The 63,199-nt window shown below is 36.5% G+C and overlaps 2 protein-coding genes and 1 non-coding gene across 3 annotated transcripts; all 3 read left to right on the plus strand.

Moving 5' to 3' along the window:
* Positions 1-7,185: 7,185 nt before the first annotated feature.
* LOC108990243 lies at positions 7,186-23,841 on the plus strand. The gene is made up of 7 exons (XM_018964137.2): positions 7,186-7,311; positions 11,570-11,819; positions 17,670-17,793; positions 18,480-18,805; positions 18,915-20,619; positions 22,291-22,544; positions 23,432-23,841. The coding sequence occupies exons 1-7, from the start codon at positions 7,256-7,258 to the stop codon at positions 23,501-23,503; spliced, it is 2,787 nt and encodes a 928-aa protein (XP_018819682.1). The 5' UTR covers positions 7,186-7,255; the 3' UTR covers positions 23,504-23,841.
* An 18,369-nt stretch (positions 23,842-42,210) lies between these two features.
* Positions 42,211-57,235, plus strand: LOC108990258 (solanesyl diphosphate synthase 3, chloroplastic/mitochondrial-like). Its single transcript, XM_018964163.2, has 12 exons — positions 42,211-42,480; positions 43,368-43,460; positions 44,405-44,485; positions 44,628-44,699; positions 50,347-50,475; positions 50,899-50,985; positions 51,219-51,290; positions 51,406-51,491; positions 53,104-53,236; positions 54,294-54,383; positions 55,783-55,881; positions 56,799-57,235. The coding sequence occupies exons 1-12, from the start codon at positions 42,343-42,345 to the stop codon at positions 56,976-56,978; spliced, it is 1,260 nt and encodes a 419-aa protein (XP_018819708.1). The 5' UTR covers positions 42,211-42,342; the 3' UTR covers positions 56,979-57,235.
* On the plus strand, positions 49,284-49,402 carry LOC118348336. The gene has a single exon (XR_004801430.1). It is a non-coding gene; the product is annotated as a 5S ribosomal RNA (ribosomal RNA).
* Positions 57,236-63,199: the final 5,964 nt, after the last annotated feature.

Raw genomic sequence — 63,199 nt, forward strand, 5'->3', positions numbered from 1 at the left:
ATAGTTTATCATTTGACTAGACCCATTCTTTCACATTTATTCAATAAATCTAGGTGATTAAGAGATAATTCCATTGTTAATTGACTCAGAATACCGAGTTGGGCAAGTTTTGTTGTTATGTAATGTGGAAGGGAACATTTACATGCACTACATCGTTGGACTATTGGACTAAATAGAAATTGAATATATATGTGTGTGTGTGTGTATATATATAATAAACATCGAGGGAGAGCAGTACCACTACCACAACCAACAACAGAAACAAAGGAACACAACAAAAATAATCTATTTTAAACTAAAATAAAAAACATACTAGGAAGCAGATGAGAGGCCAGAAATATAAGAGACTCAATCCAACCCAACTGTGAAAAGTCAAAATCGAAAATCAAACAACTAGAAAAAAATGAAAATTAATTATTTAACACAGGCTCTCCAACGTAAATATAATCGGAAATAAAAAAAACTAAAGTGACCCTCAAATTCACATCTCATAAAGAGAAGAAAAAGAGGATCGAGAACCACCATACCCAGAGAGCATCGTTCTTGCAATCCAAACAATACATATTGCATTCACTCTTGTGGGAATCTGCATGTAACTTGCACTAAACAAAGAAATTCTCACTGAGCAGAGGCTTCAGCCATGGTGGCCACTTGTTGTCGTCGTCATTAGGGCCTTTAGCACCCTATTCAAGAAAAACCAAGAATTAAACCCAGACTGAAAAATAGAAAATCATAGAAGAATTCCGACCAAAAATTGACTAGAACAAATTAACACATAAAGAAAGGGAACCCTAGATTAAAAAAAAAAAAGGAACTTGGCTAGCCTAGCTATAACTCCACGGTGGCTGAGCTAGGCTTCTCTAGCCATGGACGATGGAGAGAGAGAGAGAGAGAGAGAACTATCGAAACCACTGTTTCTAATAAGGTGCGGTGGAGGAAATCAAAAAAAGAAATGACAGATTGTTATGATCCCACTTGAGGAGTAGATGAAGAATACATAAATGGAAAATTACGAACAAGTAGAAATAGCAATGGAGATAAATTGTAGAAAATGAACTTCAAATAAGTTGGCTACGCCATGGGAAGTTCAAGGCTCCCAATTCCTCTAGATAGTTCTAACTTCAAGCAAAATGTTCAATGTCTTACAATGAATTCCTCTTCCCCTCATATCCTCGCAGGGATAACTACCAAACAAATAAACAATTGGCACATAGCAAGTGAAATAACAAACTTCAAAATTAAAATGACTACAAGGAAATGAAATGCCAATGTCCTAGGTCATAAAGCATTGCGTTGCAATATAGGTTCATATTGTTCATCCACAAATGACACCGTTATAGTTAGGTTCATAACAAATCCCCTCACTTTAAAGAACCTTGTCCTCAAAGTTCAGAGTAGTGATTATTCTCCTAACTCGCCAAAGAGCATGAAAGCATTAAGATAAGAGTTGGGTCTTGGGAAAGAAGCTGTAGGAGAGCTAGTATGAGACAACACATCCTTCTTTCAGAAATGTGGCTTGGCACGATGGATCCTTCTAGCATGCCGAGAACATCATTGTTGTATTCATCATATATGGACAAGGAGGCAACAACGTAGCAAAGCCCAAACCAAATTGAGGACTCCTGATGAACAACCACCCGTGCATAAGAACCACGAAAGATATTGGCTGACATGTAGCTTAACACTGCTCCAACAACAGCCAATGGGCAAAGTAGGATATCAAAACCAGCAAAAGGTACACATATTGTCTCTAAGAAAAGGGCCTCCACAACTAATAAGGTCTAGAAACAAATGGTGACATCCCTTTAAGAGCATATAAGGGCCTTTGCAAATAACAATGAGTGAGATTAAGGGCAAATCAATGATGAAACCAATAATTCTAGCCATAACTGCAACATGAAGATAAAGCAATCTAATATCATAATAGTCCACATCTAAAGGCTCCTTTCTTTAGAAATGGTAACAAATGTGCCCAAAATCTATGACTATAGTGAGGCTCCCTTCAATAGTTCCCCAAGTCCCATTATAAAAACAATGGAATAGTTTATTAGTCTTTCCTTCTGCCATAGAATCAAAGGTAGCAAATATTGTTGAAAGAAAGCCATACGCTAGCTACTCTACCTATGACACTCGCAATAAAGCCAACCACTAGTCACAAAATCAAGAGCGAAGGTAGAATGCCTATGCAGATAACTATATTACTATGAAGTTGTCTTTCTCTATCAAAAGGTTCAAAAATCCCCTGAAATTCACTTTTAGATTCCCTGTAATATTCATAAGCATGTAGAACCATTCCTTTCCATGCAAGATCGAGATTCCCCTCAATTTGTGAAAGCAAATATGTCCACTGATTCCCCATTCTCTTTAGCTGCTTCCCATCCGTTCTCACTACAATCGATTGTGACTTGCCTGCGACCACCACCAGATGCAATAAGTGCATCACTTAGATCCTACATTCTTGTCAATTCACTCCATGATGATGTTATAGTTTCCAAGCTAATTGTTAGCAAGCATGCAATAGCAACTAATATATTTCCAAGAAATATTGTCTTAGAAATTGTTGTTGAAATCCATTTTTGTTCAAAGCCCTTCTTCGTAAGTGCAATCTTGACCCCGATATCAGATGTCATTTTAGCTAGATAATCTCTTCCTCTATCAAAGGGTTCGAAAACACCCTTAAGTGACCATTCATCAAACAACTTAGACACCATTCCTTGTACATACACTAAAACCATAGCATTCCCATACCCCACACCTCTTTGAGGCATTTTCTCAAACAATTCTCTCACATCAACTAAACAACCAATTACTCTTTTACACTCGAAATTCATCCATGTGAACCACTGAAAGAGAAGAGAACCACTGCCCAAAACACATACTACTAACAATGAAAAACTCAAAGGGGTGTAGATGGGTGTAACATAAGCACCAAAATGACTCACCAATTTCCTAAGCTCTTCTCCCTGAGGTGTAGTAATGGGCACTGCACCAGGATGGTCTATAAAGGACCACTTATCATCTTGAAGATTAAGCTTGGTTCTAACCCAATGCGAGAGCCTCTAGGTTTACAAATTGATTAAGGATGCAACTTGATGCAAAGTCGAAGATATTTGTACCCTAATCCATCCGTAAATTCTGCAGAATACTTTTACAAGAATCATCAAATAATTTTAAAGACTCATCTAAGATGTCCCGGTAGCCACCTATAATAAGATTTTCGAGATTTTTGCAAAATTTGACCAAGGAAAATATAGAGATGTCCCCAATTTTGTAGCACCCTTTCTAATCCATAAATGCATCATTGAGAATATTGTCAAGTTCCTCATTTTTTGCCTTCTTCGTAAGCTTGACCGTGAGATGAACAGATGAAACATCCATAGTGGGTACCTGGATGGCCATTCCTGTCAATTTTCCATGAAGTGATGAAAGAACTTCCCTTGAAGCCTTAGCAGCTCTAGTGCTACTGGGAATAATGTTGAAAGAAACATCTCTTCGACCACTGTAGTCCTTGCTTGGAGGGCCATCAACAGCCTTCGAGGTGAGGTTAAGGGAGTAGACAATGGTCACTTTGACACTACTTCTAATGGACATTTTCACAAATAGTTGAGACCCTTCTAACCGTGTGAGAGCAACTCCAAAAGAAAAGAAAAGGGCAAATTCCTTCAAACTGCCTCCTTTTTCACCTTCACAATTCGAGTGGATGACCAACTTGGCTATAGTAGCAGAGTCACCCATGAGGTCAGAGACGGGGCCACCATGCATCGGCTGAGCAGAGAGAATGGAAGCCTCCACCACCACCAATTGCGATCCTTCCACCGTAAGGATCACAACGTCGAGAAAAATTGGTGAGCCACCAGGCTTTTGCTAAGCCGAGAAAATGAAAGGAATCTCCCTTATGTCATTAAATTGTTCTACAGGTTTGAAAGTGAGTGACATGATTTGGGTAGGGGTTCCCACTTGGGACAGTGGATGAATCTTACTTGTGAAAAAATAGCAAGTGCGAATACTCGAATAAAAAATCGTCAATCTTGCATGAGAAACCTGAGTATTTCGGGCAAAAATCCATACCAGAAGAGCTCGATAGTAATCTCCATGTCGATGAACATCATCCCAGAGTTCACACTTAATAATTTCCTCATCAGGAAGTGGTCGTGATGCTCGATCTTCTGAGAGTTGAGAAATTAATTTCGATTCTGAATTTCTAAGAACTGATGGAAGAGAGATTCTTTTAGAGATAACTTCCGAGGGCACTGCCACTATTTCCTCCACCTCTACTACCTCTTCTTCTTCCTCCTGTACACGCAACCTGGTATTGCCACTCCATGAAGGATTGCGTGAGAATCTTATAATTTCCAAGTGTTTGGTCGAGTAATTATGTGATCTGCAACATTTTGTCAAGAATCTTTTCCATCAACAACAAATTTGCTTGCTGTTTGTTGAAGCTTACCCTGTCCCCCATTAAGGATCATTGGGCTCTAAATACTACTTGTTATGATCTCACTTGAGGAGTAGATAAAGAACTCATAAACGAAAAATTACGAACAAGTAGAAACAACAATGGAGATAAATGGTAGAAAATGGACTTCGAATAAGTTGGCTACGCCTTGGGAAGTTCGAGGTTCCCAATTCCTCCAGATAGTTCCAGCTTCAAGCAAAATGTTCAGTGCCTTACAATGAATTCCTTTTCCCCTCATATCCTTGTAGGGATAACTACCAAATAAATAACTAATTAACACGTAGCAAGTGAAATAACAAGCTTCAGAATTAAAATGACTACAAGGAAATGAAATGCAAATGTCCTAGGTCATAAAACACTATGTTGCAACATAGGTTCATATTGTTCATCCACAAATGATACCGTTATAGTCAGGTTCATAACACAGATCTGGTTGGCTCGGCATGGTGTAAAGCTTGGCAGATGTTAACACTCGGTGAGGTTGTGGCCTTCGTTCAGCGACATCAAGGGTGACAACATCGGTTGCAAAAAGGGAAAGAGGGCTCGGGGTGGGGTGCGGCGCAGAGGAGAGAAGTGGGCGAAGAGAAAGGAGGAGGAAAAAAAATGAACTTAGGGTTTTAACCCTCGTGGCCAAAAAGAAAAATGCTTGACACAAAGGCTAACCATAGCACTCGGTGAGGCGGTGGCTTTCATTCGGCAACATCGAGGGCGGCAACATCAGTTGCAGAAAGGGAGAGAGGGCACGGGGTGGGGTGCGGGGCAGAGGAGAAAGGAGAGAGAAGAGAAAAGAAGAGAAAGAAGGAGAAAAAAAAAAGAACTTAGGGTTTTAACACTCTGTGGCCAAAACAAAAAACAGAAGAAAAATGATCTAACACAAGGGCATAAAACAAAGAAAAATGGATGAAATATATGGATGAACAAAAGTTAATGTTCATAGCCGATAACCACTTATATAATAGAATAGATATTATATTATTTGTTATGAACCTTTCATTTTCTTACCATTATTTATCTCTATATATCTATATTAATTAGAGTAATGCTACTCATAATTCTTTCATTATTTTATGATGTGATATTAAATAATTAAAAAATTATTCGTTATAGTTCACTTGTTTATCAATAATTTGATACCACATCAAGAGATGCTAAGAAAATAATGGTTAAAATAATGGTGAATAATAATATGTCTCTATTTTTTTTTTAAATCAACATCATAACATTTCATTCATGAATAACATGTCTCTATTAATTATTCTATATCTTGCTATTAAAATACAAATAATTTTTTTTTTCAAATAAACCTATTTTCAAATATTAAATAAAGCAATTGTGTTAATTGTAAAAACATACTTGGGTTTTATGTTTTTACAATTCAAGACCACAATTTTTAGATTTTGTAAAATTAATACATTAAGGCTATGTTTGGGTAATGTAGATCTCACTATTTATTACTATTTAATATTTTATCATTATTTTTTATTACTATTTAATATTTTCTCATTATTCTCCATTACTTATTTATTATTATGTACAGATTATAAATTACCTCAATACTCAAATATATCTTAAAACTTTCGTTAATTTGCCATTAAAAAATTAACGGCAAAATTGATACATTCTATCAGTATGTTTGGTGTTTGCCTTCAAATGACAAACGTGAATATTAAAACCACTTGAAAACTAACACGTGAATATCAGTTGATTTTCTAATGAAAATTGATGGACCTATAATTTTTTAAAAAATAAAAAATAAAGAGTGGTGCTACACTCACCGTTGGGAGCTACCGTTAGTTATAGAGATTTATTTTATTTTATTTTTTTTGTCTTTTCATACATGTATTTTTTAACACTTTTAAATATTTTTTAAAAAAATAAAAAATATTATAATATTATTAAAAAATATTTTCTTAATCACTAAGTAAAAAAAAAATTAAAAAAGCAAAGTAGTAGAGTTGAGCGGTAAAATGGAGAGGGAAGAGTAGTATTATCCAAAATTAAAAATTAAATTAAAAATTAAATTTTTTAATATTATTATCATTTTAGAATTTGTTAAATTTTTTATTATTTTACGTGTGAATTTAAAAAAATTATAATGATAAGATAATATGAGACGAAACATTTTTTGTATCTAAATGAGACCTTAAGCTTTGGGGATTGTTTTTTTCAAGTATATTTTAGTGCTCGTTTAGATAGTGAGAATGATAAAATGATTTTAGATTAGTTGAATAAAATATTATTAGAATATTATTTTTTAATATTATTATTATTTTGTGACTTTAAAAAATTGAATTGTTTATTATATTTTGTGTGAAAATTTAAGAAAGTTATAATGATGAGATAAACTGAGAATGATGAGATGAACTGAAATGATTTCTGTATCCAAAAGAGTCCTTAAAGAATAATGCTACTTATCATCTATTTTCTCATTACCTTCTCGGTATCTCATGATTTGAATTAGATGATTGTAGATTATTTATTATATTTTACTTGTGAACTTATTATTTAATGTCACATCATAAGATGATGATAAGAAAAATGTTGATAAATAATTTTTTTTTCTTTTTTAAATCATTTTAAATATATAAACAAAAATTCATAAATTTATTTAAAAATATTTCTTTAATAACTAAAAAAAAAAAAACCCGATGGTAGACTTTCTCGGTGGCTATCCTCGGTGAAATAACATTTGCCTTTAAGCTACGCGGACGAATATTGTCGGTATAAATAGCACTTCCCTCCTCTTTCTTTCTCGTATTTCATCGCTTCGAAATTTGGGGCAAAGAGTCAGAGACACGAATGCGAGAGGAGGTTATCAGCTCCGGAGGGACCATTCACCCAGCTTCTGCTGCCAGGTACCGTTATCTCTCCCTCTCTCAATCACAAGCTTGATCTTCAATTCTTGTTTTTGTCTTTGATTTTCTTTATTCTTTTAAGTCTGTGAATTGAATGAAAGTAGGGTTTCGAATTAACTCGGCGAGTCTTGAATGTGATTTTGTGGAGTTCACGTTAAGGTTTCAGTTTATTCGTGTCCGGGATTGGGAGCTCTAAGCCCTGTTTGGTTGCCGGGAAAGCGGAGGAAAGGAAGTGGGAGGTGAATTCGATGTCCGGCACTAGAGCTGTACATGTGATTAGTAAAATGAGAAACTCGATTGAGCTTATCAAATAGGTTTTCAAAGGCTCACCAGTTTGTCTGTAAACATAAGTTGTACTTGTGGTCTAACTGAACTTGGGTGTCCAAAACAGTGGGTAATGTAGCACTAAAATTTGTGAAATTCGTATTGGCACTTCCCATTTGCTTTCTGACCTGTACGGGTTTTGTATTTATTAATTTTCTTGCATTCCCAATTTGAATTTTGATAAAGCAATTTTATTAAATTGCAAACCCAAGTACATAGGAAGTATGCAAGAAAATCACTCAGTATACTCTACCTGTTTGATGGGGGAAGTTGAATATAAGATTTTTTGGTGCCCCTCTAAGAAAGGAAAGTTCACAGTCTGCTCCTTCTGCCAAGCCATGACAACACATAATACAAATGTATACCCATGGAAGAGTATTTGGAAGACAAAGGCACCCTTAAAAAGCAACGTTCTTTGTATGGACAGCTTCCTTGGAGAAGATCCTCACTCTAGACAACTTGAGGAAATGTTGAATCATTGTCATGTGTAAAAAGAGTGGAGAATCTATCGACTATCTTTTACTTCATTGTGTGATTGCCATGACATCGCGGAATGAAGTCTTTTTTCGCATGGGGTTAGCTTGGGTGATGCCAAGAAGGGTAATTGACCTCCTAGCTTCTTGTAGAGGCATTTGGGGCAGCTTTAAGATTGTAGCAATATGGAAGATGGTTCCAACATGTTTATGGTGGTGTATTTAGAGGGTGAGGAATGAGGAATTTTTGAGGATCAAGAGCGGTCAATGAATGAGCTTATAAGTTTCTTTTTCAATATTTTACTCCATTGGTCAATTATAATTGATTTTCATGACATGAATTTTCATAAATTCCTTGTATCACTAAACTAGCGCGCTTAGGCATTGCTTTTGTATGTCCTGTATACTTGGGCTCTTGCCTTTTCCTATGATCAAAAAATTTTGTTTACCTATCAAAAAATGAAGGAAAACACAGAGACATGAATTACTGATAGAGAAGCAAGAGTTGTTGTTAGCTTTCATCCTAGCAATATAGGGGGTGTTAACCATAGGAGCTTTTAGTTATGGCACCATCCTCACTTATTCTTCATAGTTTCGAGTGATGCATTCCTTTCATGCACACCACACACCCTCAAGTGGGTCTGGGGTGGCTATGACCACCCCCTTTGATCTACTGTGCATTTTTTTATAAAAAAAATTAAAGTTTCTATTTTTTATTAGTTTTTTCTTATTTTATTTTCATTTTAATCCTTCTTTTTAATTTGAAATATTTTAGATCTTTTTCTGTTGACATGTGGCACGTTTTTATTGGTGATGACGTGGATTCCTTTAGTGGGTCTGATGGATTTATAAAGGAAGGATTAATTTTGTTTTAATAGGTAATTAGGTAATCAAGAAGTGTTATTCATAGGAAAAGAAGTCATAGCTCAAGTACGTGGTATGTATACATGAGAAGTACTTAACTAGAGTTTACAACTGAAAATAGAAAATCATGGACATGTGGCCCATTAAAATCATTGACCCCCGCCCTTGAGAACAAGGTTTTAAAAAGAAAACTTTAAGCTCATATCCTCTTCGCGATTCTTGAAGCCTCTACCAAATGCACCGACACATACATATAGGGGCCATCTTCCAGATTGGTGCCACTTGAGGATTGCCTTGGAGGCCTCTCCAGCTTGCTAGAAAATCCACGGGTAAATAAGAAGCCGACGTCAGCAACAACCATGTATAGAGCAACAAACAAAGGAAAGGGGCTGGGGAGGCAGGAAATCTCATATGCAGAAGCGGTTAGGAGCGGCGCTGGGAATCAGCCGACTGTATTGGGTGGTTTAGGCTGTATTGGGGTCAACGTGACGGTGGGGCTTTCTACGTTGGAGGAGGCTGCACAACAAGTGGTTTCAACGATGGAAGAGGACTGTCCACTGGCGAGACACAGAACGATGTGTCGGCCCTCTCTGGGTCACATACTGCCACCACAGCTGTGAAAGTGCCGTCCTTGGTGCCGATGGAGAAGATATCTCAGATCCCTACAGAGGAGACGACGAAAGGTTTGTCGGGAGGGCTAGAGCACGACGGGAAGCTACAGAAACTCCAGTCGGCGACCTCTGGGTAGTCATCTGACCTACACGCCATGCAAGAAGGCATATCGGCGTTGGAAAGTGGTCTGGTTGCTGAGAAATCCCATTCTATCGAGAAGCAGTTAACTTTGTGGAGGAATGCGTCGGTGAATTTTCGGTAGCATGCTCTTTCTCGAATGTGGATGATGGTTTGGTTGGGGGTTTGTAGGTGTTTATGGGCCCAAAGATGACAGCAATAGAAAACTTCTCTGGGATGAGATTGTTGGCCTGTGCAATTGGTCGGATATTCCGTGGTGTATCTGGGGTGATTTCAACGTCACTTGATTTTCGAGTGAGCGGTCGGGGGTTTCTAGCACGGGTTTAGCAATGGCTGATTTCTCAGCTCTTTTATTTGAGTTAGACTTGGTGGATCTTCCTTTAGCATGGGGAGACTTCACTTGGTCAAACGGAAGGGCCTGGTCGAGGTTGGATAGGTTCATTGTTTCTCCTTCCTGGGAGGCCCACTTCCCCAATTTATGCCAAAAAAGGTTCCCTCAGTTTTGCTCTAATCATTTTTCCCTTTTGCTAGATTGTGGGGGTCTTCATGAGGGACAGAGATACTTTAAGTTCAAGAACATGTGGTTGAAGGTGGATGGGTTCTTAGACAAAGTTAGCTCGTGGTGGGTCTCATATCAGCTCACGGGCACTCCTAGTCTTGTTTTAGCTGGGAAGCTTAAAGTTTTGAAGAATGATCTAAGAAAATGGAATTTGGAAATCTTTGGGAACATCAATGACCGGCGGGACAAACTCTTTATGGAGCTGTAGCAACTTGATGAAAAAGAGGCGGAAAGGGCTCTATCGGCTGATGATAGGGCAAGAAAAATGACTGTAGTTGATGAGCTGGAAAAAACCACTCATGGAGGAGATCTCATGGAGGCAAAAATCATGGGCCCTTTGGTTGAAGGAAGGGGATAGGAGTACAAAGTTTTTCCATCGAGTTGCAAACTCTCATCGAAGAAACAATGCCATAGAGGTCCTTCATGCGGAGGGCAGGGTTTTATTGGGTAGAGATGATATTAAGGATCATAGTGTCCACTTTTATGATAAGCTTTTGACAGAGCAGTACCTTTGGAGGCCTAAGGTAGACGGTCTAGTTTTTTATTCTATTGACCACACAAGCGCGACTTGGTTGGAGAGTCCTTTCGAAGAAGGCAAGGTGCTTGGTGTGCTAAAAGGTATGGACAAAGATAAAGCACTAGGTCCAGATGGCTTTCCAATGGCTTTTTTTCATGCTTGTTGGGACATTGTCAAGGAAGATCTAATGACAAAAGACAAAAAAAAACAAAAACAAAAACAAAAAAACAAAAAAAAAAAAAACAAAAACAAAAACAAAAGACAAATAAAAGAGCAAATAATGGGATCTTAAAAACATAGGGAGAATGATGGAACATAGTTAAAAGTTACAAGAATTTAACATGAAAGAAATTCCATCAGATTAAAAAATTATAGAAATGCCATTCAGATTTGGAATTAAATAAATGCCATCTTGATTAAAAAATTTATGAAAATGCCATTTAGGTTCAAAAATTTTTTGAAACTGTCGCTATTGGAATTTCCCTCAACCTTGATATTGGGATGGAAGTTGTTTAAAAGCTGAGAATATGTGCAAACAATGAAGGGAAAAAAGAAAGAAAGGAGTATAGGTTAGTGTTGATCTGCCGTATGCAGAGCTCTTTAATTATTAACTTGATCCCTCACCCCTGTTTTTAACCAAGTACTATGATATTTTTCTGATGTGATGTCTTGGTAGATGCCAGAGTCTATATCTCACACAACTGATTTTGTGCACTATTTTTTGTACACTATTTTTTGTGAACAAGCTTAATGCTTTATGCGTTTTATCAGTTCTGCTGGGGCATCCTCACCTGCTGTTCCTACCAATGTTGGCAGTATAGATGGGTCCAATCATGGACATGGCTCCAAAGCAGCTTCTTTGTCCTGTGTTGGTTCACAACCACCACGGACTTCCTTGAGCACAAGTGCTGGTGGTTCAGCTTTTGGATCATCTAGACCTTCATGTAGACCATGGGAAAGAGGGGATTTACTAAGGCGTTTGGCTACTTTCAAGCCCTCGAATTGGTTGCGGAAGCCTAAGGTTTGAAACTGGACTGGTGGATTAAGATATATAGAAGTCCGATGTTAGAGCAGTGTAGAATAGAAAAATATCACTTTTTATTGATACATTATCAACTGATCACTGTTTTTTTATATTCTAAAACTGAGTTTCTCTAGAATTTAGATTGCTTTTCAGTTGTTATAAGGATTGACCTGTCATTTAATTAACTTAATAGATTTCCAGACACACTGATGATATAAATTATTTTGTTTGTCTATATAAAATGCTTTTGCTTGCTGCATGGGTTCAAGGTTTAATTGGATAAAAGACATGTGTTTACATGGTCTCCAGAGTTCCTTATCATAAAAAAAAAAAAAACACTTTTGGTTGTGGTATTTCATGTGCAAAATGTGCTAAAAATTATGTCAGTAGTACAACTTATTGGATTTTTTCATTACTGAGCATGGAGATATTGTTTCGAAGAAAAATGCCAAACATTAGAGATTATTTTCCTTTTAAATAAGGTATAAGGGGATTACCTGTATGTGTACTGCATTTGTATTTATCATTGTATCTTTAGTATATATTCTTTTTTCAGTGTGTTACTCGTGTGTGCATCAGGAATGTCCAACAAAAATGCTATTAAGACATATTGCTTATATTTCAAGGATAAACATATCTTTCTTGGTGACTCCTAAATATAATTTCTATTGCCCAAAGATGCTACATTGTTGATAAGACTAATTACTGAGTACTTGTAGGTTTCTTGGAAATCAGTTCAAGTTCTGGTCAAGTATGGCACTCTGTCAAATACACACCTAGGTGTGAATCTTCCTTTGTCATTTCCCATCCCAGAAAAGATCAAGAGAATTTATTCAGGAGTCAAAAGAAAGAAAGGAGAATATTGAATATGAAAAAGGAATCATTAATTCTGAAATTAAATAATCTAATAAATTGGCATGTGTCAATCAATAAATATTACAAATACTTTCTCTTCACCCTTTATGTGGTCAGACTTCATATCCACTTGTCTTCCACAAGGTTTGCATCACATTGATATAACAAATCTTCCTTAGAAATACTAGTGGGCTCTGATACCAAATCTATAAAATATCTTTAGCACTAGACAATATTTCTTCCTTTTTTGTGTGATGATGTATGTGGAACCTCACCAAGGCCGGGCCCTTGACCCATCTCTAGGGAGTAAACGAAAAATACACGATCCCACTGTGTATTAGGTGATTTAGGGGAGTTGATTATGCGAAATCGAATTTAGGATGTTTGAGTCTACAGATCATCCCCTGTCCGCCCTTTAACCATCATGCTGCAATTTGATGGGTAGTACCAGATCAGATTCTTGAGAGACTTTTGCTGGTGTCTTCGATCTTTAACACTTTTCTGAAGAAATTGTCTCTTCCTTTACCTTCGACTTTATCCCTTCGGGAGAGTAGCGCTAACTAGGGTAGAGAGCAAATATGATATTGAAGTAACTCTGCCTTGGTTGTTAAAGAGAAAAGCTTAGGTAAGAAGTTGCTATAGAGTCCGTGAAGACTAAAGAGTTTGTAGTAAGGTGGCTTTGTGTATTTTTCTCTCCGTACATTTTCTCTCGACAATGGAAAACAAACACTTGTTCTCTCTGTTGAGTTTGGGTGGTCTGTGATTGCGTTATACGATGGTGTTTGGGGGTGTGGTGTGCTTAGGATGGGTTTCTCGAAGGGCATTGTGATAGAAACCAAACTGTTTGAGGTGGTAAGGAATGGACGCCATGTAACATTGATTGATAAAGGATGGAAAGTTGTAAAAGAGATGAGTTTGGGGTTAGCAACAGTTTGTTGGTTCTCTAAAGCTTTGGAGGAGAATTTGAAGGTTGGGAGGAAGGAGTTCTACATTGCTCACCGAGAAGGGGATAGAGGTTATATAGCTTAGCGTTGTTCCAACTTCAAAGGCATCTTCATGGCCTTAGTGGAGTATGGTGGGGGAGGTCGTTCGGAGCTTTATCTTCATTCCAGTTGATAAGGACGGAATGGGTTGGAGGAAACTAGCAGATGTGTTGAAGGAAGCTGGAAGAGAAGGTGGCTCTCTGGGGTTGCCTCCACCAACGACGACGATGCACACGTTGAATCCTCGATCGTACAGGGAGGTACTTCAAGGTCAGAAGGAGATGCCTCGAGACTAGAAGTGCACAGAGAGGGTAGGCATACCAAGGTCAGGGGGCACCACTCTTTCGGTAGGTGATCAGAGCCAGCAGGGGGTGGTAGGGACGTGGTGGGTCTGAAAGAGGAAACTCTACTTCAGGCTTTGGCTGAAATGGAGGATCGATTGGGTGCTTTAATTGATGAAGCAAATTGGTTAAAATGGTGCGTTAAGGAGAAGGGGACTCTGCAGTCAGGCTTGGGCCTGGGTTGTGGTCGAGATTTATGGGCTCAAGACATGGGCTCAAGGCTCATGGACCTGGGCCGGCACAGAGGGCCCAATGGTTTTAGCGCTTCTGGTTAGCTGAAGGGGAAGGAAAGGGCTCTGGGCCCAAGTGTTGGGCCTAATCCCATGGGGCGACCTTCAATCCTTTCACAGATAGGCCCGGTCTGGAGGAAGAGAGTGCAGGGGGGAGCTGACTCTTCAACGACTGGATCCGAGCCACCGTCGCTGGCAGAGGTTCAGGCGACCCCACAAAAGGTTGCCGATCTACAGTCTGAGGCTACGCCGGTGGCAACAACATTAATAGAATACGACGACAAGGTTTCTTGCAGTCGCGAGGTTCTCAATGATTCTAAGGTGGTTGTTGGCGCATCCACAACGTCGGAACCTGCACAGAATCAAGCGACGGTGTTTGCCGGTGCATCCACGATGACAACTCATGTGCATAGTATCCTCGCTGCCTCTTGCACTGTAAAGTATCCTCGCTACCTATGAAATATTTGAATCTCCTGTTGGGGGCGACTTTTAAGGCTAGAGCCATTTGGGATGGGGTCGTGGAGAAAATAGAGAAACTATTTGGGCTCACACTACTTAAGAGTACTCTAACGAATCTTCCCATCTATTTTTTTTATCTTTGTTCCCTTTGCCTGCAGGGGTGGCGAACACGATTGAGAAACTATTTCGGGCCTTCTTATGGGGGGGAGTGGGGGAGGAAAAGCATTTCATCTTGTTCATTGGAATAAAGTTTGTTCCTCAATTTCGAATGGGGGACTGTGAGTGTGCCACTTGAGGACCTTTAATAAAGCCTTATTGGGGAAATGGTTGTGGAGGTATCACTCAAAGGGGGAGTCATCGTGGAAGGAAATTATTGATTGTAGACACGGAAGTGATTGGAGGGGTTGGTGCTCCAATGTAGTTTTGGGGGGGGGGGGGGGCTTATGGAAATTTACTAGGAAGGGGTGGTCGAATTTTGTAAGCCGTACCAGGTTCGTGGTTGGAGAGGGTACCAAAATTAGGTTCTGGCATGATGTTTTGTGTGGAGATCATGCTCTTAACACAGTTTTTCCAACTCTCTATCGTATTGCAGCAAACAGGGATGCTACTATGGCATATTTGCGGGTATCTTCTCATGGCCCTCCATAGTGGAATGTCCTCTTCAATCGGGATATTCATGATTGGGAATTACCCACTGTTTCAGATTTTTTCAACTTGATATACTTTACGGGAAATACCACGGCACAGGGGGATAAGATGCAGTGGAGGGTTAATGGCAACAAGAAATGTACAGTCAGAGCGTATTACAAAATATTGATATCACAGGCTAATGCACATTTCCCTTGGAAGTCTATTTGGAGGTCTCGTGTGCCTTAAAGTGGCCTTCTTTGTACGGACTACTGCTCTTGGGAAGATATTGACAATGGACAACTTGAGAAAGAGGGGTTGCGTTGTGATGGATTGGAGCTATTTGTGTAACAAGAATGGAGAATCAGTGAAGCACTTACTATTGCATTGTGAGGTGACAAAGGTGTTGTGGGATGAAATCTTTAGAAGAATAATCGATGTCGCATGGGTTATGCCTTTGAAGGTGGTGGATTTATTGACCTGTTGGAAGGAGATTCAAGGCTGTCCTCAAGTGGCATCAGTGTGGAAGATAATTTCGTTGTGCATCATGTGGTGTATTTGGTTGGAAAGAAACGAGCAGTGTTTTGAAGATAGAGAGCGTACAATGGTAGAGCTGCATAATTTTTTTGTACACACTTTAATGCTTTGGTTTTCAGCCATTGTACTTAATGGAAACAATGTGCATGACTTCTTGTCTTTAATCTCTGGATCTTATAATGTATTTAGGTATTCTTCTGTATACTTCCTGTGTACATGGGCTATGCCTATTTTATTCGTATCAATAAATTTACACTTACAAAAAAAAAAGAAGTTGCTATAGAAGCAATAGCTGGCTGGTGGAACTCCTTTTTATAGTAATTTCCACCAGCTTGAGGTTTTCTAAAGCAACTCTTTTTTTCTTTATACTTGTAAAAAAAAGAATGACGGGGGAAGCTTTAGAATCTTCTATTGAACCTTCAGGGTTATCTATAAAGGATACCCTTGGGAAATGAGGTTGCACTGTAGATGGGAGTTCTATAACAAGCCAAGGGAAGCACAAGCCACATATGGGGCTATATTCCAAAATAAGTAGTCAAGATTACAATTGAAGTCCCTTGAATTCATTATAAAGGGCTTGAACTTCTCCCTTGCAAGCAACATGAGATCCCATTCACCACTGACCTTCCTATACTCACTCAGTACAAGATATCCAATCTCTCCCTTTAAATCCCGATATTTTCACTTGGTCATTCCATTATAGGTGGCATGGGTCAAGTACCACACTTCTGGTTGGAGTTGGCTCTTACATCACTTGTAACAATCAAAGGAAGGCCCAATTCAGCTCTGACATCATTTGTAACAATCAAAGGAAGTCTCAATTCACATTTGGGCCCATACTCCAAAAAGACTAGTCAATAATACAATTGGAGCCCGTTCAACTTATTATAAAGGGCTTGAACTTCTCCCACCCAAGCAATGTGATATATCACTCACCACTTACCTTCCTATTCTTACTCACTGTGGGGTATCGTGGGTTTTAAGTCTTCTAGGGCTCCTAAAACTTCTAACATATCTAATCCTTAATCTGGCATATTTCCTACAACTTTTTTGGCTTGTCGAAAGTCCTAGGTAGGCTAAACTCCCTTCCAAGCCTTATAGTCTTCAAATTTCTTTTAACAAATAGCACCAAACTCATTCAAATCAGTTTTGCAGCTTAAAAAAGTTCAGACACCCACACATGTAAGAAACATACCAAAAGACTAATCAATATTACAGTTATAGTCCCTTGGAATGAGTATAAAGGGTAAGAAGAACTTCCTCTAACATAATGTGGGATACCATTCACCACCTTCCTACACTTAGTCGTGGGTATTACAATCTCCCCTTGCTAAATCCTTGACATCCTTGTCAGGCTATTCCATCATAGGTGGCACAATTCAAGTCTCACAATTTGGTTAAAATTGTCAGCACACCATTTATAATGACCAAAAAAAAGCTCAAGCCACATTTGAGCCTATACTTTAAAGGACTAGTCAATATTATAATTTGAGCCATTTGGAGTCATTATAAGAGGTAAGAACTTCTCCCTTCCAAGCTATGGGATCCTATTCCATTCACCCCTTCCTATAAATGGCAAGAACTTCTCCCTTTATACGAGCTTGTATCTTTTTTTATTGGTATACATTCACATCTTTAAGTAGAGATATTATAACTCAATTTCTGTTATGCCTTAACGTGAGTCACTGTAGCTTCTAAGTTGGTGGTTTACACATGCAAAAGATATCATTGCCGCACCAAAAATCTTCTTTGCTTGGAGATATAGATTCAAGATCACTTGGAGGTATTCTCACTTTTTTTCCTGATTTGTTTCAGGTTATCAGTTCATTGTCTTGTGCTCAGAGAGGTTGGATAAACGTCGATGTTGATAAAATAGAATGTGAATCATGTGGTGCATATTTGAGTTTTGCATTGATACCATCTTGGACCCCATCTGAAGGTTAGCTAATCAAGTCTAACTGTTTTTGTTTCTTTTATCTAATACTCTGAAATTACTACGCAATGTGGTGTGGGGGTATTATCAAACATTTGTTTTTGGGAAAAAAAAAAAAAAAAGGAAAAACAACTCTATGGTGAATTTTGGAATGATTGAACCTTAGTGCAGCTTGCTAGATAGGAGGAAGGAAGTTATATGAAGGGAGAACAAGTAAGATAAAGGAGTGGGGAGATAAGATTAGTTGTAACTCGCCAAGATTTAGGGAGTAGACCTTCATTCATACTGAAACTTGCATTCTCTATTGAGTTGTGATTTCTCCGTAGTAGCTAACTTATACCACCAAGTTGAATACACACCTATTATAGGTTTGTCTTTTAAGTAAGAAATCTTCATTAAAAAATCCAGAAGGTGCAACCCAAGTACACAGAAAGTATACAAGGGAGAAGACCTATCTAGAAGTGAAAAAAGTCAGATTCAAGAAAAGAATATACACCTTTTATGGTTTATCTCACGAATGACTTGACATTGCCTTATTTTCAGCTTACATTTTTGCTAATCTTAGTTGAAGTTATTTTCTCCTTGTTTACACCATTTTTATTTGGTGTTTCAGTAACATTTGAATGAGATGGTCCTTGCTAATATTGATATTATTTTTCCTTTATTTATTTATTTTTGTTTCATGTTTTAAGTTCAAAATGCTGCTGAAGCCTTTGCCAAACAGCTGGATGCTGTGCACAATGTCAGTTGTCCTTGGAGGGGAAATAGCTGCCCAGATAGCTTGGTGCAGTTTCCTCCAACTCCTCAGTCTGCCCTAATTGGGGGATATAAGGATAGATGTGATGGACTTGTGCAGTTTCAATATCTTCCCATTGTGGCTGCATCAGCAATTGAGAAAATGCAGGTTTCTCACGGCCCACAGGTTGAATGCTTTTTGTTTGGGGAAGTAGATATTAAACCGGAAAGTATCCCAGAACATGAAAGCTCTCAAGATGGGGCATTTTGTTTATATTCTCGTGTAAGATATATTAACATACCTTTTGGTGGCTGATAATGCCCTACTGATCATTACTTTTTCCATTTATCTGTATGCTTGTGTATTTCTATTTGTCTCTCTGCTTTCGCAGGCCCAGAAACTTATAAGCCTCTGTGGGTGGGAACCAATTTGGGTTTTAAATGTTCAAGACTGCGAAGAGCATTCTGCTCAATCAGCTAGGAATGGATGTTCTGTTGGCCCTAACCAGGCCAAGGGCCATCTATCACAAGATCCTGGAACGGTCAAGAAACCACTGACTGCTGTAGATAAAAAAGACACTGGGAAGAGTAAAGTGTTGGTTACGGATTCTAGATGCGAGTCCAGGTTACCTTTGCTAGATTGTTGCTTATGTGGTGCTACAGTTAGGATATCAGATTTCGTTACAGTTCCTCGACCTGCACGTTTCACTCCCAACAACGTTGAAATTCCTGATGCAAGCAAAAAAATGGGATTAACACGTGGAGTTAGTGCAGCCAGTGGAATTAATGGTTGGGTTGCTGCTGATGATACAGAAAGAGAACATACTGGAGACCGTGATGAAGTTGCAACGACAAATGATGGAAAATTGCTGCCAAATACAGATGTTGATCTTAATCTCACAATGGCAGGTGGTTTACCTTTTACTCAGTTTGACAGGACAACAATGTTGGAAAATATTCATGATGCAGATATGGGTAGGGACCTAATAATTGGGCAGCCCTCAGGCAGTGAGGTTGGTGACCATGCAGCTTCATATGAATCAAGGGGTCCCAGCTCTCGCAAACGAAGCTTGGAGAAAGGGGGAAGCTCCTGTTATAGGCCACACTTAAGGCTGCAGCAGGCTGATAGTGTTGAGGGCACAGTCATTGATCGTGATGGTGATGAAGTCACAGATGGGGGACAATATTCAGCTGGGCCTTCAAAGCGTGCTCGTGAATCTGACATATTTGATACATACTGTTCATCATATAATAGAGATACATCTGGTGCTGGTCCTAGCCATTCAATGGGTTTCGAAATATACACTGATGGCAACAGAGTTGCTTTGTTTCAGGAAGGAGGTGACCAAGTTATAAGGATCCAATCGGCTAGGGATTCGACGCGTGCATCATCAGTCATTGCTATGGATACTGGTTTCCACAGTGTGAATGATGACTCCATGGAAAGTGTTGAAAATCATCCTGCAGATGTTGACGATATTCATTTCCCCTCTTCTAGTATATATGGCAATTTGGACATGAATGATACATCCGAATTGGACTATAGTAACCAAGCTCAGCAGAGCATTGGCTTCCGGCCAGCTGTTGCTGTCCCTGGAGAAATGGGTGTCAGTAGTACAAATGATGGGGAAGAACTTTTCAATGCAGAGACCGTGACTGTTCAAGCGAGGGATGGGTTTAGTTTTGGAATTAGTGGAGGAAGTGTTGGGATGTGTGCTAGTCACGAGGCTGAAATTCATGGGGCTGACGCATCTGTTCATAGAGCTGATAGTGTAGTTGGTGATGTGGAACCTAGAGCAGAAGATGCTGAAAATCAGGGCCAAACGGGTGAATCTGCTACAGATCCTGGACTTATGGATGAGATTGTCCCAGATGAAATTAACAGGGAAGATCCCCATGGTGATAGCCAGGAAATATTACCTCGATCCATTGGAAGGGAAGATAGCAGCTCAAAAGTTGATGGTTCTGCAAAAACCGAATCGGTTGAAAGTGGTGAAAAGATAAGTCGAAGTGACAAGTTGGTACCAGAGAACAATGCCCACCCTTCTCTTTCTTGCAATGCTAATAAAACAACAAAGAAAGAGGTTACAAATGCTGGTAAATCTTCTTTAATAAACAATTGCTTGGACCTAGAGTCAGGTTATGCATTGCTAATGGCGTCGTTAAATTGTATGACTATTGATTTCTTAGCAAATTATGCCCTGCAGCTTTTCAGATTCTTAGTCTTCACTTTCTTAATCTGATTTGATTGTTTAAATGAAAGTTGGCCTAATATTTCGATTTTTTTTATTTGTTTTCATTTTTTGAACGAAAGCTTTATATTTTACTTATAAAAAAAAAAAAATTTCTGTGCTGCAATCGTGATAGTTGGATGTAGCTTAGCTGAGGAAAAAAACTTTTGGGACTGTGTAGAAAGACCCAAGAAGGAGACATTAAAATTTGGATATGAAGGCAATTGTGTTGGTTTTATTTTGCTCATTGGGCACTTGAGGCTATTTAGCTTTACCTACATGTAGTGGGTTACTCCATTACTATTTTTCTATAATGTTGGAGTATTTTCGTATGAAACATCAGTGATTGTTTTACCTAGATTTTTTCTTTTTAATTGATAAGTTACACATGCATGGACTGTGCTTTGACCTCTCATTCTCATCCTTCACCTCGTTTTTACTAGAGGAGGTAGTGCCATTTGAGCTTAAGGTTGGCAAGATAGGCGAGTCCTTGTAAAAACAAAATAGGCGACCCTTATTTTCTAATTATACAGGGTAAAATTGGAACAATGACTCTCCAAATATATGTATGGTATCCATAGATGCCATACCTACATGCGCGCTTGTGTGTACAAATGCAAGGTAGAGCTCTTAACTCCCAAAAGCAAAATCTCAAATAATACTGATTATGTCCTTAACCCAATGTGCATAATGAGTTCCTGGTTTCAATTTTTCATTTAGGCGTTCCATCTTGTATTCTTCTTGTGTATTTAGGCTATGCCTTTTGCATTTTTTTATAAAATCTTAGATTACTTGTCAAACCAGAAATTTAAAAAAGAGAGAAAAAGTCTGACGAGGCACATCGAGTGTTTCAAGTGACATCTAACAAGCATTTCTTTTCTTTCCTTTTCCTTTGCTGCTGCTGCTGCTGCTGATTCATTTTCTTTTGGGAAAAGGCTGAAAAGCAGTTAATTCCTCATGTGCATACAACTTAATTGTCTTGATGTTTTTTTGCTCAGTTATTTATCATGGTTTGAAATAATTCTTGCATTGTTGTTGACTTTCATTTACATCAGCCTACCTCTGCACTCAATATGAACCATGATCTAAACTGTCGAGTTCAGTGCCAATTGATCTAACACTCAAAACAATCGTGCCTGCATCACCATCTTGATTCTTTTGTATGCTATAAAAACAATTAGCAATGTGTCTTCTTGTGCATAGAATACAAACACATCCCAGATAATTTCGGACTCTACCACATTCCCTATTTTGTTCTGTGCTGGGTTGTTAGTGGTACACTGTTTGAAGTGTAATATCCTAACTCAGAAATCAAAACGGCTATTGAGCTTTCTGTATAACCTGGTTCATTGTCATCCAAACCGCCATTACCTATTTACAATTTTATGCAGGGTTTTTTTCATGATAATTTCATGCATTCCCCTTGGGTTACTTCCACTTGGAATTCTTATGCCATGTCTTATAATATTTTAAATTTTATAATATTTCACTTATTTGTGTTATTCTTACTTTTTTTATTGTCGATGTAATTTTTCAGGGCCTCCAAAAGGGATAAGCAACTATGAGGAAGCTATGGAATTCGATCCAATTGCCCATCACAACCAGTTCTGCCCCTGGGTGAATGGAAATGTTGCAACTGCTGGTTGTAATAGTTGTGGTTCCAGCACTGGTGCTGATGCTATTGCGCTTTGTGGGTGGCAGTTGACACTAGATGCACTGGACGCTTTGCGATCATTTGGCAATATTGCAATTCAAATGGTACAGTCTGAGTCAGCAGCCTCTTTGTATAAGGTTCGTCTTGAGTTTTTACCCCTTCCAATGGATTTAAGTTTGTTTTTCTCAATTTTCTTAAGCAACATGCGCAATGTTCTTTTTTCTGTTTCTTTTTCATTGTTATGAGTTGTTTATTTCTTCAATTTTCTTGTATTTACTCGCTTGTCTTTTAAGTTTCGTCAATGCTATGTTTTGGACTTTAATAACTTTGACAGCCAGTCCAAGGTGGAGATGTTAGTCACAGATTCTATTTTTATTGAAGCGAATTTGTTTATCACTGCTTGTTATTATAGCCTGACCACGAGTACTTATATAAAAAAAAAAAATAGCCTAGCCACGAGTCAACCGGAGTGTGGAAATTTTTATCTGAGATGTAGTCTACTTCATGTAGTAGCATTTATGAAAGAGTAATGTTAGAAACTATACAGCTTCTCCACTACTATCCCACTGTTCACATTGCACTAATTCATGGCCTTTGGATCCTACAATCTTGAACAATGGTTGTTAATCTAAGGGTTAATAAAACCTGTCATGTCATCTAGGATGGTGGTGTAGTATCTAGCGTGTTCCTTTTTATAAATAGGAAAGGCATCACATTAGTCACTACTCTGACAGAATCAGATATAGATAAGCTTTATTCAGGTGTTTTGGAAGGTTGAGCTCTTTGTCCTCTTTGCATGGAGTGCGTCTCTTGCAAAGAGCAGTTCACTCAACTCAATATTCTATGCTGCTGGAAACTTCTTGCCAAGAACCTGTGCATCTCTTGGGATTAGTTGGGATGCTGTTCTCGGAAATCCGGTGCCAATAAAAAAACATATTCTATGCTGCTGGCTCCCCTACAATATTATATATAGTTCAATTCTTGGTGTCATAGCTTATGCATTGATTTGAATTTGCTCTTGTAGGATGATCACCACAATCGTGATCGAAAGCTCCTTCGACACCACTCAATAAGCAGAAGCCATGGGCGACATTGAGATTCAATCCGAAGAGTGATGACCATTTCAAAAAGCAGCATACCAGTTTGACTTTACGAAGTGAGCTCCCATGGGTTCCTTTAGTCGGATATTTCTCAAGTAATCTTCATCCCATTAGTTTGGTGTTGCTGTTTTTCAAGAAAAAACTGATGATTCTTACATGTTTCTAATTATGAGTGAACCAATGGTTCTGAACCTGCAATCCTATTCCCCTTGTGCTACTGTACTCGTTTTACTAATTTTGATCAAATTTTAGTCTTGTGGAACATGAACCCGATGCCAGATGAAGGTATAATTTATAAATAATTAATTGATTTTCCCGTTCCCCCTTCTCTTCCTGACTTTGCATTCAAAGGACCTCTTCTGTATCCTTCCGACCCTACTTGTGTTGATCGGTACCAATAAATAAATAGGAAGGATATATCATATCCCCTTCTATCGTGTTCCCATAAATTGAGAGAAATTTGTGTAGTTTATCTCTCTATCTTTTACAAGGAAACAAGAACTAAATAAATTATACTTTTATCGCTTCTAGGTAATAGCTTCCCAAGCGGGGCTAGATGTAATGGTATTCTTCACTGACCACGGTAGAAAATAAGGAAAGAACATAATGGAACAAGAAACAACCAAGAACAAGAACTTAAGAAAGATCAAGAATTGAATAAAGAAGCCACAATACTTCACTTATTGCTCAGAGATTTTTGAGGAATCTCTAATCTCCAAAATACAATCAAACTTCAAGAATTCATAACTCCTTCTCCTTTGAGGCTCAGGCTTTCATATTCATCTAAGACAATAAATGACGACGTTATAATCTTTATACACTATATTATGCCCTTCATCAAACGCACCGTCCACTTAATTACAAAACACCGTTTTACCTCCCTTATTTATACAAACTCATCAACATGATCAACATTCCTACATAAAACTTCATAGCAACCTTGCAACTACACAACCATACTTCACCTTACAATCCCTTTTCCTTAAAGGTCCTTGACCTCAAGGTCCCTGTCATGTCCCCTCCATTCAAAGGACCTTGCCCACAAGGTGTGGGTAAAGATCCTTTAACTTCAACAATTCTCATGAGCTGTCGTCAAGAGGTGCTTCCACCCACTTGACTAAAACTTCTGTAGCAGCTTAGTTCCCAACTTTTTTTCATTCTTCTCTGCAAGATAGACTTGGGTTCAGGTTGAATCTGACCTTGAGAATCCACAAGAGGCAAAGTAGACAGTGGTATGATTTACTGGCCCAATATCTGTGTCAAACAAGATACATGAAAAACTAGGTGTATCTTTGAAGGAGAAGGTAAATTCAATTTATAAGCCACAGATCCAATTCTTTCAATCACTTGAAAATGACCATAAAACCTCGGAGTAAGTTTTAAGTTGTGGCTCATGGCCACTGACTTCTGTCTATAAGGCTGAAGCCTAAAAAAGACCCAATCACCAACTTAGCTTCTATCAGTCCTTCTCCTATATGCATAAAACTTCATTCTCTATTGTGCTGCAATCAAATTCTGCCTTAACAACTGCATCAACTGCTCGCTTGATCTTAATTGTTGGCCTACTACTGCATTTGCAGTGGTACCTGAAATGTAGGCCAACAACTTAGGAGGTAAATACCCATAAAGGGCCTCAAAAGGGTGAAACCTTTAATGAAGAATGGTAATTGGTGTTATAACACCACTCAAACATAGGCAGCCAAGTACTCCACTCCTTAGGTTTGTCATTGGCAAAGCAACTCAAGTAACCTTCCAGAGATTTGTTTAACACTTCAGTTTGCCCATTAGATTGTGGGTGATAGGCAGAACTAAAGTTAAGTGAAGTTGGAAAATATCTTTCCAAAATGAGCTTGTGAATATAGGATCCGTATTCGAGACAATGGATTTGGGCATCCCATACAACTTGAAAACACTAGAAAAAAAAAATGTTTGAGACACTATGTTTGCTGTAAAAGGATGAGCAAGAGGAAAGAAATGGGCAAATTTAGTGAACCTATCAATTACTATGAAAATAATAAAAAATCCATTTGATTGAGACAGTCCCTCAATAAAGTCCATGGATATGTCAAGCCATGGAGAGTTTGGAACTGGTAAAGGCTCCAAAAGACTAGCTGGAAGCAAGGTTTCATGTTTACTAGTTTGAGAAACATCACACTCTTGAACAAACCTCCTGATGTCCTTCCTCATGCCTTCCCAAAAAAAAAATCTAGCTTGGCTCTTTGGATAGTCTTGTGATACCCCACATGACCAACTTGTGGACTGCAGTGGATATGGTAAAGTACTTTTGTTTTAAAAGGTGACTGAAGAACCACCACCATCTTTCATTTCCTTAAAAGAAATCCTTGTTGAATGTTGTAATGCTTTGGCCCCTTTAAACCTTGCTGGAGTTTAGAATAAAAGTCACTGATGAAAGAGGAGAATTGGTAAGACTGGTTTAGTTCTTCAATCCAAATAGGAGTTGGAAAAGTAATCAAGATTACAATTGTCATCTCCTCTTCAGACTTTCTTGAAAGTGCATCTGCAACTTTATTGTCCTTACCTCTCTTGTAATCAATAGATAAATCATAACCAATCAACTTTGATAACCATTTATGTTGAGTCTCAGTCCCCACTCTTTGCTCCAACAAATACTTCGATGCTTGCTGATATGTTTTAACTTTAAAAGCTTGCCCCAACAGATAAGACCTCCATTTATGTATAGCTGAAACAAGAGCCAAAAGCTATTTCTCATACGTGGACAAAAGAGCTTTGCCTTTCCTTGCTATAAAAAGCAATAGGTTGGCCCTCCTACATAAGCATAGTCCCTAGGCCCAAACCAGAAGCATCACATTCAATTGTGAAACTTTTGGTGAAATCTGATAACCTTAAGACAGGAGGTTCATTCACAATCTTCTTCAATCTTAGAAAAGCTGTTGTTGCTTCATCACTCCACACAAATGAATTTTTCCTCAACAATGTTGTCAATAGAGCTACTATATCACCATAATTTCTTATAAACTTTCTATAATAACATGTTATGCCCAAGAAGCCTCTTAAAGCTTTTAAAGAAGTTGGAACTAGCCACTCCAACATGGATGCAATTTTGGATTGATCAGCCCTCACACTCGAACCTGATATCACATGGCCTAAGTAATTGATCTCCTTAAGTCCAAACTTGCACTTGGACATTTTAGCATACAAAGTATTCTTCTTCAGCACCTCCAACACAGATTTGAGATGATGTACATGTTCACCCAAGATTCTGCTATAAACCAAGATATCGTAAAAAAAAAAAAAAAAAATACAAGCACAAACCTTCTTAAAAAAGGCTTGAATATATCATTCATCAGGCCTTGGAAAGTAGCAGGTGTATTAGTAAGGCCAAATAACATTACTAAGAACTCATAGTGGCCCTCATGAGTTCTAAAAGTTGTTTTCTCAATACCATATTCCTTAACTCTGATATGGTGGTACCCAGATTTCAAATCCAGCTTTGAAAAGACTTCAGCTCCAAACAGCTCGTCAAGTAACTCATCAATGACAGGTATAGGTAACTTGTCTTTGATGGTTCATTGATTTAAGGCACAGTAATCAACACATCCTCCAATATCCTTTAGAATTTTTGACTAAAAGTACTAGAGATGAGAAAGGACTTTGGCTTGGTCTCACCACACCAGCTATGGAGTGGTCCCCTCCTTCAAGGGAATTTGATGATGCAAAGTCTTTTTAGGAGATAACCCAACAGGTTCACCAAAAACTTCCTTGAACTCATCAATAATTGTTGTTATCTCTTAATTCTGGTCTACAAGTTGTTCATGACTTCTAGCTAATATCTACAAAAACCAACCATTTTGTCTAACCAAAGAGGACTTCAAGCAACTATCCCCATTATGGATTCTCAATTCATTTGGTTTTAGACCCTTCAAAATTAATCTAGAGTTCCCAACACAAAACTCATAACCATGTTAGTAAAATCTCAATTAATAGGCCCCAATGTTCTGAGCCATTCACACCTAGTACCATATCACATCCCCCAAATCTCAAAACATGGAAAGGCACATCAAACTTAGAACCTTAAATCTTCACCACTTATTGACAAGAGCCCTCACTCATCACCACATCCTCATTTGCAACCTTCACCTATAAAGTAGAATCCCTTTGAATCCTCAGCCTTGCAGATTACACAACTAGTGGATCCAAGAAGTTATGAATTTATGAGTACTTTCTGAATCAACTAGAGTTTCGATACAAACCCTAATTCTTCCTAGCAACCTCATGGCATTGTTGCTAGAATAGCCTGAGATAGCATGGATAGAAATCTCCAAGTTCTCTTCATCAACAACATTGCTTTTCTTCCCAACACTAATCCCTTTAGATTCATCATCACTTTCAAAAACTGCTATCACAGAATGTTCCCCTTGTAACAAGTATACTTTAGGACTTTTACAAACATGGGCTGAATTCCACTTTTCATCACAGTAATAACACAGTCCTTTCTTCCTCTTCTCATCCATTTGGGAGGAAAAACCTTTTTAATAGGTGTAGTACTCTTTTGCACTTTGGCAGCATCCTCTCCCATATCAAAACTACTCTTAGAGCCATACATTGCACTACCTCTCCAAGATTTGCTCGAGACCATTAAGTATTCTTCTTGGATTTTAGCAAGGCCAAAGGCAACATTTAAATTCATAGGACTGAGCATTCGACATTTGAACAAGCAATCGAATCTCATCCTTAAGGCCACTCATAAAGCAACTCAACTTGTATTTTTTAGACAGCCCCTCAGCCTATTTGACAAGGCTTCAAATTGTGTCTTGTAATTGCCACAGAAGACACTTGCTTTAAACGAGTTAAACCCTCCATAGGGTCATCATAGGCTGTAAGACCAAATCTCACCTAAAGGGCCTTCACAAAAGAATCACAATTTGTAAAAATACCACACAAGGGCTTCACCTTCCATGTGATATGAGGCCATCAAGAGCCTCTAATTCATTGAAGTCTGATGAAACTCAAAGTACTAGGTGTTTTTAAAAATCCACCCAGCAGGATTAGACCCATCAAAGTGTGGAAAGTCTAATCTAACCCCTTTTAGTAATGACCCCTTTCATCATGATACATACTTCTCCCATACACCCCCCTCATCAAGATTTTCATCCCTACCCCCAATAGAAGGAGTACGAGCAAAATTTACTTGTTGACATTCAGCCAAAGAATGTAACATGTTAGTAAGTTGGTCTAACCTACCTGTAATGCCATTGATAGCATGATGGTGTTCTTCCAACTACTTCACAATGCCCTCTTGCTGCCTCAAGGTGCCTTCTTGCTGCTCCAAAGTTGCTGCAAGTGTGTTCTCCGCCATGAGAGGATCGTCCTCTCTGATATCAATTTTAATGGTATTCCTCACTTTCCACGATAGAAAATAAGGAAAGAACTTAATGGAATAAGAACTGAAGGAAACAATCAAGAACAAGAACTTAAGAAAGATTAAGAACTGAAGAAAGAAGCCACAACACTTCTCTTATTGCTTAGAGATTTTCGAGGAATCTCTAACCTCCAAAACACAATCAAACTTCAAGAATTAAGAACTCATTCTCCTTTAAGGTTCGAGCTTTTATACTCATCTAATACAGGACAAGAAACGACGACGTTATACTATACTTCACACACTACATTACACCCTTCATCAAACGTATCGTTCCACTTAACTACAAAACGCACCGTTTACACTTCCCTACCGTTAATTCTATTACAACCTATAAAACGCATAAAACTTATCTCAATGCACTGTTTTACCTCCCCTATTTATACAAACTCATTAACACGGTCAACATTTCTGCATAAAACTTCACATCAACCCTGCAACTACACAGCCAGACTTCACCTTACACTAGACTTCAAAACGTTTCCATTGTAGTCCATGTTAGCATCAAAACTTCGATAGTTTTCCAATATTTTCCGTCTAGTATGTGAAATTTGTTTGATGTGTGTGTGTGTATATATGTATAAATATATGAAAAATTTTACTCATCATTCCTACACCATACACTTGCTTTTATTTTTTTTCTCAACATGTGTGTGGTGTAGGGGCGTTGAGTAGAGTTTTTACTATATGAAATATATTCGACTTACATAAGTCAAGATATTAGCAATAGATTTTTAATTTTGTATTTTTACTTATGATCCTAATGGGATGTTTGAGGATAATGTTTCAGGATTACAAAAAAATCCTAAAAGGTTACCATGCTTGGATGAACTTAAGGGGATAATCCCCATCTCAACCCTTTTTTGAAGGGAATGTAAATAGATGGAATCTACATTTCCACCTTTTTTGAAATGTTTTTTATTTATTTATAAAAGGACAAAAATTACCATTTTAAGTTTTTGGTAATTATATAAATAAATTTATTTATATAATTAAATAAATAACCTTGCCCTTAGTGAATTTGACAAAAAATAGATTGAAGGAGTTAATTGTAAACAATTGTAAATCTAAGCAGTTAATTGCAAGATCGTGAAAAATATAAGGATATTTTGAGGAGCAAATAATTTCTACATGATTTTTGAAAAACAACCAAAAGCAAGAATTTCATAATACCGAGAATCTCATCATATTCCCAATCATTTGCAAACATGAGTTTAGTTACATTCTTAAGAATCTTTATTTCCAGACATTACATTCCTAAAAATGTAGATATTGAAGGAAATGTTAGATTTCTTGAACTAAATGCCAAGTAAGTTTAGAGTTTGATAAGTAGAACAGTGAGAAAGAAATTTAGAAATAGGACTAAACCATCGTTTGGAGAATTTAAATTGTATGAAACGGCTAAACATTATCCAAATGATAATTGTTAGTTTGAGTTCTATTAGGACTATAAAAAGATATTATAAAAATAATTTCACAAAGTAATACGTTAAATTTACTTTATTATAAATATAGTTTTACAATTTATTGCACTATATAAGAAAAGAATATGCACTTATATGTAGAAGTTGCTCACCCATGTTGGTGCAGATACGTAGACAAACTTACAATACATGATATATATTACAAAGTTCGATATTTCTAGATTACATCTTTACGTCTCTACCACATCTAGTAGTACACGGTGATTATCATTTAGGTTTATCTTGATTGATGTGTTCAACTTTATCTAGAGGTTTCTTTGAATTATGACTCTTATCTTCAATACGCTCCCGCAATCCCAACGATAAGGCATGCACGTTGAGATTGTCACATAGCAATGAAAAATGAGTGTGAGACAATGGCTTGGTTAGGACATCGGACAGTCGATCACGATTGGAGATGAATTGAATTGAACTTGCAGCTATTTTGATGCAACTTTGTCTCAAACGAAATGATAGTCGAGATCGATCATGTGCTTCGTTTGTGAATGAAAAGCTAGGCTCGCAGTGAGGTAAGTGGCCCCAATGTTGTTACAGTAAAGGGTGGGAGTTGTTTGTAGAGTTATGACAAGTTCTTAGAGAATATGTATAAGCCATGTGAGCTCAGTCGTTGCATTTGCTAGTGCTCTATATTTGCCCCCATACTTGAGCGGAAGATAGTGAGTTGTTTTCTTAAACTTCATGAGATGGAGTTTTCATTGAGGAAGACACAATATGCACTAATAGATATTCTATGATTTGGACAACCAACTTAGTCCGTGTCGGAGTAGGCAATAAGTTTTAGAGGTGAGTTGTCGCAAAAAAGTAGACCAGAATAAGGGGTGCCCTTTAGATATCGTAGGATTCATTTTACAGTAGCCCAATGAGTTGTGTAGGGGTTTTGCATGTATTGACCAACTATATTTATAACAAATGAAAGGTCTAGTCTGGTCATGGCAAGGTATTGCAGTGAGCCCACAGTGCAGCGATATTAACTCGGGTTAGAGAGAAGGTCACCTTCAAAGGTCGATAGTTTGCAAAAAAATGCCATTGGAGATGATGTTGGCTTAGCCAGAGCCGTAATATTTATGTATTCTAGGAGGTGGGTGATGTATTGTTGTTGTAATAATATCATGCCATTAGTGACGTGAATAGCCTCATTATCGAGCAAGTAGTGGAGAGTACTGAGATCTTAAGGGCAAGCACTTGATTAAGTTTATCAGGAGAGATGATACAATGATGAGGATGTCGTTGATGTACACGAGAATGTACATTCAAAGGGCAGTAATGTTGTAAGTAAAAAGAAAAGTATCTAATTTGCAACAAGAGAAATCGAGGACAATGAGGTGTGTGATGAGCTGGGAGCACCAAGCTCGTTGAGCTTGTTTGAGACCGTAAAGGATACATTATAGCTTGCATACATGGTTGAGAAGATGGGATGGGAGAATCCTGATGGTTTAGACATGTACATAGTTTCATCAAATCGGCCATGGAGAAAGGCACTCTTTACGTTGAGCTGCCAAGCTTGCCAACCTGCAGACAGAGCTGAAGATAAAACCAAACATATAGTTATGGGTTTAATAATGGGGCTGTAAGTGAGCAAAATCAATGCTTGGTTGTTGATAAAATTCCTTCACAACAAGGCATGCTTTGCAGCGCTTAACTATGTCATCTGACGTCTTTTTTACTCAGAATACCCATGTATAACCAATAATATTCATATTGTGTGATTGAGTTACCAAGGTCCGAGTGCCATATTTTAGTAAAGCACTATTTCCTCAGCCATACTAATGCGCCATTCTAGAAATTTAACAGTCTTAGCAAGTGGGCTCTTGAAGTGGGGAAGTTGCAGTGGGTAAAAGGGCTCGTGGAGGAAGATAAAGCATAGTCACATTGGTATGCTAGTTAAGATTAGTGACGTTGTTTTGCAAGAAAGTTCTCATAGGATGAGAGCAACCAAGCACATTTATATAGCAAAGGTGAGGTGGCGGGGGTGTTTGATGTCAATGGAGAAAACGACTCTATAGGATGACATTGCGTTGCTGGATTGAGAGATGACTTTGTGTGAGGCAGAAAAGAGCTGTTGTGGGAAGAGGTGGATTCAATTGGAAGCTTGAGATTTGTGAGAAGTAGTGTGAACTATGGATGAGTGGGAGGATGAGTGGTGGATGGTTGGATGAGTTTTTGAAATGAGAGTAACGATTCATCTAACACAACATGGCGTGCAAGATATATGTAGCCAATGGTTGGGTCCAAACACTTGTAGGCAACATAAGATGGATTGTAGTCAAGGAAGATACATAGGGTGGAACGGAATTGAAATTTCTTGCGATTATATGGGCGAAGGAGCGGCCAAAATGAAGAGCTAGAGACACAAAGAAAGGTGTAGTCTGAATTGTTATTGTAGAGATGGTGGAATGGCGAATCACAAGAGGTGGAAGGAGTCGAGATGCAAATGCTAAGGTAGCATGCAGTTTGGAATGCATCATCCCAATATAGATAAGAACTGAGCTTTGGACGAGGAGGACTAACCCGATCTCAACCACATGACGGTACTTACACTCAATGACACCATTTTGATGGTGGGTGTGTGGGGAAGAAAGGAATGGAGAATGCCTTGTGAACTGAGGTAAGTATGCAAGGAGCGAAACTCTCCACCCTAATTACTTTGCATAGTTTTTATTTTGGTAAAAAGGTTGCGCTCAACTTGTTTTTTAAAGGATTGAAAATGGTGGTAACATATAATTTTGCTTTGATTGAAAATAATCAAGTTTAATGAGAAAATGCATCTAAAAATTAAATGTAATATTTATTTTCAATGAACGAGATGCATTAGGAAGACTATTAGTTTATAAAAAGTCAATCTTATAAAAAAGAAGAAGACACGTGCTTTTATTTTACTTGCATATAAATACTTGTATAGGCACACATGAAAGGTGTCATTTACAGTTTCATCAATTACACTTTCCTCTTTTCATCTAATCCGTAAACTTTCTCTCTTTCTCTCCCTGCTACTAGTTCGATAAAGTTTTAGAGTATTTCATTTCCTTCAATTAAATTGCTATGGCAATTTGAGTTTTGTCGTGATATCAAAGAAGTATCTTCCGCATTTGATACATAAGATTTCTGCCAAGAATTTTTAGATTTTTTCAAGATCTGCGATATTCTTTGTTCTAAATACAGAAATTGAGATTTCTGTCAAGAAATTCAAGTTTTTTCTTTCAAAATCTCAATATTTCTTCAATGGATTCTCTCATTGTTCCAAATCCATGTGGTAATCCCTCAACCCATATTTTCGTCATCATGGAGAAAATCCAAGAATTGTGGTGGTTACATAGGGGCTTAATAGAGATAATCTTCATACATGGAGGTGTTCAATGTCAATGGCAATCAATACCAAGAACAAGACTGCGTTCATGAATGGAATTTTTCCAAGCCCGTTGAAGATGATCCTCTGTTTTCTTCGTGGTTGAGGTGTAATGACATGGTAATATCTTGGCTTGTTAATTCAATTTCCAAAGATATTGCATCTACCATTTTATTCATAGATACTATATTAGAAATTTGGAAAGACCTACACAAAAGATTTACATAGGGAAATTGCCCTAGAATCTTTTAGCTTAGGAAAGATATTTCAACCCTAACACAAGGGCACAATTCTGTTCGTATGTTCTACTCTCAGTTAAAAGGCCTTTGGGATGAGTTGATGATACTTAAACCCATACCAGTTTGTGGTTGTAAACCAGTTTGTGTTTGTAGTTCTAGCAAACTTTTGATAGAAAACCAAGAAGAGGAGCAAGTATCACAATTTTTTATGGGTCTCAATTACTCATATTCTCAGTTCAGATGGCATATTATGCTAAATGAACTTTTTCCTTCTATTAGCAAAATCTTTTCTTTAGCTTTACAAGAAAAACAATGAGGGATTTTAACTAGTAATGTACATAATGTTGATACTTCCACTGCCTTAACAACGAAAGTCAATCCTGATGTTTCCATGATAAAGAGCAGCATTAGATTATAACAAGCTTATGGTAAACCACAACAGTTCTCTTCTCGAAAGGACAAGGTAGTGTTCAGTTACTATGGATATAATGGTCATATTGTTAACAAATGCTATAAGATTCATGGCTATCCTCTTGGTTGGAAGTCCACAAAAGGCAAAATGTTTAGTCCAGTGTTGTGAACCAAGTAAGCAATATTGATGAACCCTCCCAAATCACAGTTATTCAGGAGTAGTGTAGGAAGCTACTTGCTTTACTTCAATCTACCATAGAAACCAGATATGTAGTGAATCAACCTGGATTGCTACAATCTGCAGCAAATCGGGTTGGGTTATTGCAAACACCCATTTCAGACAATAATGCAATTACAAACATGTCAGGCAAAATTCACGCATTTTATTTTTTAACTCATTTGTTCATAAACACCTTCTCTCCATAAACAAAAGGAATAGATCATAAATAGTGGAGCCATTGATCACATGGCCAGTTCCATTTCTTACCTTAGTCCATTGTCTTCAACCGTTAATCATACAGTCAAACTTCCAAATGGGGCACTTGCACATGTAACTCATATAGGTATTGTGCATCTTTCACAATCTTTAACCTTTAACAATGTTCTTTGTGTCCCTAGTTTTTCATTCAACCTCATTTCAGTAAGCAAACTTTATGTGGACCTATATTGTTGTCTGACTTTTCTAGCTAACCTTTGTCTTATTCATGATTTACATTCTTGGAGGATGATTGGGATTGGTGAGCAGCGAGCTAGACTATTATATACTGTAGAATTCTATAGTAAGCTCCAAGATTGTCACAACAGTTTTTCCTCATGTTACAAATAATGCTTCTTCTAGCCATTGTCCATTTGATTTGTGATATTATAGGTTAGGTCATCTTTCTCATTCCAGATTGTTAGTTCCAAATAAACATGTACCTGACATTAAGATCTCCAACACAATTCCTTGTATAGTTTGCCCTTAGGCTAAACAACATAGACTTCCCTTTCCTTTGAGTCATAGTGTATCACTTTCTCCTTTTGAATTATACACTCTGACATTTGGGGGGTCATTTTCAATACCCTCTCTTGATGGTCCCAAATATTTTCTTACAATATAGTTGATGATTTCTCCAAATGCATTTGGCTATATATCTTATGCATGACAAGGGTCAAACTCGACAATTGATCCAATCATTCTTTACACTAACCAAAACTCAATTCCACATAAAAATAAATGTCATTAGGTCTGATAATGGCAATGAATTCCATATGCCTGATTTGTATGGTTCCAAAGAAACCAATCACCAAAAATCCTGTGTTGAAACACTACAACAAAATGGTATGGTTGAGAGAAAACACCAATACCTATTGAATGTTGCTTGTTCTCTGAGATTCCAAGCACATCTTCCATTGAAATTTTGGGGAGATTGCATCTTGAAAGCAACCTATTTAATCAACAGAACTCCTACTCTACTCTTATCCAACAAATCACCATATGAAATTATTTTCTCTAAAGCTCCTATGTATTCTCATCTAAGAGTCTTTGGATGCTTATGTTTTGCTTCTACCCTCTCTAGAAACTAACACAAATTTGACCATTGTGCTAGAAGATGTCTATTCCATGGATATCCATTTGGATTAAAAGGTTTTAAGGTTTTTTATTTTGAAAACCAATCCCTTCTTGTCTCTCTGGATGTAGTTTTCTTTTAAACTATTTTCCCTTTCCAATCATCGTCATCTTCTACTTCTATTTCATGTGATATTGTTGTTCTCCCTCTTCCCATTTCTGATATTCCTACTTATTTTACTTCATCACATCCTTCCATTGATCTCCCATCCTCTTCTTCTTGTTCTTCTCTTGAGAATTTCAACCCTACTACTGTTAAGCAATCCTCTAGAGCTCGCAAAACACCAACTTTCTTGCAAGATTACCATTGCAAGTTAGCTATTGCTCTTACTATCTCGGCTTCTACAGATGAAGGCATGCACTAGTAAGTTTACTATCCCTTATTCTATTTCCTCATTCATTTATATAAAAAATTGTCTCCTTCTTATAAATTATCAATCCTTTCTGTTTCTACCAATTTTGAGCCTATAACTTACTTGATGTAAAACAAACCTATAGGCTACAAATGGGTGTTTAAAATCAAATATAAATTTGATGATAGAATTGAAAGGTTTAAAGGAAGGCTAGTTACTAAGGGTTACACACAAGTTGAATGTCTTGAATTACAAGAAACATTCTCTCTTGTAGCTAAACTTGTAACTGTGAGATGTCTTCTAGCATTCTAGCAGTGGCTGCCTTTCGAAATTGGTTTTTGCACCAGTTAAATATTAACAATATTTTTCTTCATGGATTTGGAAGAAAAGGTATATATGGAGATCCCACCTGGTTTTTCTCGTGAGGGGGAGCACAACATATGTAGGCTTAATAAGTCTTTATATGGCTTGAAACAAGCTTATTGGCAATGTTTCTCCAAATTGTCTTTAACACTAACTTCATATGGCTTTATTCAGTCCCAACTCCAAGTTGATTATTCATTGTTTACTTTACATAATTCAAATAATTTTACCGCACTTTTGGTTTATGTGGATGACATAATAGTAGTTGGAAATGATCTTCCATCTATTATGAATTTGAAGTCTTTTCTTGATCAAAAGTTCAAAATAAAAAAAATATTGGAGATTTAAGATTTTTTCTTGGCTTAGAGGTGGCGCTCAGTTTGCTAAAACTATTGCTCTCAACCAGCATAAATATGCACTGGACATCCTTGAAGAATCTAGTTTTCTTAGTTCAAACCTCTCAAATTCCCTATGCAACAAAACTTGAGGCTTAGCAAAGAAGATGGTCTTCTCTTACAAGATGCTCTTTGTATCGCAGACTCATTGGCCGCTTGAGATATTTGACTATCACTAGGCTTGACTTGGCCTACACAGTTCAAGTACTCAGCCAGTTTATGGACAAGTCTCGACAGCCTTATCTAGATGTTGTTTATCGCATATTAAGATATCTGAAATCCACTCCAGGCCAAGGACTATTATTTCTAACAAGTGGTGATTTACATCTCAAGGCATTCACAGATTTAGATTGGGCCAATTGCCCTGATTCTCGTAAATATGTAATAGGCTATTTAGTATTTCTTGGTGATGCTCTTATTTCTTAGAAATCCAAGAAACAGTAGACCGTATCTCTCTCCTCAGCAAAAGCTGAGTATTGGGCTATGGCCTTAGCTACATGTGAGATCACTTGGCTCCTTTCTATCCTTCAAGCTTTACATGTTCCTCATCTAAAATCTGTTCTTTTACTTTGCAATAACCAAGCAGTTCTCCATATTGTTGCAAATTTAGTGTTTCATGAAAAGACCAAGCACATTGAGATTGATTGTCATCTTATTTGAGAAAAGCTACAAGCTAGTGTTATAAAGATTCTTCATGTTTCTAACTCTCATCAACTTAGTGATATTTTGACCAAACCACTTGGTACAACTCAATTTCATCTTCTTTTAGGCAAGATAGGTGTCATTAGTTTGTACACTCCATCTTGGGGGGAGTATTAGTTTATAAAAAATTAATCTTGTAGAAAAGAAGAAGACACGTGTACTTTTATTTTACTTGCATATAAATACTTGTATAGGCACACATGAAAGGTGTCAGTTACAGTTTCATCAATTACACTTCCCTCTTTTCTTCTAATTCCTAAACTAACTCTCTCTCTCTCTCTCTCTCTCTCTCTCTCTCTCTCTCTCTCTCTCTCTCTCTCTCTCTCTCTCTCTCTCTCTCTCTCCCTGCTAATGGTTCAATAAAATTCTGGAGTATTTCATTTTCTTGGATTAAATTGCTATGGCAATCCGAGTTTTGTCAAAGGCCCCTATACATCTGTACATAAAAGCTCAAGCAAAGCATTGACATACACTTTAGACACGGGAAAATGCAGGCGATGAAATTTTGCTTGCTAACACGAGTGGCATATTGTCGGAGGCTTATTTGGCAGAATTAGAAAACCAAACTTAGACATGACCTGACGAACTAGACGAAGGGCAAGGTGGCCAAGGCGGAGATGCCATCGATTAAGGGAGGTGCATTCACCAACAAAAGCTGCAAGGGAAGGCAAAGAGGATATAGAGGTGGGAGAAGGCCACAAGTAGAGACAGTCGCTACTCCAGCCTTTGACCAGGCCGCACTGTCCTGTGTGACAATACTTGACCAGAAAAAATCAGCATGAATTTAATAAATACATTATTATCTCGTGTGAATTTGGGAATAGAAATGAGATTCTTTTGAATAAGCGGGACTCTTGTCTTCAATATACTATAACAAATCATATCGATTTATAAGTTTTATTGCATCTAGACAAAGCAAGTAGAAGATATGTATGTTATACGCGCATGGATGAGAGCTGAAATCCAATCATTTTTAAGTAAGCAAGCCTCACGGGACTAGCACAAATAACCACCAGACATATTAGTCGACTCTCTCTCACATACACCCGCGTAGAAACTCAAATGCACGCATGCAAAATTGGAGCACCATGCCTACTGCAAGGGCCACAACTTCTCATTCTTTACTTTTATGTGCTACTCCCCTCTAAGATGCTAGCTAGCAATTGTATTTAGCATCAAGACCCAAAAGCACCCACTCTATACGCCAATCAACCTAAATCTCGGATGAGAATTGTTACAATTTTCTGCTCTAAATACATCTCGTAATATTAAATGTGATTGGACACTATAAACCCATCATTAAATACAATAAAGATTACATACATATTATGTCTATTTTACTCTGAAATATAGTACATGTTAGGAGTAAAAAATTCATGTATCATATTAGCAAATCTCTACCTTCAAAACAAATAAAAGTTCTCCTATCTCGAAATTTTAGGTATTAGAAAAGATGAAGAATGCTATGCATCAACTACTATTTATTCTCATATTCTATACTTGTAACATTTTCGTAGAGTGTGAATGTGTTTTTCACAAAGTATGAGAGTATTTTTCATAGAGTGTGGGATGGTGAATAGTGACTGATGAGAATAATTTTTCTAAAAAATATACTCAAACATTTTATTACATTCGACACTGCTAGCCACTTACTTTTTTTAAAAAAAAACTATTGCAAGAAGCGATATTATAGACCCCCACATGTTGGAAATGATGTGTTATTCAAAAAACATATTGAGTGAGTAAATTTATAAAACTCATGTTTTATCATGTTAGCTGTTTATTTAATGAATTGATCGAATTTAAATCAATTCTTGAATAAAATGAATCTAGACTCGACTAGATCGTTCTTAGAGCCATGGATTATGATCAATAGGCTTAATGGCAAAATTAGTATTTGAGTTTTCATGTTTTATTACTCAAGACCTCGACTTTCAACTTTTAATTTTAAGAAACTTGCGATTAGGTATTTTTGTCAATATTCCATTAGAAAATTAGTGATGAGAGAATTGTCATGTGGCTTCCTATTAGTTTTCTAATTGGATATTGCATATTTTTTATAATTTATATATCAATTTTATGAAAGTTTGAAATCGAGATTTAGAATTGTAAAAACTTAAAAATCTAAGTATTTATTATATAATTAACCCTTATAACTATTCTAAACCATCACGTGCAACAAAAACATCATGGCTCATTTCCAAACCAAGCAACGAGCTGACTGATGATAGGACCCTTGATTTTATTGCCTATGCTTATCTTTTGTAATCAAAGTGACGTGGCTAGAGTAATAACTAAACAAGATTATTTGTTTAAGAAAAAGAGTCGGGCTACCCAGAGTAACCCACTTTGCTTGATCGGTAGTTATTTTAATTTTTTATTCATATTTTTTAAATATATTTAAATATTTTTAAAAAATATATACAAATACACTTAAAATCACTTTCTTAATATTAAAAAAAAAATTTCCAAGCGATCACATTTGATGGATAAACTAGTTTTTTCCTAAGAAAAATGCTAAACATAATCACCCTATGCAATCGCCTCTTTTGACCTCCTTCTCCTTAATGATAAAACCGTGCATCCTCTCTGAAATTGCCATTACCTCCATTCTCCTTCTAAGTCCATTCTCCTTCATATTCTCTGCAATTGTAAGACCTTTGGTGTTATCTCAAAGTGAATAACAGTTTTAGAGATATGCTCATGATGAACAATTTATCATATTGACTTGCTCATATGTTGGTTCATCCTAAACAATACACAATGGAAGACCAAATTACTTTCGCTGTTTTTATTTTAGCAAGAGGGTATAGGTGCTACCAAGTCACTCATAGCTGAAAAACTGAGATTCTCTGAACGTATATACTTATAAGATTCAACCATCATCAACTATGTTAAGAAAACTCGTAGAAGAACTGTAAGAAACAAATATGCTCTAGTGTGGTACTCTTTGTACAAATTACACCAAATATCATTTACAATGTTGAATGAAATATAGAATGAAACATGCCCCATGAGAAAATAAATATCACACACACTTTATCTAAAACGTAAGAAAATAAATCTCCCAAGGAGGTAGAGAAAGTAATACAGAAATGGAAAAAAAAAAATCTCTTCGATCTAACCTCATCGAAGAAGATCCCTTCAATTTTCCTAAATCATCAGAAGATTAACAACAGACCAAAATGCAGGCAAAACAAAGTAACGATGTGCCAAGGTCTTCTTAAGTATTTGGGAGATCGAAGTGCCGAATCTTCTGTGTTTGGCAAAAACTACAGATTACGTATATTTTAAAGCTTGCGAACAGAGAGAGACACAGAGAGAGAGGCCTGGTTTGAGTTTGCAAACCGAGAAAGAGAAGAACTAGCCTAATCTGGCTGCGTTTGTGAATCGAGAGAGAGAATTGGAATGAGTAGAAGAATTGGTATGCTTCTTCTTCTTTTTTATTACTTTTTTATTTGTTATTACTTGGCTGACGTGGTACCACGACATGTCAACCGATTGCACGACGACTCCATCCTGCCAGTTGTACATAGCGACTTAGGTTATATTTAGAAAATGAATTATTTCGTATTAAAACTTCTCATAATTTTCTTTATAAGTATAATTTAAATATAAAATAATTTTAAATTTTAAATTTTAAAATTTTAAATTTTTTTATTTAATCATAACCTAATCATTATAATTTTCTTAAACTTTCATAAAAAAACATAAAAAATTATATAACTATTTTAAATTTAAAACAAAAAATATTAAAAAATAATATTAATTTAATTTATTAATATTTTTATTCAACCTTTTATCTTTCTTTTTTTAAAATCTAATAAAATATCTTAACTCAAATAATTTCACCATTATTCACAAACTATTTTATTATTATTCACAAAATTCATATCTTATCATCCAAATATAACCTTACTCAAATAAACTTGAAAAACTTTAGATTTATTATATGGCCACGTTTGGTTAGCCAATATAAATGAGATATTTTCATCTCATTTGTACAATATAGTAATTTTTTCTATTTAAACACATTATATTTTATCTTTAAATTTTAAAAACAACAACTTAAATAGTAATAAACGAACAATTCAAATAGTAAATAAACAGTAAAAATTGAGTGAACAGTGTAGACTCGCACGTCCGTCTTAAGCTTTTTTGTTTTTTCTTATTTTTACGTAAAAAAGCACAAATCATTTAAATATGAGTATAATAGAAAATGTAGTTGATTGAAAAAAGAATTTATTTTATTTATTTGAATAAAATATTAATAAAAATAATTTAGGAGATGAATAGAAAATTACTGTTCATTTCCTAAATTAAAATTCTAAAATAGAGAATGGGATAGAAGATTTTTAAGTTTTTTTTTTAAATTTTTCCTATAATTTAAGAATAATAGTGGTATAGGAAATGGGATGGGATGCTCTAAACGACCAAATCACTGTAGGAGAGCTAATTATTTGGACTCAGCGCCTCCCGTACCCCGTTCTCTCTCTCTCTCTCTCACTTGATTTCTGTTCTCGAGTCTCTCGACCATGTTATTCTCTCGGATCTCTAGGATTCCGAGAACAGCCATTAACGGGCGTCGCTGGTTTCTCTCTCTGTGGCCAGAACACCATCCCCAACTCCGTCGCTCCGAGAATCCTTGCTTTCCTAATGGTTCTTCCTTTAAGGTCGCTCCCCTTCAAGAAATCTATTTGAACCTTTTTTGTTTGTTTTTTCTTGAATTGAATTGAATCTACCATGTTATTCGGTGAGCTAGTGAGGTGAGCAGTATGTTATTTTATTAGGTTTACCTGGGAATACTTACTACTTGGTAAGATGAATGAAGTTGGGATAATTGCTTATATAGCTTTTTTTTTAGAGTAAATTCCTAATCGTAGCCCCTGAGAATCAGTTCCAGAAAAAAGAAAAGAAAAATTTTTGGCCCCCATGGAATCTCTTCCCGTAATCAGAAGCTGTTCTTTGATGACGGGTTGTTGTTGTTGGTGGTGGTGGTGGGCCGGTGGCGGCGCTGCTTCTTAGCTTTGAACTTGATGAACAGTTCATGAGTAAAAAGTTGCATTATGTCACTAGGGAAGAGTCGTGCTAGGTTTGGGTACATTCTTTTATTTTCAGAATATTTTATTATTATTTATTATTTTTATTTAATTTTTTATATTATTATTTTTTTCATTACTATTCCCAACTTTTATCAACAATTTTCAATTTTTACTGTCCAAACGTATCTATATAAGGGTACGGTACTTTACCTGATAGACCGAGGTCTGCTGGGAAATCCAATAGAAATAACTTGAGAAATCACTAGAGTATTTAAAGTTGACTGCTTTGAAGAAAATCTTTCATGTTTATCCTTTATCGATTTGGTGAATGTGTCTGGGCACGTGCATCTTTGAGTGCCAGTATATTTTTTTCGATCAACCTCTACTGTTTCTAACGTGTCTTTTTTCTTTCCTCATCTTTTATTAAGTAGAGCTCTACTCAAAACGACAAAGCTTGGTGGTTATATATTTATAGGCCACTTATTTTGTTCCCGCCATTGTTTCTGGTGATTTTTTAGGTCTTGGCCGGTAGTGAAAAATCTTACTGGGGTTTTCCTGCCTTGCATGGTTTTAGACATAAAATCCATCATCAGAGCAGCTCCATAGTTGAGGTAAGGCGTATCATTTTCATTGCCTGCTTTCCTGAATATGCAATTACAATTACAATTACGAGTAAATGTACCTAGCTGATATATTTTACAGGGGGAACGTGAATGTCAGAAGTCCAAGAATCATTTAGTTTTATAATGCTTTCCATTTCTTTTCCTCTGTTTTTTTTTTTTTTTCATTTCGTTTTGGATTTTCCCTTGTTTGGCAGAAGTATACCGATATTTCATCCTGAATATATTTTAAATTTTCATATTCTCTCAGTCAATCTTGCATTTTATTTGGCCTTGGTTCTTGACTTGAAAATTGAAATTAATTCATGTGAGCGATCACAGTAAAGGATGAAATTTGAGAATAGCAAAGCTGAAGGTTGAAAATCCCTGGGTTGGGGGTATCTAAAACCAATTCCCTTTGTATGCCAAGGGTGGAAGTGTTCATTTTGTTTTTAGAAGGCTGGATGTAAGAGCTTGATAGTATAGAGGAAGTCATGTTTAAATGTATGAAGTAAATTGAGTGTGCAGATGACACTGCTAAATTATCTTTTTTCTTCTCGCAGAACTTTAAAAAAAAAAGGTATAAAGGAGCTTTGTTGTGATAAATATGTTGTTAGGAATTGAAGAAGGTGTTTTTGTGGAAATAGAGCTTTAGGAATGCAAGGATATTGCTTCTGGTGTATAATGTGGAAGGAATGCTAAAGGGAAAAAATCCATAGTTCAAAGTCGGGGGTTATGATGGTTTGGAAAAGGTCATGGAGAGAATCAGATAGTATGTTGGTTATGTAAATTTGTGTAAACAAAATTTTTTTTGTTACTTTATAATCGTCGTATAATGAGTCACATACTTCACATGTTCTCTTTTTGCTTGTTATGCTTTGCACGTCACCCTTCCTGTAGGAAAGTAGCTTGTTCTGCCCCTTTTACCTTGATTTTCCTTTTCACCATTTCTCCAGGAACAACAAGACCCCTTTTCACTTGTTGCTGATGAGTTATCACTTCTTGCTAACAGATTGCGGTTGATGGTAGTTGCTGAGGTATCTGATTTTCTTACTTTTCTGTTAACTGACAAATCGGTATTATTTTTGGGACCTTGGAAGAAGTAATTAAATATAGCTGTCTTTCATGTAACATTCAATTTGATATCATGTGATCAAATCGGGATTTCGTCTGATCCAGGTCCCCAAGCTTGCATCGGCTGCTGAATACTTCTTCAAAATGGGGGTAGATGGGAAGAGGTTTCGTCCCACGGTAACAAAATTATTACTTTATGCTAATCTTGAGAGCTTTCTCCACTTCTTGGGTGGTTGTTTGGTTGTCATCTTATGTTTTATAGAAATTTATGCTTTAATTGTGACTTTGATGTGAGAGGAAACCCTTCAAACAGACATTTCATTTTTTTTTTAATGGTCACACACATCATGCTAGTAGTGAAACATTCGCTATTCTACTTTGGTTTTTTTTTTCCCCCTTTACTACCATTATTTAAACAGGCCTTTGAGGCTATTGTCTCAGGTCAAACCTCAATTTAGTGATTTGAGACCCACATTTAATGGTGTTTCCCACTCATAATTTTTATTTATGAATAAGATATTTTATTAAGATAAGTAGCAAGGCAAAGCCAAGTACACATGAAGTATGCAAAGCCAAGCCCACTCACATTTATACTTAGTTACAATGTGTGTCCCATATCCCTGTTAAATCTGTTCTAATATCAAGAACTAGTGTACACACATATTTACATACTTATGTTTTGTCTATTTTATCAATTTTCACAAGATTCTACAATCCCAAAGAGTATTTTACATCTTCTGGTACTTGTGCTAAATAAATAAATAAATCTTGAAAGACTGTTGTAGTTCGAATCCTCTTGGGTGCAAACAATTTCTAGGGCCATCGGACTGGGAAAACTTTCCCTTGAATTACCCGAGGTGTACTTGTGGGAAACTCATTGCCGAGGGCCTATGCACCCCCGGGATTAGTCTGGATTTTGTTCTCGGACACCCGGTGCCAATAAAAAATAGTATATTATGCAAAATCATTGGTCTATATAGCTACTCCTCACCTGAATGTAATAGACACACTTCACATAAGTCCTAAGATTTGAAACTCTAGGGTGCTTCTCTATTGCTCTAAGTGTGGTGCTCTCTCTCTCTCTCTGTGTGCGTGCACGTTAGTTTTTTTTCCCAAATGCTAGACTTCACGATGGGGGCAGCCCTCCCCTATAGGGATGACAATTTGTGTCGCATCATTCGGGTTCTGGTTACAAAACAATCAACTCTAACTTGACCCTAGTAATTAAATGTGCCAGTACAGTTCAAGTCATTCGGGTTTGTGTTGGGTTATTCATGGTCACAAAGGAGTCAACTTAACCTGACCCAAATAATTAGATGCCTCAGTCCAATTCAGGTAATTTGGATTTGTGTTGGATTATTCGTCAACTTAACCTGACCTGAATTATTAATTGTCTCAGTCAGATTCAAGTCATTTGGGTTTGTGTCTGGTTATTTGGATTCAGGTCAGATTAACCTTCTTTTATCACTATCTATAATCATAGACACATTTTCTAATGTATCTATTTAGTCATATCGTTATCTTCAGTTCTTTATGAGACATTGCCTGAATAGCTTGGTCAATCATTGGTACACATCAACACATTGGCAACGTCCATCAGATTAGGAATATATTAGAAACTCGAAAGTTTTAAATTTTCAGGAATTCAAGTATGGATTGTGGTACTCAAAATAGGTCACCAATTTTATAAATATGACAATCCAGCAAAAGTTTGCACAAGTGAAAATGGAAAAAAGGCACATACCAGTTCTTGAGTTTGGCTTTGACTATCCTCTTGTAGTAATCAAAGAAAAAAAATGATTCTTCATTTTTGGGATTTGATCTTGGTGGTTTTGATTTTGAGGATTTAATATTTGGGGATCTTATGACTAGGGTGCTAGGGTTCCTTCCAATACGAAGGTCAAAGGGTTTTTCATAATTTGAGGGTTCTCACTTTTTAACATTTGTGAATACTGATAAAAAAAAAAACTTTTTAACATTTGTGAATTTCTCGAAACTTACTTATCAAAATAGATGCACAGGTGTTTTTGTTTGTCATTAATATTCGAGTGTACCAGATTCACTCCTTGAGAGCCCTCTTTCTTTGTTTTGAAGTTGTCTCCAGTCTTAAAGTGAACTTATCAAAGTCCGAAATGGTTCCTGTTGGCTTGGTTAATAATTTAAGCGAAGTGGCTGCCATCTTGTGCTGCAAGGTGGCATCCTTGCCTATGAAGTACCTGGGACTTCCTTTAGGGGCTCCTCATAAATCCAAGGCAATGTAGGAAGGGATTGTTGAGAAAATCGAGTGCAAACTGGCGGGTTGGAAGAGAATTTACTTGTCTAAAAGTGGTAGAACCATGCTTATTAAGAGCATATTAACTAATCTTCCAACGTACTTTTTATTTTTGTTCCCTTTGCCTGCAGGGGTGGCAAATAGACTGGAGAATATTTACCGTGACTTCTTGTGGGGAGGGTTAGAAGATGAGAAAAAATTATAGTTAATTAAATGGGATAAAATGTGCACCCTTTTGTCTTGTGGTGGATTGGGAGTTAGAAAATTGAGAACCTTCAACAAGGCTCTTCTTGAAAAGTGGCTATGGCGGTACCATCATGATGGGGCTCTTTGGAGAAGCATCATCGATGTTAAATATGGGAGCATTTGGGGGGATTGGTGCTCTAATGCAGTAAGAGGGGCCTCCTACGAGGTGGGTGTTTGGAAATTCATTCGGAATGGATGGGAAGATATACTCGGTAATTTCAGACTTGAGATGGGAAGGGGCACACGAATCAAGTTTTGGCATGATATTTGGTGTGGTGATGTGGCCTTGAAAAATGCTTTCCCCTCTCTTTATAGGATTGCGTTAGATAAGGATGCTTCTGTGGCTGATAATATGAGCATCTCCGCTAGTTCTCTTCATTGGTCTGTGAGTTTTTCTAGAGCTGTACAGGATTGGGAGGTGGACAAAATTGCTGACTTCTACAATGTTTTATATGCGTTGAAAGTGCAAGCAGGAAGGGAGGCCAGACTATTATGGACACGTACAAGGAACAAGAAATTTTCAGTCCGCTCTTATTACAAGGTATTGACGGTTCACCCCTCCAAGTTGTATTTTTTTTTTTTTGGCTGGTTGGCATCCCAAGGGAAAATATTGACTATCGACAAGCTGAAGAAGCATGACCTCTACTTAATAGATTGGTGCTTCATGTGTAAACACAACAGCGAATTAGCAGACCACCTGCTTCTCCATTGCGAATTAGTCAAGGCTTTATGAGATGACATCTTCTCTAGGCTTGGTATCGCATGGGTTATGCCTAGGAGTGTGATGGATTTATTGTCATGTTGGAGAGGGATTCGGGACCACCGTCACATTGCTGCTGTTTGGAAGATGGTGCCTCTATGTTTAATGTGGTGCACATGGATTGAAAGAAGTGGTCGATGTTATGAAAATAGGGAACGCTCTCCAGATGGTTTTAGGGCCTTTTTCTATCACACATTGTTGCTTTGGGCTTCATCTATAGTATTGAACGGAGCAAGTTTAATGACTTTTATGCTACTTTTCGTAGCGAGTAGTTTGTAACTAGGCTCTTTCTTGTATATTTCCTGTGTACTCGGGCATTGCCTGTTTATGTGGATTAATAAAAATTCTTACTTATAAAAAAAATTATATATTCGAGTGTAAAAGAGTTATTAAAATATATTCAGAAGTCATTAAAACTTTTTGATGATCAATACCATGCATATAATGAGAATGGTGCAAATCGAATAGTGCATTACAAAAGTGGCGAATCATATAAATGAGTCAATAGGGTCAACCCATAGATTACACGAGTGGACCCAAAAATGAGTCAATTCGGGTTTGTTTCAAATTGATTTGGACATGATTAAGTACAATCCCAACCCTATTATTTCGTGTTGTGTTCATGTCGGGTTCATGGGCCATGTAAAAAGTTTCCAATCCTACTCCCCCTACAAATAAACTTTGTTACCATAGTGAAGAAAGGAATCAATCTTAAGTCTCTAGTGTGATGCCAAGAGACTTTACCATCTAAACTAGTGGACACCTTCAATAGCTCTTAACTCTACTTTTTGTCTCATCAATACATTTTTAGGATATCAAAATACCTTTAGCAAAATCTGATTTGTTCTTTTATGTTTGATTAACACAAACTTAATTATTTTGAAATATAATTTAAATTGCATCACATATGAGTCTGGGACTCGTACTGTTTTCAAAAATTTTAAAGTTTTATTTTGGCACAACACCTTAGCTTCAAAAGGAGATTTTTTAGTAGGGAATGAATATGTGTTTGGGGATGTGGAATAATGAGAAACTTTTCTTTCAAAGAGTTGCAAGGCCTTGGTATGATTTAAGATGATAGACCCTTGCAGGAGGAATAGAGGTTTAGGAAGGCAACTGTTAGCAGTGACCTGGAAAGGATAATCCTTATGGAGGAGATATGTTGGAGACTATAATCAAGGGCATTGTGGCTTTAGGGAGGGTATAGATGCATAAAGTTATTTTATTGAGCGGCAATATGAATAGAAGGAGCAATTCTATTGACTCCCTACATGTGAATGGAAGAAACAATTGGAGTCACATTAGAATCATTATAAAGAGAAATAACTTCTCTCCCAAGTAATGTGGGATCCCATACACCAGCTATAGTCATCCTCAGTATGGGGTATCACAATCTCTTGTATAACGGCTTTAGTAAAATTTCTTACATTGGATAGTAATAGTGGTTAATTGTTTTTACAAGTGCAAGAAGAGTGGGGGAATTGGGTGCGATCATACCAGCACTAATGCAACGTATCCCATCAGAACTCCGAAGTTAAGCGTGCTTGGCAAAGAGTAGTACTAGGATGGGTGGCCTCCTCGGAAGTCCTCGTGTTGCACCCCTTTCTTGCTCACATTATGTTTTGTATCATAACCCCAAGGGGTTGGTTCAAGTGGTAAAGGCCTTGGTCTTGGTTGTATGCTCCCTCCAGGTCTTAAGGTTATCCTCTTGGGTGCAAACAATTTCTAGGACCATCGGACTTGAATTACCCGATGTGTACTTGCGGGAAACTCCTTGCCAAGGGCCTGTGCACCCCCGGGATTAGTCAGGACTTTGTTCTCGGACACCCGGTGCCAATAAAAAAAGGGGGGGGCAGATTACCTTCTTTTGCATTGTGAGGTTTCTATCCTTCTAAGGAACATGGTTTTTGACATCTTTGGGGTTAGATTGGGTTATACCTTCTCATGTGCTGGATCTTTTAATGTGTTAGAAAGGACAGTTTGGTAGTCATCAATGCACACTGCTTTGGAGAATGGCCACGTTGTGCTAATTGTGGTGTCTTTGAAGAGACAAAATTGATCTTAGTTTGGAGGATTGTGAGAGATTGGTACTGGAGCTTACCGGAGCTTCAAATCTTTCTTTCTTATTACCCTCTTTCATTGGATTGTGGTACAAAATTGTGCTACTTTAAATTTCTAATTTTCAAGAATGTTTGACACTTTTTTCCTTTTGCTAGTTAGGTGGATGCCTTGTATCCTTTCAGTGTACTGAAGTAAGACACTTTTCGTCCTAATAAAACTTTTCATTACTTATAAAAAAAGAGTATTTTTTATGGATTAAAAAAAATATCCATAGTTTTGCCTGTACATGCTGTTGATGTGCTCTTTCTCTGAGTTTAATTTTATCTTTTTGCCCTCCAAACAAACTAGCCATTTTTTCCACTTGCTCATGCACCACAATGGGGACTTGATGTTTCACAGCTATTGTTTTGGGAATTTATGCCAGCAACACTGTATGTGTCTCGTCATCTTGTGTGTATCGAATGACATATATATGTTCCATGCAGGTTTTGTTATTGATGGCAACAGCTTTGAATGTCTCTATACCAGAACCATATCCCAGTGGGTACGGAGATGCTTCTGACGAACTACGTGCCAGACAGCAATGTATAGCTGAGATCACAGAGATGATTCATGTCAGTTATTCTTCTTTAAACGCTTTTGTGCAATATTTTTGCTGATCCTGATACATCTTTGGATCATCAGTTCCTGAATGAGATAGTAAGAAATGAGAGTTCCAGTCCACTGATCATTTTTAATCATGGCTCATTTCATCTGTTTGTTTGTCTTTTATTTTTCGTTTTGCTAGTAATTTTAAATATACTATTTTATTCCATTTCTACCTGGTAGCAACAGGCTATGAGAAGATCTTACCATTTTCATTCTTCTCATTTCTATGTTGTGATACACGTGTATTTGAAATGGCCCTTGAGAAAGCCATAGACCATGCAGTTGGCTTTTTCCTGTATTGTTCTGCACAGTTGTGATGCTCCTTTTCATACCATGAGCCTTCTTCATTATTTCTTGGATACTCGACATACTTATGTCATTGTCTTTAGGTGGCAAGCCTTCTACATGATGATGTCTTGGATGATGCGGATACAAGACGTGGCATTGGTTCACTAAATTTTGTAATGGGCAATAAGGTACGTTTTCTATTTTAAATTGGTCACATTTTCCTTTTATTTTTGTGAAAATACTAATTTTAATGTATCTCTGCTTTACTATATTGGCAATCACTGAAATTCTGTTTTGGCTCTTTTAAAGAGTAATAGACTGTTTTCAGGGATTTTCGCTCCCCCTGATGTTTTGCCAATCCAAGTTGTGGAGCAGAGTAGCCTGACATTGTTTTTTATCCTTTGGCTCATTTGAAATGCAGATAGCAGTACTAGCAGGAGATTTTCTGCTCTCTCGAGCTTGTGTGGCACTCGCCTCATTGAAAAACACGGAGGTGTCATATTTCTTCTACATATCAATAGAAGTGTCAAACTAGATTGAGCAATGATATGGAGGTGTAGAGTTTTTTTTTTCAACTCATTGTCTGTGCCATTAACGTGTATCTTTAGGTTGTATCATTACTGGCAAAAGTTGTGGAGCATCTTGTGACAGGTGAAACCATGCAAATGAGTGCTACATCTGAACAACGTTGTAGGTATCCTGCTCCACTATTCCCATCATTTATAAATTTCGGGAGTACATATGCAAGTCTTATGAACACAATAGTTTCTCAGCATTCATTTCTCTCGTTTTTCCAACCTGTCTGGTATTCCTTATACTTTCATACTTGCTGATGCCTCAGATCATCCGAGTGTAGTTTGTCACAAACTTACTTTAATGCAGGATGGACTAAATAGTTTTCACGCACAGATAACTTTACTAAGATGATTGTTCTCTTCTTTTTCTTTTTTTTTTTTTTTTTTTTTGTGATAAGTAAACAAGGAGATATACAAAGGTACGCCCTATCTATGTGGACGCAATAGAGACAAGAAAATCATGTAAATCAAGGCCATTAAAGTCTATGGCCCAACAAGTACATAGAGTTCTAATAAAAAAAAGCTTTTAGTTCCTCTATTTATCTCTCCTTGTCTTTGAACATCTGATCATTGTGCTCCTGCCACAAACACCACAAAATGCATATAGGGACCACCTTCCACACAGCTTTAATTTGTTGAATTGTTCCAAAATTTGTGTCACTGGTTCTACAGTTTGAATGTCTGTTTTTTCTACGTTCCTATGTTTTCTCTGTTTAGGTAAACATGTTTTATCTATTTAATATCTTCTGTGATTTGCCCATCTGCATTGTATTGATTTTGTTCAACATTGGAATGATGCAATATCCTCAACTGTTGATCATATTTACGTTAGAATATTCAGTTTCATCATCTCTCTCTTGTATTTATTTTTTAAAAGACTCACTTTACCATATGTCATTCGTTATGTCGTCCTCTTGTAGCTCAAAGGAGAGAATTAGTGATTTGTGTGAGATGATACTTCTGTCCTAAACGAATTAGGTGATGGATGTTTTGTGGAAGATTTAACACCTGATAAAAAAATTTGCATTGACTTGACCAAAAGCCACCGAGACATTTGACCTGCTTGATGCTTAAGTGCCCACCTATGGCTTAGTAGCACAAGCTCACATCTCGTAACACGTATGCTGTGCCTTGGTAATTCCTTGATTCACCTTAATAAATATTGTCAGCTTCCAGCTTGTGCGTGCATGTGGGCATTATCAATTCATTTATAAGTTTAGCACAACATCCCTGCAGGCAATGGTTGCCTTCTTGGGGGTGAATATTCCATGGAAAGTGTGGCTTAAACACGAGGTGTGCGCACACACATAACACATCAAACACACGACTTCCTCATGTGAATGCATGTGAATGCTGTAGAATCACTCATGTGAATGCATGTGATTATGTGGCAAGATATGAGTAGATTGGGTATCTTGGGTGAAACTGGAGATTCATAATTCATGTTTTAACTGTTAGAAGTTTCATTAGTAGACATTAGCTATGCATTTATATACAAGCAAAGTTCAGTTAGCAAGAAATTTAAGCATTTAGTGAGTAGTTCGTAGGTACTGTTCACACTACTGAACTGCAAAATGATCCATGCTACTGCAGTTATAGCAGTGAAACAGTAAGGATAATTTGGTCTTTTGATTTTGATAAGTACAGTTCTAATAAACCCCAACCTTACCTCCAGGATTTCTGGAGTAGTAGTAATTTTGTGATAATACAGTCTTCTTTTGGCAATTGCAGCATGGAATATTATATGCAGAAAACATACTACAAGACAGCATCCCTAATTTCCAACAGCTGCAAAGCAATTGCCCTTCTTGCTGGGCAGACTGCTGAGGTTGCAATGTTGGCTTATGAGTATGGCAGAAATCTGGTTTGTTTCTCATCCAAAAATAAAGAACAAATCTGGCCTGTAAATTATTTTAGCTCTCTTATCTGTTAATTACTTCCTGGGAAAGAACTAATCCAAAAAAAAAAATTACTTCCTGGGAAAGAATTAGAGAGTGACGGAAGTCTGGAATAAGCTTTCCTTCCTAACCTCAAGTTACTAGGCCTCTCGTTCTATACAGATAAAAAAATGGCAGAAAAATGAACCGCACCTGAGGATCTTATGAGCTGATTTAATGCTCTGGCAGGTCAAAGAGGATCGCCTATACATTATTTTCTGAATTAAATGACTAGTTGGGGCTTTCTCTTGTATCGCCCCTCTGCACTCTTAGTGAAAATTTGAAGTACCAAGAAATACCAAAATTGTTTTATGCCTAACTTATTGTTGTAGTTAATTTAATTCAATTTTTGTAATCAAGTATATGGGTTTGGGTCCATTTGTATTGCAGTTTTTGCAATTGCCTACGTTTATTGCTAAGCTCTATTAGGATCAAGTTTAGAAGGAGAATGCTGTTATTATGTAGAAGAGCATAGCTTTTCATGTTAAATGATAGCACCAGTCATCTTTACCTTGATTGGCATGCTGTTATCTATATGAAAGGTGAAGAATGGGCTGTAAACACGAGACCATAAACTACAGTTCTGTATGCATGGAGAGGGAATCAGGGGGGAGAGGGGATGAGCAACCCAAACCCCCCCCCCCCCCCCCCCCCCAAAAAAAAAAAAAAAAATCAGGCTGCCTATGTGAACAAACAAACTTTGCCTGAACATTCATGACTTCCCTGTTCTCTAGACAATCATGCATAGGTGTTGCTCCTGTATATGTCCCGTGTACTTGGGCCATCCTATTTCTTTCATCATTGAAATTCTTCTTTACCGATCAAAAAAATAAAAGTCATGCTTTTAGGGCCTGCAAATAATTCTGAACTGGATGCTTCCCTTCCCTTGCTCTGGACAAGTTTTGATGTCCTTTATTTATTTATTTATTTGTTTTTTGTGTATCTATAGAGCTGACCGTTGGTCTATTTTGTTTTCTTCCTCAGGGACTAGCATATCAATTGATAGATGACGTTCTTGATTTCACAGGAACATCAGCTTCCCTTGGAAAGGGTTCTCTATCTGATATCCGCCATGTAATTCATCTATCCTCTGATATCTTCTCAAATGATCCCTATTAGCCGTTTTACTTGTCCCCTTTGTCCTCTCACCTCCGTCATTTGTGTAAGGAAAATACTTTAGCCACAAAGGGATTCCACGAAAGTAAACCTACAAACTGATGTGACTTGATGTGGTTCGTCAAATTGTAAAGTTACTTTTATTATAAAATAGATTTAACGGATTCCATGAAGACACATCAGTTTGTAGGTTTACTTTATGTAATCTTTGTGTCTGTAGCAGTTCTCTTTGTGTAATCTGTCCAGTTTAGGCAATAATTATTTTACTTAAAGTTCACACTGTTAATGTGTCCACTTAGATGCTTGGACAATTCATTGGTAATGTCATTTGTTTTTAGTTGAAAGCTTCTTGAAGTGCATGGTTACATGGGATAACCTAGCATTCCTGCCGATCTTTGTTCAGAGACAAGCATACTTAAATAACTCAAGCTATTAAACTATATATTAGCTAGAAATGTGCTGGGAGGACAAGAATAATGATTTCATACCTTGACCCTTGTGATCTACATCATGGCACCCTTTTTACTTCTAAATAGTTAGCAATACCTAGAAATAACCTCAAATTGGACCTGTTAGATTACTAAAATTGCACTATAACATAATGGTGAGTGTGTTTTTAAAGTTTTTTGTATGGTGGTCTATTGCTAGCATTTGGCTGCATTATTATCAGCAATTGTAGGGGTCTCTATACCAACTTGTGGATTGTTGGCACATCTATTAGCATTACATGTTTGGTAGTTTGTAATAACGAGCTTGTATTTATTCCCTTGCTGTTTTTGGAATTGAAGATTCTCCATTTTTTAGGCCTGGAATTAACACCTTATTTAACACCTTTTATGTGTTCATCGAAGGTCTTGCACCTGTAATCCCAGTGTTTCATTATGTCACATTCATATATTTCTGGTGAATTAATTGAGGATCAAACTGGAACATCAGTTTGTGGCAAGCGGTAACTTAATTATTCCTGAGTTTTCCAGTGGTAGTGTTCCTCCATCTTTGTTCTTTCAGCACACTATTGGAGGATCCCTCCAACTACCCCTTTTTGTCAAGTAGCACCCTTAGTCAATATTGTGTCATGTCATCTGTGTATCGCCACCTTGGCAGTCAAACTGGGCCGTAGGGTGCATTTGACAGTTGATGGTAGGTTGAAGGTGCAGTGTGCCAGTTTTGAAGTTTGGGCTGCAATAAAACACCTATCAATTTGGGGGTGGAAAGTGTATTTTCTCTTTAAAGTTTTTACATAATGTATATTTCGAAAGCAAGTTTTTTCCTATTTTATTAAGACCAATATCAATGATGAATACACCGAGTTTTTTTTTATATCCCATTAGCAAAAGAAATAAATGTACTTTTGTAGGGAATCATAACTGCTCCAATACTGTTTGCTATGGAAGAGTTCCCTCAGTTGCGAGCAGTTGTTGATCAGGGCCTTGACAACCCTGCAAATGTTGATCTTGTAAGTCCATCCAGTTTATTTTTCTTTTAATTGTACTTGTCAGGAAAAAAGTCTTTTGATTATTCTTGTGGACTGTTGCATGTGATATGTGATGTCAGTTGCCAAAACTGCTACAGACAATACTTGAAGATTCTATATTTCATTCTCTCATAACTATTAGTTGGTTTTAAAATCCTCTGCTGGAAGGGGACAGGTTTCTAAATATCTGTCGAGTTTGTACAAGAGTTGTCATATCTTCGTCGCTCTCCTGATTTTTTTAACCCGGACACCCATATTTTGACTGGGAGAAATCGACACTGCATTGGTCTCTTCTATTTGTGCATTTCATACCCTAAGAATAAATTTCTCTACTTTCAAATATGGCTTTGACTCGGATGTAGTATAGCTTCCTGCCAAATCATGCCTTCTGTTAAACTTCTCTATTGTGCATTTCATTCCCTTTGAATAACCTTTCTGCCTTCACATATATGGCTTGACTTCCTTCCAAAGCATGCCTTCTGTTATTCCGGTTCAAGACTTTGTGTCCTTTTTCAATTAGTCTCACCTTCATAATGACCCAACTTCCAAAACCATTTCATTTCTCTTGAACTGGCCATTTATATGCTCAAGGAGATTTTCAATCTGTGGATGGGACTATGAAACTGATTCGCTGTCATCTTTTCTCGTATGACCTTAACTAGTCACGATATGTTCAATAGATACTAACTTGTATTACTTACTTCTGCCTTTTATTTTATGGGAACATAATGTGCAGGTTTTTAGTTCCAATATCAAACATGTGCCCGCATTATTTTGATATTTCTGAATCTATTTGTCAGACTACAACCTTGATGAAAATACCTCCGATTAAAATAAATAGGCCATTCTTATCTTGTTGGATTCTTTTTCTGAAATTTTATCTCTATCTATAAAATTAGGCTCTCGAGTACCTCGGGAAGAGTCGCGGAATACAGCGAGCTAGAGAGCTTGCCACGAAGCATGCCAACCTTGCTGCTGCAGCAATCCATTCTCTCCCGGAGAACGATAATGAGGAGGTAAGAAAATCAAGGAGGGCACTCTTGGATCTCACTCGTAGAGTCATTACCAGAACCAAGTGACCAGACAATACTTGCAATTCACACCATATATAGAGACATTATACGTGTCTTTCATTATTTCTGTAACGTGAGGGGCAATGCCCCCTCGTTTTGATATATATTCTTTCAATCATTGCAATTTCTTTTTTCAATAATTTTTGAAAAATCACTATTTTCTTGTAAATGAAACTCTTAGCTTGGAGAACAATTACACAGCTGACTATTTGACAATGTGGAATCGATTGCCATTGTGTCGACTCTTGGCCATTCTTGAGTTATTTTCCAGGTTGGAAGATGTCCATCATTCACTGAGATTGTCCTTGATTTATTCACATTTTCTGTGGGGTCTGCACGAGGAGGTTGTAGTGTTCTCGTATCAATCTTAACCAGACAAAACTGGATTGAAAATGAATCTATTTTTTAATCACATTTATTGCAAATCTATACTCATACGGTCTCTGCTTAATATTTTATATGATATATACTAAACGGATGGTGCTTGTATGGGATGAGCAAAACAATAGGTGTTTTTATTATTAGTAAATATAAAATATATCTGTATTCACAGTCCATCTCAATTCATCTCAACTCATCTTACTATTATTTATTACTATTTAGCAATTTTAACTCACAAATCTCATTACTATTCATAACTCATCTCACTACAATTTACAATTCATCTAAAATCATCTAAACTCATATTCGAATCCAAACGACACCTAATTCTTACATTTAGGTGCTGATTGGATAGTGAGTTGAGATGTAATGAGATGAAAGTTGAATAAAATATTGTTATTATTTTAGGATTTGAAAATGTTGAATTTTTTATTATATTTTGTGTGAGAATTTGAAAAAGAGCTTTTCTACATAATCTCCATTATACTCCACACTCCACATAAAAATTTTTTTTTTGAGTTTATTCTTTTTAAATTATTTCAAATTTTCTATTCATTATTTATATAATAAATATTTGATAAAAGAAAAAATTAATAAAAATTAAAAATAATGTGGAGTATGAAGTGTTGGGAGGTTGTGAAGATTTTTTGTTTGAAAAAATTATAATGATAAAATAAGATTAGACGAAATAATTTTACTATCCAAACGGAGCTTAAATTACAAAAGGCTTGAGATAGATATAATTCCACTTGTAAAGGATTAATTGGATATTATTGGCAGCTGGGTCGCATGCAGATGCACAATAAGGGAGGATGGTCGAATAATAAATTTGTGAAATGAATCCCCAAGCATTTTGATCAGGTTATTTATTACCTACCTTTTGTATTGGAATAGTTAATACATGAGTACGTACGTGTAAACCTGAAGTAACATTTCAACCCTGTTTCGTTTTCTACTTGATTTCCATGTTCATTGAGTAGTACAGATTAATCATAAGAGTACTTGAGGTTACAGAAATACAAAGATATAATTAAAGAGCATGCACGCATGTTATTATGCGATAGACATATTGGAGAATGATGTTTTGCAATTTATTGTTAGTTGTTAATTATCTTAGCTTCTAATTACGAAATATCTTTGCATCATCTAAAATTAATACTGAAAAATGAAGACTCGGTGCAATCACTAATTCTATAAAATGAAGCTGTTCGTTTGGTTTCTTAACTCCTCTCAACTCATCTCAACTCATTATTACAATTTTTTTAAATTTCAATATAAAATATAATAAATAATTCAATTTTTTTAAATTCTATAATAATAATAATATTAAAAAATAATATTCTAATAATATTTTATCATCTTAACATCCAAATGCAGCCTCAATCGTGACGTCAGAAGCTGTCAATTCACCTAAAACCAATCGGTGTTGGAGAATACACATTCAAGTTTTTTTATAGTATTCAACGCATGTTGTTAGAGCAATCATAGGGAACTCAATGATGTTATGAAAGATACATTCAAGTCTTTTATAGCATTCAACATCACATTCGTACATTTGTTTTTAGAGTGGTTGTAAAGAGCAATATTGTGAACACGCAATATTGTGAACACACCTCAACACGACAATAGATCTTTGTCAACAGGAATGAAGCATGTACTACTTACTGATATCTTACCACTTGAAGGCGTTGTGTTGCCCAATTAGTTTAAGTTTTAACAATATTTCATTGAATCAACAAGAAAAACATAAAAGGAGAGGGAAGACCCTTACAAATGGAAACTTTAGAGAAACGTGAAGGCGTTGGTGCATGCATGGTTCTCTTTTCTTTTCTATTCTATTTTCTCTTTTTCTTCTTTCGCCCTACAATTAGGGGTGTAATCTGTGTGGTTTGATTCGATTTTAGACAAAATCAAGGATCGAACATGTATATACCGATTTTATATTTTTCAAAATCGATTACACCCCGGTTACCCTCCTAAACCAGTACCTGCAGTTTTACCGGTTTCCTGTCCAATTCAGTTTTCTAATTTTTTTAAAATGTAAAAAATATATAATAAAGTGTTACTTCTTATGATAAAATATTATTAATAATTTAATATATATATATATATATTATGTCTAAAGCATATGATCAATTAAATTTTCATCTTTAAGATTAAACTTTTATTTTATAAATTATAATAACATTATCTTATATATAATTATATTAATAATATATGATCAAACAAATTACAAATGTTCATATTTAAGATTAACATTTTATGTTATAATTTATAAATTATAATATGAAATTATTTCATATATGATATATAATTATATATATTATATATAAAAATTTAATATATAATTATATATGTAACGCCCCGACCACGAGGGTCCGGAGAGTTAACTCATATCACCTAAAAATCATTTTCAAATAATATTTTTAAAATAAACCAGAGTCTTCATAACATATTAACCTATTTGTTCAATACAAATATCCATGTTCCTACATAAGGACACATCAATGATGTATCATTAATAAACATAAACTTTCCCATAAGGATTAGAAATATCCATTACTCAAAATACCAAAGCCACATACAATATTAACACTACCAAAAGACTCTCCAACAATCATTATACCCTAAGGCACTTTAGTCTTCTATGATCAACAAACTTGCAAGTACTCCCTATTCTTGATTTCCAATTGTTGCATCAAAAATATCTGAAACATATTATAGAGATAGGGGTGAGTTATCAACAACTCAGTAAGCAGATAACATATACTAGTATGCAAACATAAGCATTTACAGATTTCAGAATGCAGAACAAAATATTTTATTTTCAGAATGCAGAGTCATAACATGTTATCAAAATATCAGAGCGAACGTTCAAAAATATTCTTATTCAAAATTCCCTTAGCACAGCATAATTGAAACCTTATGTCAGAACAAAATTCCATGTTTAACTCCCGTGGTAGGGTTGTGCAAATTCCGGCAGCTAACCGAGCAGAAACAGAATGTAAATCTTCCCCTTATCATTCTCGGAGCCCCGAGTGTACACATAGGAAAGACCACGCAGAAAACCACTTTGCTTCCAAATTGGGTGCACCAAAAACAGAAAAGTTGGTACCAACCCAAACAGAGGCCACAATTTTACATCCGTGATAAGGTCAGAATAGAAACAGAATGTCATGCCAGAGGTTTCAGAAATCACATCTTATCATAGCAAAGTACAAAACATTTTCAGAACAGAACAGAATCAGATCACAAAAATATAATTTATGCACAAAATTTCATATTCGCTCACTTTTGCACAGTTCGGAAGCAAAATGTCAAAATAAGCTCATGTTTACACCAGTCATGACAAAAAGTACTTTATTCTTAAACAGAATTTCATGAGTCATGCAGAACAAATAACTGAGGTTGTTTTAGATTTATTTTCATAACAAAGCATGCATATTTTTCCAGAAATCAACCTCAGCCCATTTTATTTATTTTTATGCAAAGTCTAGCATAGGAACCCCACTTACCTGAACTTCTTAGCTTTTCAAAAATTTTCTCAAAAGTGCCGAACAATTATTAATCTTCACCTATAAGATAATCACGTAAATTTCTATAAATTTCCAATCAATCTCGTATATTGATATTCAAGCCTAAAATTTCTAAAATAATCCATTTTTGATTCCTCAAACCCAAAATTCTCGTTATTCTTAAAATACCAATTTCATTGTCTAAATTCACCAATATCCAACTTAGTAATTCCGACTAAAACATTAAATTCTAACCTATTTACGAATGGGATCTTACGATAATTTATAATACTAAATACATAACTATGTTGAAATCATTATAAGTAGAAACTCCTACTTTTGTTTAAATAATAACTAAATATATATATTTATATATTCTTTTTAAAAGGATTCAAAATAATATTTTGTACTTATTGACCATTCCAAAAAAAAAATTATCCGTATCTACTTAATAACCATTCTAATAAAAAAATAATTCTCTTAAAAATACTAACTTAACAAGATAAACCCACAAGTGCCTAATTCAAAAAAATAATATATGAGAAACACGTGCGGCCCATGGTTGTCCAGTGGCAAGGACTCTCTGTTTTGATTGAGAAAACAGGTGTATGATGTTCCGCTTTTCGAAAGTATAAACTGGGGTGGTGGTTTGCGTAAAGTGGGTGGTGGCACACGGCTGAAATGGTGGACTGAGAGAGGTTGAGGTACTGGCACGAATGGTGCTTGGCGGGTCGTTGCACGTGGATTAGCTTTGGGGTGGTGGTTTACTGGAAGCAAACCGAGCCCTTCGGTTTGAGGTTTTACCGAGAAGTGATGGCTGGCTAAGGTCTGTACTAAGGTTGGGGGGTGGAGGCTCAGATGAGTTTAGATGGCTGAGTGTGAAGAGAGGGCAGCGGCGCTAAATCTAAGTCGAGGATGTTTAACACATATATATAAGATATAAATAGTAAAGAGAATAAAACCTAGAGGAGAGGATGGAAAGACTGCATGAAAAAGGAAAATTGGACGCAAACCGTGCGATGGAGTCTGGAAAAACGATTCCACGGACTGGGTTCTTACGTCTAAAAGAAAAGGAAAATAAAAGAAAATAAAATAACATAGCGTAACATAAAGAAAAGGAAAACAAAATATACTTAGGCCCGCGACTTGGACTCTTAACGAGATTATTGCATGGCTTTTATCTAAAGTTTTGGGTCTCTAATCAACCTAAAATAAATCTAATTATCCCATAAATTTTCTGATGAATATCCACTTGATCCATTAAAGACTTTAAAACCTAATTATCAAACCTATAGAAAAATTATATACTACCAAAAATATCTTAAACTCAAACTCTCTTATAAAAGTTTTACTTGTAATCCCAAACGATTCTTTTTTTTTTTCATAACTATAACTCAAAAAAATTTTGTAAAGTGGCTTGGCTGGCCCGGGGGTTAGAATATATTATATATAAAACTTATATATATATATTTTGTATAATATATAAAATTAATAGTTATATATATTTTTTCCAATCGGTTCGATCCGGTCTCGGAAACTACGAAACCAAAATCGGATCGGGTTCAGCCAGTTTTCATAATATAGGAATCGGTTCCGGACCAAACCAGTTCAAAACCAGACCAACCGATCTAGTTCGGTCTGATTTTTCGATTTAAATTTACACCCCTACCCACAATAGCCGTTTCCAATTGCCCAAATGAAAATGAAATTAGATTACACTTTTGTTTTTTGTATATGATGAAGGAGAAATCAGACGAGTTAGTATTTAGCATCCCCATTGAATGGTTCATATAAGAACGGCTTGTTAAGTTAAGTTCCATATAATCTTTTAACACATTTTATATTTTGAGAAATAAATCTTACCATGCTTCCAATATATGTACAAACTAAAAGGGTGGGATTAAAATTACCTAACTTTTCTGATCTAAACACATTTTATAATTCGGAGAGAGATAAATATAATATGTAAATCTCACTGTATTATATAGTGAGGTCCATGCTGTTCACGTATAATATTAAATATGGTAAGATCTACATGATATGCCTATCTCTTTTCAATATAATACAATCCTGCTTTGGAAGAAAATTAAGAAATACAATTTTTGTTTTTAGTTTGAATGTATCTAAGATAAGACTTGGTTTGACAATCATAGAAAGTTAGGTGACACTTTAATTGACTAGAAAAATAATTTATGCATAATATTTTATATAATTATATTTTAAATAAAAGATAGTTTTATAAAATATCTTATAAAAATAATATTATTTTATAAAAATATTTTCATCTTAAGAAAACTATTGTATAATGTATAGGGAAAATGTATTGTATAT

The sequence above is a fragment of the Juglans regia genome, chromosome 4 (genome assembly GCF_001411555.2).
Source record: "Juglans regia cultivar Chandler chromosome 4, Walnut 2.0, whole genome shotgun sequence".
NCBI lineage: Eukaryota > Viridiplantae > Streptophyta > Magnoliopsida > Fagales > Juglandaceae > Juglans > Juglans regia.

Excerpts from the sequence above, each read along its gene's own strand:
- LOC108990243 (XM_018964137.2), top strand. The coding sequence starts at position 7,256 with ATGCGAGAGGAGGTTATCAGCTCCGGAGGGACCATTCACCCAGCTTCT. Across the intron at positions 18,806-18,914 it reads CATTTTGTTTATATTCTCGT|GCCCAGAAACTTATAAGCCT; the intron begins GTAAGATATATT and ends CTGCTTTCGCAG. Across the intron at positions 22,545-23,431 it reads CAGCAGCCTCTTTGTATAAG|GATGATCACCACAATCGTGA; the intron begins GTTCGTCTTGAG and ends TTGCTCTTGTAG.
- LOC108990258 (XM_018964163.2), top strand. The coding sequence starts at position 42,343 with ATGTTATTCTCTCGGATCTCTAGGATTCCGAGAACAGCCATTAACGGG. Across the intron at positions 44,700-50,346 it reads GGAAGAGGTTTCGTCCCACG|GTTTTGTTATTGATGGCAAC; the intron begins GTAACAAAATTA and ends TGTTCCATGCAG. Across the intron at positions 50,986-51,218 it reads ATTTTGTAATGGGCAATAAG|ATAGCAGTACTAGCAGGAGA; the intron begins GTACGTTTTCTA and ends TTTGAAATGCAG.